The sequence below is a fragment of the Primulina eburnea genome, chromosome 12, assembly GCF_022965805.1.
Source record: "Primulina eburnea isolate SZY01 chromosome 12, ASM2296580v1, whole genome shotgun sequence".
In the NCBI taxonomy this organism is placed as follows: Eukaryota; Viridiplantae; Streptophyta; class Magnoliopsida; order Lamiales; family Gesneriaceae; genus Primulina; species Primulina eburnea.
In genome coordinates, this window is record NC_133112.1 from 32,263,399 (window position 1) to 32,334,724 (window position 71,326).

Consider the following 71,326-nt stretch of genomic DNA (forward strand, 5'->3'; position numbering starts at 1 on the left):
AGTTAGTTTTTAAAATTTTAATTATATCTTTTCTGGCTGTATAAACTTCAGAAATTAATAATATAAAACATGCAGTTTGGTTTTTAATTCCACCATATTTCATTTTTTATATACTATTAAAAAGTATGTTTCTTAATATAATATAATATGTATATATATCCTTAAAGAAAATTTAATGGCGACATCCCATTAATATTTATATATGTATTTTTATACAGCTCTATGTATCTATCTATGTATATATCTATCTATATATTTATTTATAATAATGGTCCTGTTAAAATAAATATGATTTATTTCGAACTGTCTTTTCATTAATAACATTTTATCACATAATTAATTTATCAGGCCGAGAAATTAAATATAATTTTTTCACATAATGATTGACAGTTTTAGAAATATTATGTAAATATACATGTATGATGTATTGCATTAAAAAAATTAGAGATTGTAACTTCAATTATATTAATAAATCGAACATGCAATGTGATTATCTTTATTCCTTTAAGTATGCACGAATGCAACTTGACATTTGCCGTTTAAATTTGAAAAGTTTTAATTTGCACGTAAACAAACCAAATTGAGCTAAATTTTAATGTCTTCATATGTAGGACCGAGTGCTTACCGCTTTATTAATAGTTATAACTAGTGGTAATGGTGCAACTCAAATCTTTTAAACTGCACAACAACTCAAGCACCACGGTTCGATCGCTCTACCAAGCAGGGACAATTATTGCACCCAACAATCTCCCTCCCAATAATTGCACTCCTTGCAATCAATGGGAATCGAACCCATGACCTTGGCTCTGATACCAATTTTAGGACCGAGTGCTTACCGCTTTACCAATAGCTAATAACTAGTGGTAATGGTGCAACTCAAATCTTTTAAACTGCACAACAACTCAAGCACCACGGTTCGATCGTTCTACCAAATATGAACAATTATTGCACCCAACATCATATATACCATTTTATCACTAGTTGGATGGATACATGCATGCTCAAGGAAAACCTCGTACTGTTCTTAACACATGCAAATATCCAAGTTGATTATTTAAGTTTGTTTATTTTCGGAACGTCTTTTTTTAAATAATCAAAGTTTGGTCTCGATACAATAACTTTCTTTTCTATTTTATTTTTTTTTTGTATTTTAATCTATACGATCGCGGCGCTGACATGTCTGATCACATGTCGATCAGGAATTAAAAATTATTCAATGTCATTTTCATTTTATTATGTTTTTTTTTAAAAAAAAATTACATACTTCGTATTACTATTTTGACAAAATATGCATGTGCTGAGATGATCAATACATTTTTATTCTTAACACTTGGCTCCCAAGATTACGATTACTCTTGGCACGAATCACTAATTTGAAGTTGAGTTGGGTCCAATTTATCACAAAAAGTTCTAGTAAAACTTTATTTTTCAGTTCACGAACTTCTCAAAATGGCTCATCGGTTGATCCCATGGATATTATATTACACTAATGAACCTTGGGACTAAAGTACCCCAGTTGCATTACCCATTTTAAGCAGCTTGTCACATGGCATGTCTTTTTAGTCCTAAAATTTTGTGTAGAGGTTACTAAGCACAATTTACACGTTATAATATCGAAATACTAAAATATCGAAATAATATATGTAAATGAAAAAATATATAATATTTTTAAATAATAGAGTTAATTTTTTAAAAAATATAAGATATTTTTTCGATATAAAAAGATACATACTGATATCGTACTGAGATATCTCTATACCACAATATGTCAATATAATCTGTATGCTAACTATATATACCAAAAATTTTGGTATACATGCTCTCAGTATACCAGAATTTTTGATACGGTATCACTATAAATATTTTTAATGTCGTAATTTTCGATACATACACATTTTTTACGTTATAATGTATCCTCCTTAATTAGCTTTATTAATGTGATACTATTTTCGAATTAACATAAGATTATAATGAACATGGTCATGTTCCGACATTTTGAGATACATGATCATGATAGACCACTATATATATTATTTCAAAATAGAAATTACAAACCCCTTCGTCCCACGGCTCTTTAATTAAATTGTTTAATTTTGACCAAATATATAAAATAATGAATATATCTCTTGTGAGACGGTCTCACGAATCTTTATCTGTGAGACGTATCAACCATACCGATATTCACAATAAAAAATAATACTTTTAGGATAAAAAGTAATATTTTTTCATGGATGACCCAAATAAGATACTTGTCTGATACCCTAGGGATGAGCCCACTACCCCTGGCCCATCCCGAGTCCCAAAGGAAAGACAAGCCCACCAAGGGCCCTAGCCCAAATGGAAGACAGGCCCACTAAGGGCCCAGATATTCTCCTATAAATACCAGGTTTGGGTGTTCAGTTTATTCATTCACTATATTGTTTTCAGCAGCACCCTTAGCTGCTCCCCCCATATATCCTCAGTCACTGACTTGAGCGTCGGAGGGGCTACGCCAGGACACCCTCCTGGCCCCCTCTTAACGATCTTCTTTGTTATTTCAGGCTCAGGGTAATTTCAAAACCCGCGTCTGGATTAGTGACACTTGCTGGGAGCGGACCCTAAATTTCCCGTGAGTATCACTTGGCGCCGTCTGTGGGAACAATCTGAGTTAAGACGTAGAGATGGTAGGCAAGAGAGGAAGCAGAAGAGTTAACTCAGCGTCATCGCGTCCTCAGAGGGGACCCGAACCGTCTCATGTTGAGGCGAGGCAGGAACAACCTCGTCAAGAGACAAGAACTGAGCAGCCCCGTCACGAGACGAGGGTTGAGCAAACCCGTCCTAATGAGAACGTGGGAAACTTGACCTTGGAACAGTTGGGCCAATTCATCGCCCGTACAGTAGATGAGGTCATGAGGAGGAACCAAGAGTCTATGAGTGCTGGGGAACGGGCCCATCGTCAGGAGCGTCAGGAAAATGTTGAAGTCCACCAGAGCAGGGTTGAAGAGACGCAACCACCTCAGAGGGGAGAAATTAGTGAGATGGGGGAGATGTGGAAGGAGATACAGAGATTGAGGGAGCAGGTGGGAAGCAGGGCGCCGGTACCCAAGAGAGGAAGCCCTTTTTCACTAGCCATCTTGGAGGAAGGGCTCCCTCCGAATTTCCGACAATCAAACGTTGGAGAGTATGACGGACATACAGACCCTGAGGAACACTTGGGGAGATTTGAGAATGCAGCTCTGTTGCACCAATATTCAGACGGAGTCAGGTGCAGGGTGTTTCTGGGCACGTTGGTGAGGTCAGCCCAGCAATGGTTTAATACCCTGCAGCCCAACTCCATACGATCGTTCGAGGATTTCTCTGCAGCCTTCTTGCACCGATTTGCCAGCAGCAAGAGGCATCAAAAGAACTATTTGAGTCTATTTGTGATGAAACAACAAGAGGCTGAAACATTGCGGGACTTTGTCCAGCGCTTCAACACTGCATCACTAGAAATACCAGCGGCTACCCCGGACATCATGATAAGCGCCTTTACCCAAGGGCTGAGGGGGGGAGAATTCTTCAAATCGCTGGTCAAGAAGCCTCCGTCGAGCTATGATGACTTGTTAGCTCGGGCGGAGAAATATGTAAACTTGGAGGATGCTCAACGATACAGGAGGATGGAAAACCGGCCCGGAGGAAGTAGGGTGGAGGGAGCCGAGAGAGGCGGAAAGAAGAGGGGTGCAGGGGAAAGAGATGAGGACAGAACCAAAGGTAGAGGACAATTCTCATCATATGTTCCTCTGAATAGGAGTCGGGATAAGGTGATGGAGGTGAGGGAGTCGGGGGAGAGAGAGGAGAAGTCGCAGAGGGTTGAGAGCAATGCTCGACCTCCGCCGCAGGGTAGACAAGAAGGATCCTCGTCCAGGAGTGAACTGAGATCTCGCCCATCTTCTAGGCGGGGTCGAGGCCCTCCATGGATACATCAGAGGATCGAAGAGCCGAGAAGAGAAGGGCGGGGTCAGGATGCTCCTCGGGAACCTATCGAACCGAAGAGGAGAGCAGATGGAGATAACCACCCCACAAGAGGAATGATTCATATGATCTCGGGGGGTGCTACTGATGGGGATTCCGGGCGAGCGCGGAAGGCGCATGGGAGGAGGTTGGAGAATTTTGAAATATCGAGGAGTGCAAACTTACCCCAGGATCCTGTCATCAGTTTTGGACCGGATGACCTCCGAGGCGTTGTGGCTCCTCATAATGATGCCTTGGTGGTGACAGCCACCGTTGCCAATTACGATGTGGCACGAATTTTTATTGATAATGGAAGCTCTGTTAATATCCTGTTCAAGAGCACCCTGGATCAGATGAAGGTGGATGGATTTGAGTTCGAGCCGATCTCCACTCCTCTATATGGATTTGCAGGACATGCCATCCCGCCGCTCGGTCAAATTGTCCTTCCTCTATCTTTGGGACATGAGCCTCGGCGGGTAACGAAGATGACAACCTTTACTGTGGTGGACACCCCATCCGCTTACAATGGAATTCTGGGGCGACCAGCCCTCAAGGATTTCAGAGCTGTAGCGTCCACCTATCATCAGAAGTTGAAGTTTCCTGTGGGGAGGGAGGTTGGAGTCTTATGTGGGGACCAGAAAGTCGCTCGTCGATGTTATGAGGGGATAGTGAAAGAAGAGGGGAAGAGGGCACGTGTGGAGGTCAATATGATTAGAAGGGGGCGAAGTGGGTTGCCCGTGGTAAGGAGGGAGGTTCATGAGGTGATGGATGAGAAGCCGGAGATCGTGACATTGGGGCCTGACAAGAAAACTCTAAGAATAGCCCCTGACCTTGACCCAGAGGTAAGGGAAAAACTTATTACTTGTTTACAAGCTAATCTCAACAGGTTCGCTTGGTCTGCCCAAGAGCTCACAGGGACGAGTCCAGAGGTAGCAGAACATCGGTTAAACACCGAATTCTCGTCCCGTGAAACAGAAGAAAAGACACTTCGGGCCCGAGAAAGATATAGTTATAAAAAAGGAGGTGGGAGAGTTGCTCAGTGCCGGGCACATTCGAGAGGTACAATTTCCTACTTGGCTCTCGAATGTCGTTCTTGTTCCGAAAAGTTCAGGAAAATGGAGGATGTGTGTGGACTTCAGAGATCTCAACAAGGCATGTCCTAAAGATTGTTATCCCTTGCCGCAGATAGATCAGTTGGTGGACTCCACAGCCGGACATCAGTATTTGTGCATGCTGGACGCTTATCAGGGGTACCATCAAATCCCCTTGGCCGTGGAGGATCAAGATAAAGTAAGTTTCATCACCTCTGAAGGAACTTTCTGTTACGTGGTCATGCCCTTCGGACTCAAAAATGCCGGAGCCACGTATCAGCGGTTGATGGATAAAGTCTTTTCTAAGCAGGTGGGGAGGAATGTGGAAGTGTATGTGGATGACATCATGGTAAAGTCTAAGGATTCGACCCTGCTCATACCTGACTTAGTGGAGACATTTTCCACCCTCAGGTCCTATGGGCTGAAGCTGAACCCTCAAAAGTGTATATTTGGGGTGAAGAGTGGGAAGTTTCTGGGCTATATGGTGACAGAGAGGGGGATTGAGGCTAACCCCGAGAAAGTTCAAGCCATCCAGAGTATGGTCTCCCCTCGGGGGCCCAAAGATGTTCAGCAGTTGACAGGGAGGATTGCTGCGCTGGCACGTTTTATCTCGAGGTCCGCCCACAGGAGCTTACCTTTCTTCCGGACCTTGCGAAAAGCAAAAAAATTTGAATGGGGGCCGGATTGTGAGAAGGCTTTCACAGAATTGAAGGAGTACCTGGCCGAGCTTCCCGTCCTGGCCAAACCGGCAACGGGTGAGCCTTTATGGGTATATTTATCTGCCACTGAAGGGGCTGTGAGTTCAGTCCTTGTTAAGCTGGATGGATCGGTTCAACAGCCGGTGTATTATGTTTCGCATGCTCTCAAAGGAGCAGAGATCCGATACTCCGGGTTGGAAAAATTGGCTTTGGCTTTGGTAATGACAGCCAGACGCTTGAGGCCTTACTTCTTATCTCATCCGATTGTGGTGCTCACGAACAGCCCATTGGGCAGAATTCTAACTCATTCGGATATGTCTGGCCGCTTGATCAAGTGGACCACTGAGCTAGGGGAGTATGACATCCAGTATGAGCCAAGAACATCTATCAAAGCACAAGCCTTAGCTGATTTTCTAGCTGAGACTGTGCATCTTGAAAATGAGGACCCTTGGAAAGTATATGTTGATGGTTCATCTTCTAAAGAGGGGAGCGGGGTAGGAGTGGTACTGATTTCACCAGCTGGGGAGGAAGTGAAGTTGGCAGTTAGATTGGACTTTCGAGCATCCAACAATGAGGCAGAATATGAGGCTGTGTTGGCGGGACTGCGAGCAGCCAAAAATGTAGGAGCTACCCGGGTACTTATTTTTTCTGAGTCACAGTTGGTAGCGCAACAGATGAAGGGAATGTATGATGTGAAAGATGAGAAACTTATTGAGTATGCTCAAGAAGTGGACAGAGTCAGAGAGAAATTCACGGAGATTACATTTGAACAGATTCCCAGGAAAGAAAATGAGAAGGCAGACACTCTAGCCAAAATGGCTGGGACAATGGGGAGTTGGAAGACTAGAGATGTGGTATTTCAAATTGAACTCACACCTCAAACGAGTTCACCCGTAGTTGAATAGGAGGAGGAGGATTGGAGAACCGCAATAACTGATTATTTGAAAGAGGGAAAGCTTCCCGATGACCCTCGCGAAGCTCGTAAGTTGAAGATGAAATGTTCACGTTATGTGATGGTCGGAGATGTGTTGTTTAGAACATCTTTTGCAGGACCGCTTCTTCGATGTTTGAGTTATACCGAGGCTGATTATGTGCTCCGAGAGGTTCACGAGGGATGTTGTGGAAATCATCTAGGGGCTTATGCATTGGCGAGGAAAGTGATGCTCGCCGGTTATTCTTGGCCCTCGATACTGTATGATGCTCAAGAGTTAGTGATGTCTTGTGATAGTTGTCAACGTCATGCCTGATTGCATCACCGGCCAGCGGCCATGATGAAGACTGTCACGGCCGCCTGTCCTTTTGACCAGTGGGGAATGGATATTGTGGGACCTTTTCCTACAGCTCCTGCTCAGAAGAAATTCCTTTTGGTAGCGGTTGACTATTTCTCCAAATGGGTGGAGGCAGAACCGTTGGCCAGAATCACTGAGAATGACGTCATGAAGTTCTTGTGGAAGAATATAGTATGCAGATACGGGGTACCCAGGAGACTGATATCCGATAATGGGAGACAGTTCCAAGGGGCCAAGATCCAAGCTTGGTGTAAGGAGATGAAGATCCAACAGGTCTTTACCTCCGTAGCTTACCCGCAGAGTAATGGCCAGGTAGAGGTGACTAATCGGACGCTGGTGCAGGGTCTGAAAGTTCGACTGGGCAAAGCTAAAGGCAATTGGGTGGATGAGCTATCAAGTGTCTTATGGGCATACCGAACCACTCCGAGAGAAGGAACCAAAGAAACTCCTTTCGGTTTGGTTTATGGTACTGAAGCAGTGCTCCCGGCTGAGATCGGGTTGGAATCGGCAAGGATGATGCTTTATAACGAGGATAATGGTGCGAGACGTGCTACTGACCTTGATCTGTTGGAGGGAAAGAGAGAGTCTGCCAGCATTCAACTGGAAGCTTATAAGAACCGCATTGCACAGTCATATAATCGAAGAGTCATCCAAAGAAACTTCCAAGTGGGTGACTTGGTCTTGAGGAAGGTGCAAAAAGAGCAGAGAGGAAAGTTGGACCCAAAGTGGGAAGGCCCCTTCAAAGTTATCGAGAAGCTGAGTTCTGGAGCCTATTACTTGGAGAATACGCAAGGCAAAGCTTTGAAGAGGCCTTGGAATGCTTATCACCTCAGAAAATATTATTCTTGATTCTGTCATTGATGTATTTTATTTCCTGAATTTTCCTATGTAATCCATTGGAATTCAATAAAATCAAGTTCTTCCCTTTAGTTCATGAATGTTGTTATATTGTGAGAGTGATAAAATAATTCTATTTTCCTACTAAGGCATCGCCTAGTAGAGGAGTTAGAGGGTGAGGGTGTTGATTTTTATTTTCCTGCTTAGGTGTCACCTAGCAGAGGAGTTAGAGGGTTGGGGCGTTGAATTTTTATTTTCCTACTAAGGCATCGCCTAGTAGAGGAGTTAGAGGGTGGAGGTGGTGCATTTCTATTTTTCCTGCTAAGGTGTCACCTAGCAGAGGAGTTAGAGGGTGTGGGTGCTAATCTTTATTTTCCTACTAAGGCATCGCCTAGTAGAGGAGTTAGAGGGTGGAGGTGGTGCATTTCTATTTTTCCTGCTAAGGCATCGCCTAGTAGAGGAGTTAGAGGGTGAGGGTGTTGATTTTTATTTTCCTGCTTAGGTGTCACCTAGCAGAGGAGTTAGAGGGTTGGGGCGTTGAATTTTTAGTAGAGGAGTTAGAGGGTGAGGGTGTTGATTTTTATTTTCCTGCTTAGGTGTCACCTAGCAGAGGAGTTAGAGGGTTGGGGCGTTGAATTTTTATTTTCCTACTAAGGCATCGCCTGGTAGAGGAGTTAGAGGGTGGGGATGTTAAATTTTATTTTCCTGCTAAGGCATCGCCTAGTAGAGGAGTTAGAGGATGAGGGTGTTGATTTTTATTTTCCTGCTTAGGTGTCACCTAGCAGAGGAGTTAGAGGGTTGGGGCGTTGAATTTTTATTTTCCTACTAAGGCATCGCCTGGTAGAGGAGTTAGAGGGTGGGGATGTTAAATTTTATTTTCCTGCTCAGGTGTCACCTAGCAGAGGAGTTAGAGGGTTGGGGCGTTGAATTTTTATTTTCCTGCTAAGGTGTCACTTAGCAGAGGAGTTAGAGGGTTGGGGCGTTGGATTTTTATTTTCCTACTAAGGCGGGTTGGGGCGTTGGATTTTTATTTTCCTACTAAGGCATCGCCTGGTAGAGGAGTTAGAGGGTGAAGGTGTTGGTTTTTATTTTCCTACTAAGGCATCGCCTGGTAGAGGAGTTAGAGGGTGGGGATGTTAAATTTTATTTTCCTGCTTAGGTGTCACCTAGCAGAGGAGTTAGAGGGTGTGGATGTTGAATTTTATTTTTTCCTGCTTAGGTGTAACCTGGCAGAGGAGTTAGAGGCTGGGGATGTTAAAATTTATTTTTTCCTGCTTAGGTGTCACCTAGCAGAGGAGTTAGAGGGTGTGGATGTTGAATTTTATTTTTTCCAGCTTAGGTGTCACCTGGCAGAGGAGTTAGAGGCTGGGGATGTTAAATTTTATTTTTTCCTGCTTAGGTGTCACCTAGCAGAGGAGTCAGAGGGTGAGGATTCCATTGACCCTAGCAGGTTAATGATATCAAATACAAACTCGTGAGAAGCAGTAAATTCAAATGCAAAATACTCAAGGTTGCATAAATGAAACGAGTCTCATACATGCCGAAAGTGCGCAAAAGGGAATAATCAAATGTAAACATCGCCAAAGTCGCGTAATACTACGGAAAGTAAAGCAGTGCAGAAGATAACAAAATATGGCCCGAAGGCGTACAATGTCTACGTAAATGAAAAAATAACGTAAGTGAAGGAGTGCGGCCTAAGAATCGGGAGGGAGACTCGCTACGAAACTCTCAATGTCGATGAAGTCGGTAGGGGCGCCTGGCGGAGGATAGCCCTGAGCCTCGAAGAGACCGACTGCACCTTTGAAACCCACCTCCAGGAAATGATAAGCTTTAGGGGCGCATATATCATTGAACTCCTCAGACTTGAGGAATTCCTCCTTGAAGGAAGAGGCTTCTGTAGCATGTCGTGCTTTGGCATCTTTGAGCTCAGCCTGTGAAGTCTTTAAATCCTTTTTCAACTTCTGAATCTCTTTAGCTTGGTCCTCTGTCAGCCGCTGAGACTCCTGCTTCTGTTTCGAGAGCTCGCCGCATTGGATCTGGGACTTCGAGAGTTGAGCTTGAGACTCCGAAGTTGAGCTTGAGACTCCGAAAGTTGAGCTTGAGACTCCGAAAGCTCCTTAGCATGTGACACTTTCATCTCGTCAATAGTAGCCTGGAGCTGTTCGCGGAGAGCCTGACCCTCGCGTAATTCCCTGCAGGTGTCAGATCGAGCGGTGTGAGCGCGCTCAGCCAACTCCCCGACGTACATCATGCCCTGCGTAAGTAGACAAAGGTGAGAGGAAGACAAGGAATCGAATGTATGTAGGACATCAATTTAATTATTTAAAGGTTAAAAGAAGAAGTATACCTCAGTGACACTGCTGCATGTCCGGCGAAGGAGGTCTGACCACCCCAGTGAAATCATGAACGCTGCATCCGCCTCGGAAGGAAGCTGATACATTATCTTCTGAGCCAGATGAGTAGGACCCCTCCCCACGATGGCCGAATCCGAGGTATATAGAGGGGGTACCGCCGATTCAAAGAGAGGTCCCTCATCGGGCTCGGACCCTTCCGGGGAAGAGACCGACACGACAGAAATCTCAGAAATCTTGCGCTTACCATGCTGTGGGACCGACGGGCTGGGATCAGCGGACACCGTTTGCTTACCAGACGGAGGAAGGGACTCGACGCGAGTAGGTGGGGAGGAGGCTCGCTTTGGGGCAGAGGAGGAGGAGCCTGTCTTCTTTTTCTTCGCAGCAGTAGGGGAGCTAGCAGGTTTCTTCGAAGTAGTAGAGCAGGAACCTGTTTTCTTCTTCTCAACGGCAGAGCAGTCTGCTTTTGCGCCCGTGGTGACTGCTGGAACGACTGACTTCTGAGGAGCGGTGGATGAACTCCCGGCCTTCTTTTTCGCAATCTCACGGAGCAGTGCAGCATTCATGACTCTAACACCTGCAAGCACAAACAGTGAACCGAATGAGAGTGTTATCAAGCAACATAACAAGCAATAGAAAAACAAGAAGTATGAAAAGAGGCAAGAATATCTACCGGCGTTCTCCTCCAGCTCAATATTCGCGGGACTTAACCCGACATGGCACAGGAGATCTTCAGATAGAAGTTGGGGAATGCTAAAGCATCGATCTCCTAGTACACTCATTATGTGTAGATAATCCTTATCTTTCTTATAATCCTTAGGAAGCTCAGGCTTGGCGAAAGTAGGGCACCAATCAGTGGAACAAGTCAATTCTTCCGGTGGTTGGATAAAGAAAAAGTATTTTTTCCAATCCTTCACATGACTAGGAGCCCCATCAAAAAGCTTATGGTTAGACCGGGAAATCACATAGAAGGGTCCTTCTTTTGACTTGGCTAAGACCAGGAAGTAGGAGAAGGTAGTGCAACTTAAAGGAAGATCTAAAGCCCGGAATAACACGATGAGGCAGCATATTGAGCGGAGAGCATTAGGAGTGAGCAAACCTAGATGCATTTGATAATAACTGCTCAGCTCCTGAAGAAAGTCATCTAGTGGAAAGCGCAGACCTGCGTCGAAATGGTGCTGGAAGAAAGTGTAACAACCCTTGGGAGCTAGATAAGGACGGTCATCGGGGGTAGGAATTATGATCTGGTGAGAGGAGGGAATATGCCACAAAGTCCTAAGTTTGGACTCGCTAGTTGGGGGAATGTGGGACGTTAAGTGGCCATACCAGAGGTCATCAGCATTAGAGATATTCATTTGTTGAGTTACGTGACGAATCTCCTTACCAGGGCGGCTATGAGGGACGACTTCTACCTCAGGGATAAATTCAGGATCTTCTAAGGAATTCCTAGACCCGCTAGACCTTTCGGGACCACTCGCAGAGGTAGACCCAGAATCACTCGCGGAATTAGACTCAGAATCACTCGCGGAATTAGACTCGGAGTCGCTCGAAGAACTAAACTCGACATCATAGGAAGACATTTTTTAACGACAACTGAGCAAATAGAAAAGGAGACTAACCCCGATGCAGCATGGAAAAATACGCAAGGGATAAGACCGAGAGCACTTGGGCGAAGGCTGGCGAGAGCACTCGAGCACGGCAAGGGTGGCAGGCGCTCTGGGCGAGAACGCTCAGACGGTATGGGCGGGAGCACTCGGGCGGATGGGGCGAGACTGGCGAGGGCTGGACGAAGGTGTGCGTGTGGTGGTGGGCGAGAGCACTTGGGCGGATGGGGCGAGACTGGCGAGGGCTGGACGAAGGTGTGCGTGCGGTGGTGGGCGAGACTGGAGAAGGCTGGGCGAGAGCGTGACAGGGCGAGAGCACCCAGGCGCTGGCAGGCGCTGTGGGCGAGAACGCTCGGACGGTATGGGCGAGAGCACTCGGGCGGATGGGGCGAGACTGGCGAGGGCTGGATAGGGGTAGGCGAGGGTGTGCGTGCGGTGGTGGGCGAGACTGGCGATGGCTGGGCGAGAGCGTGACAGGGCGAGAGCACCCGGACGCTGGCAGGCGCTGTGGGCGAGAACGCTCGGACGGTAGGGGCGAGAGCACGGCGAGAGTGGCTCGGGCAGATGGGGCGAGACTGGCGAGGGCTGGACAAAGGTGTGCGTTCGGTGGTGGGCGAGGGCTGGGCGAGGGTGTACAGGGGGGGCGTGTAATTGCTATGCGAGGGGCAGTTGATGAGTGGAATGTAGAGAAAATATTATGTAGGAGAGAAGTGAAGTTGAAAAAGGAGGGTGATCTCTATTTATAGGGGGAGCCCAAATCTTTATTTTCAAGGCAGGATTCTGATTTGATTTCCTCCCTTCCAGGAGAAGATTACGATTCGATTTGTGTGATTTCCCTTGCGAGTGGTTGTGTGATTTCTGAAAAAATTTTATGGGGGCGTTGCCCCCACACCCCCACGACCTGACCGGGCAGGTCGATCCCCGTAATAGCGGTGAACATCGTTCGTTAACGACAAACAAAATTACTTTTTCTGGCACGGTTCGTCCTCATCGCCGATAAACCAAGGACAACACAATTAATCGAACTTTGAACTTACGATTCAGTTCGACTCGGGAGGGGGAGACTGGTGATACCCTAGGGATGAGCCCACTACCCCTGGCCCATCCCGAGTCCCAAAGGAAAGACAAGCCCACCAAGGGCCCTAGCCCAAATGGAAGACAGGCCCACTAAGGGCCCAGATATTCTCCTATAAATACCAGGTTTGGGTGTTCAGTTTATTCATTCACTATATTGTTTTCAGCAGCACCCTTAGCTGCTCCCCCCATATATCCTCAGTCACTGACTTGAGCGTCGGAGGGGCTACGCCAGGACACCCTCCTGGCCCCCTCTTAACGATCTTCTTTGTTATTTCAGGCTCAGGGTAATTTCAAAACCCGCGTCTGGATTAGTGACACTTGCTGGGAGCGGACCCTAAATTTCCCGTGAGTATCATTGTCTAATAAAATATGATCCGTGAGACCATCTCGTATAAGTTTTTGCCTAAAATAATATGCATATTAAAATGTAGAATTAAATTTAAAATAAATAAAAGTAAGTAGGCATTTATCTTTATATGGATGATGGGTGTCCAACTATATTTGGTAAGATATAGTGAAAGTTGGGCATGGTGACAGCCTTGAGAATCTGTTAACCTCATCATTGCTTCATCACTTTGGAAAAGGTGTAATGGTAATCGGGTAGAATATAATATTTTTTAATAATATTTTTCAAAATATTTAGTCTATTATTTGACACTTATATTAGGCGGATGAACAAAAATGTTATAAATTGATATATTTTGAATTTTAATCGATTAAATTTGATTTTAATGTAATTTATTAGGTTTTTTTTTACATACTACGTTGGCGTGACGTGACGTGCAAACAGATTTAAAGTAAAAAACTAACTTACTATACACTTGAATTTCGTTGGGACAAGTATTTTATAAAAGTTTTTTTGTGATTTATAAGAGGAAAAAACTTAAATATGTGTTTGGATGAGATTTTTATAAAACATTTTTGAAAAATATTTTTAAAAAATGTTCTTCAAGTATAGCTTTTAAATAATGATTGAGGGATGTTTTTGAATTTTTTAAAATCAAAACATATTGTTTTTTAATTGATGAACTATTTTATATAATAGTCGTCCAAAAAAATATTTGTTCGTGGAACAACTTTTAAAATATTTTATAATTTTTTGTAAAATGATTTTTATAAAAACTTTTTATATGTTCTTATCCAGAGCATAAGATATCAACTTATAGAGATTTTGGTAATTTTATTAAGAGTATGTCTTTGAAATGTGAAACGGGTCAATCTTACTGATATTCACAATAAAAAATAATACTCTTAGCATAAAAAATAACAATTTTTCGTGGATGACTTAAATAAGAGATATGTCTTACAAAATACGACCAGTAAGACTGTCTCACATAAGTTTTTGTCTTTTATTAATAGATCGATTGACGGTTTTACGTTACAGCTTGCAGTTGATCAAGTAAATTTTGGAAGGGAGTTGGATTTAACATGAATTAATCCTCCAATATTTTCGGTATTTCAAGTCATGAGAGAGAGTTAGTCTCATGTGAGACCGTCTCACGGATCTTAATCTGTGAGACGGGTCAACCCTACCCATATTCACAATAAAAAGTAATAATATTAGCATAAAAAGTAGTATTTTTTCATGGATGACCCAAATAAGATATCCGTCTCACAAATATGACTCGTGAGACCGTCTCACCCAAGTTTTTGCCCATGAGAGAACTACTTTCTTTTATCAATATTATATATAAAAAAAATTTAAAACTATTTATAAGTAAGACTGTCGAAGACCTTTTAAATTATTGGGCTCATCATGAAAGTCCGTACAAAGTTTTAATTTATTTAACACAAATTTTTATGATAAAGCGAAATTGAGAATGTGAACTGTGAAGAAGTTGGTTGGTAATTTTATATCATATATATTTATGTCATTGTTTAATTATAATTTTATTGTATATTTTTATAACCGTGAGATGATAGTGAAAAAAGATGATGACGAAATATTAATTTTTTTTATTTTATTTAATAATCTTGAATTTAAAAATATATAATAAAATTGTGCATAATTTAAAAAATTACAGTTACACATAATGAAATTTAAAACTTACACTTACTTTTTTAAAAAATAACATGATTAAATTTAGGAACACGCATAATTAAAAAGAGATTTATTTATAGACAAAAATGCTTGATTTTAAAAATATGTTTGCTGGTAATTTTTATATTTTTATTCAATTTTTTTTGATTTTTTTAAAAATTTTAACTTAGTTTTTAAAAATATTTAAAATGGTCATAATAATATAGCTGTTAATTTTCAATGTCCAAATCAATAGGTAATTCACAATTTAAAAAAAAAATTTAAAAATAAAATGAGAGTTGGTGTCAAGGTGACACTCTACCGCTGAGTTATATCCTTCCCTGCCTCAATCGAGAAATATAACTGACTAATATTGTAATGCCCCAGATTCGACGATTGTCCTCACTATACCAAGACAAGTCTTTTCAACGTGCTTATGTCCTCACTCACACGCACCCTAGGAAACTTCCCAGGAGGTCACTCATCCCAAAATTGTCCCAAGTCCAGCACGCTTAATTTTGGAGTTCTTATGTGATGAACTACCGAAAAGAAGATGCACCTTCGTGATATGAGTAGTACCAATCAAATCTTTTAAACTCTCTTCAACTGTACAGTCCATTACATTGAACAGTCTCGGAATCCCTCTCATTCCCGTGTGGGTCGGTTCATTCATGTTCCCTCCACCTAGAAGCCTGTCAAGAGCCGCTCATTGTCCGTGCAACTGATGGCACCGACGATCACCCCCGCCCTCTTCGGCCCCGGGCCTCACAAATATTAAGCCAAAGAGTCGAGAAACTCAACAACAATATTCTTGAACAACTTAGAGCCGAGTGGTGTCATGTAGTAGCAAACAGGAGGCAACATCTTCTTTGATTCGAGAGTTGGAAATATTCTTACTAAGACATGACGGTTTTGGCTAATACCTACTTTGAGAAAGATTAGGCTTGTCCTTACATCAAATTGTAATATATATTTTTACAATAATAATGAAAAATAAAATAAAAAACATAAAAACAGGTACGAGACAAGTATTGGAACTTACAATTATCATCGCGTTTTTCAGAATAATAAAATTGTGTTGGAAAAATGGATACTGAGGCCCTTTAATATTTGAAAATTAATTTAGTTTCCAGTAGATAATTTTGGAATATTAATTTGATAAGAAATTAATTATTTAAAGATAGTAGTTAAAGCTCATTAACGTTGTATAAGAAAATGATGAGAACTAATTATCTCACATTGCAAAAACTATCAAATGCAATTTCCCTTATTCATCATTTTGTATATATGGTACTTACTAATCTAACATATATTATCTCAGGGATGTCTTAAGTGGTTGCGATCATCTAGTAGGGGTGCAATTCGGATCATTGATCTGATATTGAGGCACCCGATTCGATAGTGTGAAAGGAAGTACGTATCTTGTGAGACGGTCTCACGAATCTTTATCTGTGAGATGGATCAACCCTACAGATATTCACAATAAAAAGTAATACTCTTTTCATAGATGAACCAAATAAGATATCCGTCTCACAAAATACGACACGCGAGATCTTCTTACATAAGTTTTTGTCTCTGAAAAGATGTGATCTAATGGCTGTAACCCATCATATGAGATGTGGTCTGTCCATTACGTTCAAGATCTAACGGATCAAATCGAATCTAAGTCTAAAGACAAAACTAATCGTGAAAAGACCACTACAACCCTGAGAAAGTATAAATAAACCCTATATTTACAATCTAGGGACACGGATGATCCTCAAATATGTAATTAGCATCGTTTGTAGGGTAAATCTGTCTTAAAGAAATAAAGTTCAACTTTTTTCCGTGTTCTCGTTTCAACATTTTTTTTACAACATATCATGCAACAACTTACCAACAGTTTCATATTTGCATATCATACAAACTCAATATATACGTAGCTCAAAATGCTCAATATTGCATCAATTTTGATTGAGTTTTCATTCGGGTTTGTAAGCAACTCTTTATCCGATGCAGAATCCGAGCCTTGATGCTAACTATTATCGTTACCAATACTGTAGTATATTGATATTCTAATAGTTTATTTCATCTTACTCATGTGGGCATTGCCCTTATGATAGGATTGATGGCCAAGATTTACCCATGCATATATATGGCTCACTTTTTTTTTTTGAAATTGTATGTGTGGCAAGATCTTACCCGTTGAAATGAAGTGAGAGTAGTGCCCACATAGATAGGATATCATTAAACTATTCCAATAATCATTTTTCAGTGAGGTAAACTCGGATTCTTACGAATCCAATGGTTAATTGAAAAACAAATTTTTAAATGAGTAGGTCTCTTGTGAGACGGTCTCACGAATCTTTATCTGCGAGATGAGTCAACCCTTCCGATATTCATAATAAAAGGTAATATTTTTTCATGGATGACCCAAATAAGAGATCCATGAGATAAAATATGATCCGTGAGACTATCTAACACAAATTTTTGTTTTTTTTTTAAAATTAGGAGATGGGGCGAATGATGTTTTATTAGGTATGATAGCTATTAAATGGTATTTCATCTACAACGTGGGGCCAATAAATGATGGTGCATTCATTATTCACCAATATTACATAATTATGACAAGATTATACTAAAAAGAGCTAATCTCGATTCTCAATATATCATTTGGAATGATAATAAGAATCTTTCCATTCATCATTTCTTTTAAAGAATGTTTTTTTATTAATAATAAGATTAATAAAAACAATTATCATATTTGGAATGAATAACGAGAATAATTATCATATTTATAATTAATGATGAAACTGTAATCAAATTATTAATTAAAATAATGTATCATTAATTATAACGAGAATAATTATTGTATAAAAAATAATTTTAGAAAATAAAGAAAATGAATTTTTATTATTAATATCAGGATTTTTATAATAAAAAAATTTATTACTAAATAATAAGAAATAATTTTTTGATAAATAATAACACTTACGAGTCGGAAGAAGAATAAATTGTAAAATAAAAATAAATTAGTAACAAAATAATAAGAAATAATCAACTAAAACCAACAAAATCATTATAAGTAATAAGAAATAATTATATAATAAATATTAACAAGAAAAAATGATAATAATGAATGATATTTAATGAATAGGTAATAAAATAATATTAAAAATAATAAGAATTAATCAAATATTTTTTAAAATTATTTATTATTATTATTATTATTATTATTATTATTTTATTTTCTATTATTTATTTATTTTTTGTTTATGTTTATTATATTTAGGTAAGGTGATTATATACATGATATAATGAGGATATTTTGGTCATTTCAAGATAATACATTAAATTAATCCATAATTTTAAAATCATACAAAACACGATATATTTTATCTCACTATATTATTTATCATCATCTCTCATTTTTTAATCACTCTAATTACTAATCCTTTAGTAATCATATCCTACACACCAAACATAGTCTAATAATATAAAACCTTCCTAAAATTTTGAACCTTATCACATGTCATTAATGGACGTAATGTAATTTGCTTTCTTTAATATTATTGTGGTTAACATGATTCGATGACTCTAGATGGATCCGATCAACGGTGGACATAAAAGAGGAGCTGGTCCATGTAGGTCAAGTTTGGCAGAATTCAATTTCTAATAGTCCTTTATATTATTATATTTAGCAAAAACTTGTGTGAGTCGATCTCACGGGTCGTATTTTGTGAGACAGATCTCTTATTTGGGTCATACATGAAAAAATATTACTTTTTATGCTAAGAATATTACATTTTATTGTGAATATCGAAAGGGTTGACCCGTCTCTCAGGTAAAGATTCGTGAGACCGTCTCACAAGAGACACAAGAGACCTACTCATTATATTTTAATTTTACGATAAAAATGTATTTTTAAATTTATAAATAAGTTTTTCGTACGTTATATTAAATTCACTTTCTACCATATTAAACAATTTCAATAGTATTTGTGATGTTTTCAAACAACACACATATCATATATATTTAAAATTCATTTTCCAAATCAGTCCCCAAATAAAATCTATTTATCTAAATCAAGACATTCCATTTAAATGAAACATGATGTTGCAATTGAATTGATGAATTTGATTTAGAGTAAGTGATTTGATTTGGACAAAGATTTAAGGTTGCACTTGGATTCATGAGTTTGATTTAAAGTAAGTGTTTTGATTTATGAAATTCTTTCAATGGTGTATTTCAAATGACATTCTATTATTATTAGATCGTGTGTATCTCTTGTATATCAACGAAAGTTAATATCTTGTATTGAAATTCAATGGCTAAAATATCATCACATCATAGGGAGAAACGTTCGAGATGTTCAATAGAATCTTTATTTGTGAGACGGGTTAATCATACCGATATTAACAATAAAAAGTAATATTTTTTTCATGGATGACCCAAATAAGATATCCGTCTCATAAAATACGACTCGTGAGACCGTCTCACACAAATTTTTACTAAAATATATCATGTTAAGTGCATTTAAAATCTGCCACAATTATTATTGAAATTGGTGTATTTGATATAAAGTGGCTTCAAAATTCATTTCAATTTGCAATTTAACAATATCTTGCGCTTGAATTAATGGATTTCAAATTGGTTAATTTCAGATTTCTTTGACTTGTTTGGACATTCAAAATTTAGGTGAAATATTTTTCAAAAGAAAATTTATGAGAATTTAAATCAAATTTACATAAAATTAAAATAATTTCGAAAATAATTACGATGAATTTCATCTAAATTGATCGTCAAATCAATAAATCAATTTTAAAAAAAATCAGTGGTGTAGATGAGCCAGTTTTAGAATAGCAGAACTCGGAAGCTTTAAGACACTGGACACTCCGAGAAAAGTTGCACTCAAAAGTCACTTCTTTTCTGCTCCCAAGATCTCTCTTCCTCGTTCTGCTTCTCAGAAACACTGCTCCAATCATCTATTGTACGCCAGTGGGTACACTACGCACCTCCTCTCTCCACTGAAAGAAAGACCCACCCTCCTGTCCCCTACCTACATCCGACTATACATACGTACACATTGTATATCTATCTACACTAACACGAGCATCCCATTGCCGGGTCGGGTCTGGGGATGGATCCGCAAGGTGCAATGATGAATGACGGGGCTGGAGTTGCTTTCAATTTCGCGGAGATCTGGCCGGGTTTTCACGCCAATGCGACGTCGTATGCTCTGGCCATGGATCCCACGGAGATGGACCAGAGATCGAGTCGTGGTCCAGGCCCAGTCACTCATATCAATTCAAAGAAACGCCGAGACAAAGATGAATGTGCTAAAGGAGGAGCTTCCACCAGTAACAGCCATGGAGACAATTTGGTACAATTTCATCTAAAAACTTCATTTTTAATTGATGCTGTATTATATCTGGTTTAGCTTGTTTAAGCTTATTTTATCCCTTCAAGAGTTCCAAGTTATCATTACGAGAGCAATTCATTCACTTAGCAGTTATATTATTAACAGTTGTTTAATATCTTTAATTATGCATATGAGAGCATGGAATAACATAAAGATATTGCTAAAATAGTCTTGAATTGAGTGTTTGAAATAAACTTGGAGCTTCTCCATTTAGAAACTTTTAGTTTGGAAAATTTGCTTGAATCGAAAATTCTGTTCAAATAATTTTTATAGATGATTTTGTCAATATATAATTTATATTTTCACAAATTAAAATTTTAATTTTTTTTAATGCAGTTATAATTGTGATGTACTGTAAAAAAAAAAAAACTTTTTAAGTATGTATGTAGTTGCAACTTGCAAAGTATGTAATATGCTTACTCCAATTTGAAATGAAATTAGCCAGTTTGTTGCGTGATTGTGCAGAATGAAGGAGATGGTAAGAGGTTGAAGGCAGAGGGGATTTCAAATGGGAATGGTGAAAATAAAGCTGAAAGGGAAGTCATCAGGAATTCAGGCAAGGTAACGGATAAAAGTGCAGTAAAAGCAGCAGAACCACCGAAGCAAGATTATATTCATGTGCGAGCAAGAAGAGGTCAAGCCACTGATAGTCACAGTTTAGCTGAAAGGGTAATGGATGTATCACATTTCTATTTGAGTAGTAAGATATAAAAGATTTAACACCGTTTATTGTTCTATGCTATTGATTATTAACTGATAGTCAAGTTGGAGTGGATAAGAAGCTAGATGTCTATTGTGGCGTACTTTAGGTAGCTTCACTCATCCTTGAGTAATCTGCACATGTACTTTTTGCTACCTATGACATCTTGATAAATAATCGATGAAATACGATTATAACTCTTTGTCAAGTCGTCTACTATTCTGCATGGATTGTTGAAACCTAACAAGAACCTAAAAGTTGTCTATTATGTTAGGAGCGCCTCATACTTGTGTTCTGCTCCACCATTTTTGGTGGAATTAATTCATGGTGAATGTACATTTTATGAGTGGTTGTAACATATTGGTTCCTCTTGGTACAGGCTAGAAGGGAAAAAATAAGTGAGAGAATGAAACTTCTTCAAGATTTAGTGCCTGGTTGTAATAAAGTGAGTTCCAACATCTTGGACTTATTTTCTCCATATGATTGAATGGGTGCATCATTTGATTTAAATATCTTTTTTTTTACTTTTTTACTTGTTCATTAGTTTTCGAAATTTATATAGCACATGGACATATTAATCTGCTTTTCTTATGCATGAGACCATGCATCTATTTTTCCATCCATATTTCCTCTCCATGCTCATTTATAGTGATGGATATATCTACCGTGGATATCTGGCCATAAGATGCCAATAGTTGTCTTTTCACGGGTTCAAGTTTGATGGTTGGGTCTCAGTCATTTGCATGCCCATATAAGAGTGATGACAAACTTTCTAAAGTTGCGGTATAGTTCTAGAGACCTTGAAAATGCTCTGATTAAATTAGGTAGATGTATGAAAGTTGGCACTGTCTTCAGATTATCTGATTATTTCCATCTTATGTTGGCGTTTCATGGATATTGTTGAAAAAATTGTAGTTTTGCATTTTCAAAAGTAAGTATTATCCATCTTTCACTTTGTGGGTTGATACTTGGGATACTAAATTCATATTTTCTCAATGACAAAATTGTAAGAAGATTCATTTGGTTCAGGTAATTGGCAAAGCACTGGTGCTCGATGAGATAATTAATTATATCCAATCCTTACAACGTCAGGTTGAGGTAAATCAGTATTTTCCCTTTGTTCCTTGTATGTATGGCGTGTGTGCTTTTATTTTTACTAGTATTTAACCCGTGCGATGCACGGTATGCTATTATTAAAAATTAGTAAAAAATGAATAAATATTTAAATTGAAAAAATAATATAATTTAAAAAATTAAAAATAAAAACTATTTTTCGCTAATTTAAAAAAACTTTCTTAAATATAACGCATGTCGATTAATTTTTTTGACTAATGATCACTATCATATATCAAAATTTTAGATTATGTTAGTTTAAGGCAATGACACGATTCTTATCGTGTTTAGTGTATTGATGTCGAACATCAACCTTAATACATATTTAATTCTTTAATTTTCGAGAAGCTATATGATTTTTTTTAATATGTGATAAAATAAATATTTTTAAATCACATTCAATAAAATTAATGAGAACTTTTTTAAAAATTCAATAATTTCGTCTAAATCCACATTCACAAACAATTTTGTGACATGACACGTGTTTGACACATTTGAATGATAACAATAATTGTTTCATCAATATCTTTATCCAAATGGGTTGTGATTTTATCTACAAAATATCTTCATAATATACACAACAGCCTATTATTTTGAAAGAAAAATGAAACATGTGATCATAAGTAAATTATGTATAAATCAGAAAAGTTATTTTATTAACATTTACTATGTGTTTTCCAAAACAATGTCAATAAATTTTATAAGATGTCTTCTAATAAGATGCGTACTTTCTTTGGAATTCGTTTAATCATTTCAATTACGGAGCATTTTATACTATCATGTATCCGTGACTTTGTAGCATAGAAGAAAATTATCACATTAGTAATACGTAATAATTAAAATTTTGTACAAATAGAAAAATATATTTTTTACTCCTCGATCATGAAAGACATATTTCAAATTTAATGTCTCGTTGTTCTCGCTGTTTTCATATGTAAGTAGTTCATAACAACGAACAAATCTAAATTTAAACGAACATTACATCTTGGAAGGATTCAACTCATATATGGTGTTGAAAAAAGGAGTCATTTCAGAATTCAATTTTGGAGTAGATAAATTTAGTAAGATAAATAGAACAAAATTGGTTTTTAATATAATATGCAATATTATATTACTTATAGTTTAAAATTCAAATAAGACATCCCAAGGGACAAAAATTATACATTGGATGTTTTTGACAGAATTATACCATACATTAACTCTATCAAATTATGAAAATCTCAAATTGCATGCACTGTGTGTCAAACATTTCTGATTATTGAGGGTGATATACATGTTTATCGAGAGTAATTTAATGTCCATTTGAAACTCTTTTGAATCTATCTATTTTAATTCTCTTGTGCTATTTTATTTGAATTTTTAAAAAGACAATTCAAAATATATAATATACTTATGGTAAAAAGACAATTCAAAATATACAATATACATATGGTTTTGGAAGAAAATTACAATGCATTAATTCTTTCAAATTAAGGTAATTTCGAAATAATATGCATTTGAGATCAAAAAATTATGATTATTAAATGATAATTTTATGTCCATTGAAAAACCTTGTTGTAGTGATAACTTTTAACAATCGACCAATTTTATTTTTAGAAAAAATTTAATATTATATTTCTTTTTTAGTAAGTAATTTGGACAGAAAATTACTTAAAATAGCAAAATGTATTTTTGAATGATTTACATAATGAGTGATACTGAACATTGCAATCATTTGTATTTTAAATTTATTTATATATTTTTTAATTAAATTGATTGATATAATCAATGCAAAAATTTAATGTATTTTATGTTTTCAATAGAGTTTAGTTTCAATTTGAATAAAAAACATATAATACATAAATTATATTTGAATTAATATAAAAATGAATTAAATTCAAATTTGAATTAAATGAATTGATATAATCAATGCAAACAATAATTGAAGTGATCATTTATTGCAGTATATATATATATATATATATATATATATATATATATATATATATATATATATATATATATATGACATTTTGACGGAAAATTATTATTTTTTGCAAAAACTCTGCTTATATATAGATTTAAATAAAAAAACATATAATTTATAAATTACATTCAAATTGATATAAAAATAATAAAATTCAAATTTGAATTAATAAAAGAATTGATGTAATCAATGCAAACAATAATTAAAATTATCATTTATTACAGTACACCTATTTCGAGATTCATTGTATTTATATCTTTCCTTTTTAGAAATGACATTTTGGCGGGAAACTACTATTTTTGGCAAAAACTCTGTTTTTATATATATATAGATTTCTTTTGCTTGAAAAAACGAACTCATAGTTAACTTGTCTCACAGTTTCTGTCCATGAAGCTTGAAGCAGTTAATTCGAGAGTGGGCATCGATGGATCTTATCCATCAAAAGATGTAAGTTTTTGAAAAATGGCTATCTACTGCCTGAATTTGCTCCAACTATAGGCTATTTCAAACTTCCCATCTACCATTCAGCTTCATCTATCTTTTCTTTGGAAATTGTCTCTGTTCTTTACCGTGACTGTTGCGGCAGAGCTATGTTCGTCAAAATCATGGTTCATTTTCAAAAAAATACTTTCATTTTCAAATTTGCGCAGTTCTCTCAGCAAACTTTTGAAACGCCGGGCATGGCATTCGGGTCTCAAGGTACAGGGGAATACGGGAGGGATTCATCACCAGAATGGCTACACATGCAGATTGGCGGTGGCTTCGAACGACCATCATGATCAACACAAAAAATAAAATAAAAGATGGAAAGCCACCAAGAATGCAGCGAACAGCATGCCATGTTTCTTGAAGCTGAATATGTTTCCACATCCATCTATCTTGTAAGTGAAATGGCTACGTGTTAAAGCAGATTTCTTGAGTCTCCCGATACCTAAGATTATTCGATTCTGAGAGTTGCGAAAGGCTTGTTTTGTTACAAACTTTTACTTGTTGTATTATGTTTGCAATTTGGTGTAGTGAGAAACTTGGAAGTTCATTGAAAAGCAATAATTCAAGATTTCTTCTTGCACGTTTAAGCCATCCAGAGATCAGATAGAATTGATATACTCTTGTTGGATCATCCATCATAAACGGTAAACGTTATCATAATTTCTTTAGTAGCATTACTAATAAAGAAATTAAATTCTTCACATAAATATGAATGTGTGTATGACTTGAATACAATACACTGATGTATATGGAAAAAATTGGAGCACAAATATTAAACTTCTTAACTAACAAGTGTTATGTATAACAATCATATATTTTTTGTCAAACAAAGACAGTGGTGTATAAATATGATCCCAACTTCTTACAAATTTATATTTTCAATAATGACAAATATAGTTTTAATTATATGATATTTACTTCTCCGTTAACTTTCTATCTGATCTTTTTATGTTATATTATTTTCATATTTCGATCATTTCAATTCTCTTGAGTTTAAGTTTTTTAATGACGTAGAAAATCACAACATTTATCTTTCGGATTGCATTGTGTAAACAATCGGACTAACGTTATAGATTGAAAACCACGTTAGTCAGTGTGTCAAGCTCGTCCAAGAAGATGTTGATAGATAAAATCGAACTTCTATCTAACCTTGGCTAAAAGTTCATTTACTTTCCGAGTTCAAACACGAAGTATAAGCTTATTTGAAATCAGGATTTTACATGTTTTGGCATCTACAAAAAGTTCAAAAGCTTGGCCACCAACAAAAATAGTTATAACTACCATTTGTCTCTATTATATATTCTGGGATATAGGGTGAGTTATTCCTCAACTGCCAAAGTGCCAAGTCAAACATCAACAGCCTGAATATTTCAAATTTCTAATGAACAACCACAATTTATTAATTACGACGTCGTTTCATCCCCGAGATCCATCACCGACAACTCACTAACCCACCCTCATTTCTCCGACGTTCGGACCACGCGGTCAAAAACAATTTCATCTCATACGACTGTTTACAACACGCGCCAAACCAGGTGTGTTTGCATCTCCATTTTTTATTACGCGGATTGAATTTTCTCGTAAAATCAAACCCCCTTCCCTCTCCTCATTGCATCGCACAATTCAACCATTGACAACTGCTACCATTTTCCTTTTTCTTCAAGAGATTTCTGTTCATTTAAATCCCTCTCCTATCTTTGCAAGTATTTAGGGGTTTATGCACCTGAGTCCGGTTCGATCGGACCAACTGTAAGGAGAAAATGGCTGGATGGAGGGGATCCAGATTGGGCGGCGCGGATGGCTCTCCGACGGGGAACAGTGTCTCGTCGTCCCGCACGGTTCGACTTGGAAAGGTCCAGCCGCAGGCGCCAGGTCATAGAATGGTTTTTTGCAACGATCGTGATGCAAACATCCTCGCTCGATTCAAGGTCATAGTTGCAGGATCGCTAACTTGTTTTTATTTCATCACGTGTTATTGATTTGTTTAAATATGTGAACTTTCTGGAGTCAACAATGCACATGTGAGTTCATTTTATGGGTGCCAACCGCATCACATACACTCAGAACTTGAATAATGTGCTATTATTTTGAGCTTAAGCTGGAGTTTGATTCATTCTATTCAAATATGCACACACACACACACACGCTAATAAACATATCACATTCGAGAGGGACAGATGAGCTATGCGTCAGAGTTTTAGGCACACGTTCGGAGTGTATAAGTTGTGATTCTTATCATGCAGGTGAATCCAATGAGAAATGCAATCTAATAATATTCATATTTTCTTATACATTAGCAAATATATATTTCTTAGATTAATTTTTGATAGTTAGTCTGTAAATCTATGTGATATAACTGTCTTCACCCTATTAGATTTTGAAATTTCATGTTTTAGCACATGTTACTTTGATGAGGAGCAGATCTTGCCTTGCACCTTGAGGCTCTAGGGAACCTGTTCGCTTTGTTAGTCCTGATATTGTTTTCCAATCTGGGGTGAATAATTTCTCTACTTAGATCTGATTGGTTCCATAATTGATTTCAGGGAAATTCTGTCTCAACTACAAAGTATGACGTCTTTACATTTTTACCAAAGGGACTTTTTGAGCAGGTAATATAATATTACACTATTTTTCAAAAGAGTAATTTGCTATTGAACTTAGAATTTGTCATGAATACCAAGTTAGCATTTATCTGCTTTACAATGACTTTTTTCTCAAGACTTAATTTATCTGTTTACCTGCATATTTGTTTCGTAAGGATTTAAAATCGTTCTACAAACTTGGCATTGGGAGTCAATTAACGGCTGCTGGACTCAAATTTTTAATGATGAAGAACAATTATATATATTTCATTTCTGGCTGACTTATTAGTTAATTGGATTTGTTGTAGAGAAGAGCGCATACAGAACTTTTTGAAGCCTTCTATTTTCTACTTATAGATTACAACGTAACATCGATGAATAGATAAATTTTTACCATTCCATGTAATGAAATAGAATTCTTAACTCGGCCTCTGCTATAAGAATTTATGTTGACAGAGTTGTCTGCTGTTTAGGATTCAGCTTCTTTTTTTTCATCCTCAAGCTAGTGAACTGCTGTAGCAAAAAAGAAATACATTTTCCTGGTGATTTAGTTTGTAATACCTGTTTCCTCTTGTTTAATTTATGCTGACAGTTCAGACGGGTGGCTAATCTCTACTTTCTCATGATTTCAATATTGTCATGCACTCCAATCAGGTATGTTGCTATAATATAGTCGAGATCACCAAGGGTTTTATAAAAGATGATATACAACAATCTGTGTATTTTTGGCATCAAAGTAGCAGAATGCTTAGATTTGATATATATTAATTTGTGCTGTATAGAATGCAACAATTGGTGGAGAGAATGGTGAGACAAATCTGCACTTTTTGGAATTTGTGTAGAAATAACTGGTTAATATGAGATGTGATATAGCTAAAAAATGTGTATTCTCTTCAAGTTTGTTGGATATTCTGTTGCATGTTTGTGGATTTTGATTGCTAATATAATGACTTTGTAAGATGTGTCAATGTAGCATTTTGCCTTATGTATCTGAAAAGATTCTATTTATTTGTTGTTTCAGCTGAAGAGGAGAGAGCTTGTCTATGCACATGTTAAGTTTAAAAAACTGTGCATTCTGATTATTGTCTAAAATACAATTACTTGTATTGACTTATTTGAGCAGTTCTAGGTTCTCAGTTGTTTTCCTAGCTATGTGCATTAGTTTTCTTGTTGATTGACCTGTTTGAAAAGTTGCTGCATAAGATCATTTGAAGTCAGAAGTCTGTCTTAACAATGACATCCATGGTTGCTAAATGCAATGAAGTTTTAATGAACCTTTGTTTTCATGCAGTCCTGTGAGTCCTATAACAAATGTGCTTCCACTCACCCTGGTGCTTCTTGTATCTCTCGTTAAAGAAGCGTGGGAGGACTGGGTGAGAATTTTATAATTTTATCTCTTAGTTTTTTTTATAATCTATACATCTTTTTCTTAATGTTCTCCATGTCTTTTCCCTCTTCTATTTTTTTCCTTTATGCTTCGCAGAAACGTTTCCAAAATGATATGGCCATCAATAATTCCAGCATAGAAGTGTTGCAAGATCGGAAATGGGTATCCATCCCTTGGAAGAAGCTGCAGGTTGGAGATATAGTCAAGGTGATGTTTGGTTATTGACCTCCTTCCATATTCCCTATGTTTAACTCTTTATGCTAAACCATAAGGTTCTGATCTTGTAAGTAGCTTCATATGTTCATTACTCTTTTCTTGGTAGTAAGTTGGTTAGCTACTCATGTTTTATTGTAGAACTACAGAAGTTATTGTGCCAGGTCTCTGCAGGTAACGAGGAGATTATGATACACTGTGGGGCCTTTAGTTAGCAACAATATTTAGAGAAATGTAAGGGGGTTTCTGGTGTGGAACTGTTAGTGCATTTGACTACATACCAGGTCAAATATTGGTTAATCACTACGGTTTCAACATTATAGCCCTAAAGACTTTTAGAGATCTTGAAAACTAATCAACACAATGTTTGTGTGTACGAGTCTGCTCAACTTTTAAAGAGTTTAGATCATGAGAGCTCTACTCATAGGTATGGGAAAACAAGTACATGTACTTGGGCTTTCATTTTTGGCTTTTTGGAAGACGGTTTCTGGAAATGTGATTTTGGAAATTATATTGTTGAATTTGATATTGCATTTGAAATATATTTTTAATGTGGATGTTATGTCAAAAAATGAGCTGGGTTATGGCTATGTTATATATGTTTACAGTTTACATTAATATTTTATTGATGTATCGAGCTTCAAAACTAGGAATGATATAATATAATACTTATGAATTTTTAATGAGTGATAAAAGGGTTGAATTAAAAATAATGACCATGTTGGTAGTTGTGAAAAAGGGGTGAAGTTACAATTTCGGAATGCAAGATGAAGAACAATTATATTTATTTCATTTTCTTTTTTTTTGATACGAAACATCAATTTATTCAATTGTAATTATAAAGGTCCATTACAAAGGACGCGGAAGAGTTTTCCGCTAATTAAAAGCGAGAAGAACAAAAAAATTAAAGCGTTACAAAACTCCAATCCCTAACCACATCCGAAATAGCTAGATGTCCTAGTTCTTTGATATTCCTTGTTGACCGTGCGACCCTTAATTTCAGCATTTCCCAAACTTTGTCCTCCGAGGTAGACGAATCATTGAAAATTCTGTTGTTTCTCTCTAGCCATATTGTCCAGAACGTGTAATGAACAACCGTATACCAGAAAGTATTCACGATAGCCCCCTTTCGAAATCCCGGATCTATGATAAACATATCTTTGGCCCTCCTCGGAAAAATACAAAGAAATTTCAACTCTTGCATCACCTTAATCCAAATGTTTCTTGAGAAAGAACAATGCACCAATAAATGATCCTGATCCTCTTCGTTGTTTTGACATAAGCAACACCACTGTGGCCGTAAAGCACATGATGGACATCTTCTTTGCACTGAATCAGAGGTCTGTAACTTGCCCAAAGCGACAGTCCACGAGAAAATTAATTCATTTGTTTTTTAACCCGTGGTGAATAGATTACATACCTCAACCTTGATTGAAGATGAATGGCTGCCAATCACAATTGTGTCTCTTGCAGTTGCTTCTTATTCTGAATAGTTTGGTTGGATTATATATGTTCATGACCCATAAAAAATTTATGGAATGAAATCGAACCTAGTGATAAAAGTAATCTATTCTGAATTGGTTATCAAATCCACACAGATTGAGTAATTTTCTTTGAATTTTGCCTGAAAGTTAAGATTGTTTTTCTGGTTGAAGGTGAAACAAGATGGCTTTTTCCCAGCTGATCTATTGTTCCTTGCTAGCACAAACCCTGATGGTGTCTGCTACATTGAGGTTTGCTTTCTTTGTGTTTGTGGTGATTTACTGTTTCTTCTCTGTTGAGAATATAACAAAAATATGCATCAATTGTCTTTCCACGTCAATTATCAGCTATCTTCGTGGTTCTGCAGACTGCAAATCTTGATGGGGAAACTAACTTGAAGATAAGGAAAGCATCAGAAAAAACTTGGGACTATGTGACACCAGAGAAAGTGGCTGAATTTAAGGGTATTTTACTTTAGCATAAGTATATATTTTAATAAGGGCATGACACATGATAACATGCATAAATGTCATGTCATCTGCCATATTGTCGACCGAAAAATTTCAGAATGGCTATTTTTTGTGTTCAACTTCAATACTGGGATTGATGTGCATCATGATGTTTGTAACCCACTGGCTGAAAATCTTGTTGCATGTTTGTATTTTGATGAAATCTGCCGCAGGTGAGATACAATGTGAGCAACCAAACAATTCGCTGTACACCTTTACTGGCAACTTGATCCTTGATAAACAAACCTTGCCGCTCAGTCCAAATCAACTTCTGTTACGGGTATGGCATTACCATCTTTGGCATCATCTGTTTTCTGATCAAGTTTCAGTAGGTTGTGAGTTAACTTGGACGCTAGCTTTACTTTCTCGTGTTTCTTCAAATCTGATAAAGTTGCTATCTGCATTCTCTTATTGACTATTGTATAAATTTTGTATGAGAGTCCAACGATTGATAACATATGATTTGTCTTAATACAGATTGAAGTTGGCAACAATTCCTTGAAAATACCAATTTTAATTTTCATTTCTACGCGGTTTATTGCTGGCTACTTTTGCAGTTGCATTATATTTTAATTTAATATAATTTTGCATATTTCAGGGCTGTAACTTGAGGAACACTGAGTACATTGTTGGTACAGTAATTTTTACAGGTCATGAGACAAAGGTACATTTCCTACTTTATTTAAATTTTGTCACTTATTTGGTTTTTATTTTTCTATTTGAGTTGTCGGACTGTTTCCTGGTGAAGCATGTATATATTAGTCATTTGTTACTCTCATCATTAAAGAGTTTCGTATAGTTGCTGATACTTGATAATTTTTCATTCCAAATGATGAAATAATCAGGTGTCATATGTCATGTCTCAATATTTATGTATTTCTTCATTTCTGTATCTAATTATCATCTTTGAGTCTCATTTTCCTATTCTACTAGTTGCTTGTTTCTGTATTTCAGTGGTGTCTGTGGTGAAAATGCAGGTTATGATGAACTCTATGAAAATTCCTTCCAAAAGAAGCACTCTAGAGAAGAAACTTGACAAACTTATACTTGTTCTGTTTAGTGTTCTCTTCTGCATGTGTCTTTTGGGTGCTATAGGCAGGTTTGACCTGTTATCTATCATGTTTCACTCTTATAATTTCTGCGCTGCAGTCTCTATTAATTTCTGTGAAGTTCAATGTTATACTTAACTATTTCTATAATTTGTGCAGTGGTGTGTTCATAAATCGGAAGTACTACTATTTGCGGTTTGACAGCTCACAGAGACAGTTTGATCCTAGCAATAAATTTGTGGTAAAGAGTGGGATTACCTTTCTTTCACGGCCGTGTTTGTGGTATTAGTTAATACTTTCAGTTTCAACTTTCTCTAACTTAAATGTGTTTTTTAACTTTCTATAGGTTGCTGTCTTGACATTTTTTACCCTCATAACTCTCTATTCGCCAATCATTCCAATCTCTCTATATGTTTCTGTTGAGGTAGATTTGACGGCTATCCGTTCTCTTCTGTTTTCAATGAGTTTATGTTGTCATAATTCACCGACAAGCTTTTGTTTATTTCAGATGATTAAATTTATTCAGTCCACTCAATTTATTAACAATGATTTACACATGTACCACGCTGAGAGCAATACCCCTGCTTCGGCACGGACATCCAATTTGAATGAAGAACTTGGGCAGGTAGAGTTTTGTATTGTTTACCTTTATTTTTAAGATTCTGGTTGGTGGCATAATAATTTTCAGTTTGTCTGCATGCAGTAGTTTTTAAATATGTCATTTAGTTCATGGATGTATGTTCTATTGAATATTTGATCACTTGGATTTTGTTGCTTGTTGATGTCTTATTTGTGACGCGGATTTCTCAAGCTTGCAAATTTTTGTGACAGGTGGAGTATATATTCTCTGACAAAACCGGAACCCTGACAAGAAACTTGATGGAGTTTTTTAAATGTTCAATTGCTGGAGATGTTTATGGTTCTGGTGTCAGCGAAATCGAGTTGGGAACAGCTCAGAGGACTGGAGTAAAAGTTGAGGTAAATATTTCTGCCATAAAATAAAAAAAATTACTTTAACTCTTAACAATTGTTCTACTGAGGCCTTTGATTTCCAGGATCAGAGGCCTTCAAATTCAGCACGTGAAAAGGGATTCAACTTTGATGATGCCCGACTTATGCGTGGTGCTTGGAAGAATGAACCTAATCCAGAGTCTTGCAAAGTAGGTTATTTACATGATACAATTTTACAGAACTGTACCAAATGTATACCACTATTATATTCTCTTTCTTATGTGCTATATGTCCATGATGCTGCTTGACTCTCTGTCTAACCCTGTCTAGCGACCAAGACTGATATACTCCAATTCTATCAGATGTTTTAATTTCCTGTGGTCACTTGATCTTGTTTTCGAGCTTTGAAAATTTCTTTGTACTCATAGGTTCTGTCATTGACTTCGTTGGTCGATTTAGTCAAGCAGCCATGCCAATGGAAATTTTTCAATGTTGTTTTTGTTTAAACAGCATAAGATGGAAGTGTTGAGCATTTTGTTTTTGTTATCGTATATCTACCTTTGTTTAGTTTTACATTTAACATGGATTTACCATCGAGACAACATTATAGGATTGAAAAATTGCACCCTCTATTTCCTTGGTGCTGCGTGCCTAACCTTCTTTCATGGTATGAAAAACAGTTTATTCGTCAATTTCTTCTCTCACTTCTGTTTTTTGGTTGTGCCTTTTGTTTGAGACCCCTAGGATAGCTACATCCATAGAACCAATCACTAATTTCTCATGCTTCTTGTCTTGGTTGATGAGAATTTCATTTTTGAGAAAATGTATTCCTCTTGTCTAGGAATTTTTCAGGTGCCTTGCAATATGTCATACTGTGCTTCCTGAAGGTGATGAATCTCCTGAAAAGATTCGATATCAAGCTGCATCTCCTGATGAGGCTGCTTTGGTTACAGCAGCGAAGAACTTTGGCTTCTTTTTCTTCAAGTATGTGGTTTTAAAATTTTTATAGTGGTTTGCAGAGATTATTGCTTGTTGTGAAACATATTAATGTCTTAATTTCAGGCGTTCACCAACAACAATTTATGTTCGTGAGTCACATGTTGATAAGATGGGAAAGGTTCAGGATGTTCCATACGAAATTTTGAATGTCCTCGAGTTCAATAGGTAACACATTCTTATCTGCATGCTTATTTTGGACCTGATCAATTAAACCTCTGAGTTAAGACTTAGTCATCTTTTTTATGTTTTAGTACAAGGAAGCGCCAGTCTGTCATATGCCGCTATTCAGATGGTAGACTTGTACTCTATTGCAAGGTACATGTGGACAGATTATATCAACAAAATATGTACACAAAAAGATTGTATTAGCTGTGTAAGCATTAATACTTTTCTTTTATCAACTATGTTACGGGGTACCTTATTATATACAAGACTAACGGGACCAACTTTAGTGACTGAATATTAGCTATCCTAAGATAACTCAACACATAAGGTGTATGATATTTCCTAATAATTTTGTACAAATAATTGATTTTATTTCCATTTCTCTACGCTACCCCTCAAGTTGGTGCAAAGATATTCAGCATGTCCAACTTGTTTGTGAAATCTTCAAAATTAGGTCGAAAGTGACCTTTAGTTAAGCCATCTGCAATCTACTGATCAGTAGGAACAAAAGGCATACAATTACCCCACTTTCCGACTTTTCCTTGATGAAATAGCCTGTGAATTTCAATATTTTTAGTTCTATCGTGCTGGATTGGATTGTTTGCAAGAACTCTCTTAAACCACAACAGATTCATTGGAGCTTGTACTTCTAACTTCAGCTCTTCAAGAACTCTCTTAAGCCACAATAATTTACATAGTCCATTTGCCATAGCTCTCAGTTTTGCTTCAGCAATGCTTCTTGCTACAACATTTTGTTTTTTGTTTCTACAAGAGACCAGATTTCCCCAAAAGAAAGTACATTATCTAGAAGTTGACCTTCTATCCATAGTTGATCCAGCCCAATTAGCACCTGTAAAACACTCTATGCTCTTTTGACTACTCTTTTTGAACAATAATATTTTTCAAAGAGTATTATACAAGTATCTCAAGATTTTGTAGACTGCCTCCAAGTGCTCCTCATAAGGTGAGCACATGAATTGACTCACAATGTTCACAGCAAATGCAATATCGGGTTGTGTGAGAAATATTAATTTTCCAATAAGTTGTTGATATCTCACTAACTCCACTGGAGTTCCTTCAGTCACATTTCCCAATTTCAAGTTCGGGTCTATAGGAGTATCACTTGGTCTGCAGTTGGTCATCCCAGTTTCCTCAAGTAAGTCTAGGATATACTTCTTCTGTGAAACATAAATTCATTTTCTTGATCTGGCATCTTCCATTCCCAGGAAATTACGCAAGGGACCCAATTCCTTGACCACAAATTCTGATGCAAGGCATTTCTTTAGTCTGGTTATTGCAATGTCATCACTTCCTGTTAAGAATATGTCATCTATGTACACGATCAGAATTGCCAACTTTCAGCCACTAGTATGCTGCACAAACATTGTGTGATCTGATTGTCCTTGGGTGTAGCCATGTTTCTCGACTGATCTGGAGAATTTTTCAAACCATGCTCGTGGCGACTGTTTTAATCCATAGAGAGACTTTTTTAACTTGCATATCTTCCTCCAGATTTATCTTCAAAGCCAGGTGGAGCATCCATATACACTTCCTCTTCCAATTATTCATTGAGAAAACCATAACATCCAACTGGTGCAGTGGCTAATCTAGATTCTAAGCTGCAAAGTAAAGGTATGATTTTAAAAAAATGCTACCGGAGAAAAAGTCTCTTGATAATCAATTCCATATGTTTGAGAAATCATTTGGCAACAAGTCTGGTTTTATACCGCTCCAATAACCCATCAGAATTAAGTTTCACATTGAACACATATTTACAACCCACTATTTGTGTTCTTTTCGGTAAATGCATTAGCTCCCAGGTTTCATTCTTTTTAAACACTTTCATATTCTCAAGCACAACCTCCTTCCAATGTGAAACAGATAAAGCCTCCTCTTGTACAGACTTAGGAACCTCTACACAATGCAACTGAGAGATAAAGCTGGAATAGGATATAGAGATATTCTGGTAGGACATATGGTTAGACAAAAGATGCTGGGTACATGATCTAGTGCCTTTCATAAGTGCAATGGGAATATCTAGGGGCACAGGGGACTTAATGCTATGTGATACATCAGAGTTCTTACCTGGATTAAGATAGACTGAGGTGTCAGATTCTTTTCTCGGTTCAGACTCGTAGTTGTGTGGAATCATGGGGCCTTCCTTCTTCCTTTGAGGTTGTCTTCTCGCATAGACATAGTCAAACATTTTCCAGTTTCATTTTCTTTGAGTGGACCCTAACTCTGGTATTGGTGGGTCTAAACTCATGTGCATATTAATAATGCTAGGAAACAGATCTTCAAGTATACTCTCCCCCTGAAAAGGAGTAAAATAGGCTTGTGACTCAAAGAATGTGACATCCATTGTCACAAAGAACCTTTTTGTTCGAGGATCAAAACATTTATGTCCTCTGCATGTAGGGGAATACCCTACAAAAACACATTTTAGTGCCCGGGGATCCAATTTATCTCGATCATGCAGATGAATTAAGACTATACATCCAAACACCCGAAGCTGGAAATCAGAAGCTAAGTGTGACATGGGAAAGCAATCTTTAAACATTGATAAAGGTGATTTAAAATTTAAGATTCTAGATGGCATTCGATTAATTAGATAGGTAGCAGTAAGAATAACATCTCCCAATAAGTACTTGGGTACTCCAGCAGTGAACTGAAGACACCTAGCGACTTCTAGGAGATGTTTATTTTTCTTTCAGCTATACCATTTTGTTGGGGAGTACGGACACATGAACTTTGATGAATTATCCCATTTTCATGAAAATATGCCCCTAGAATTTGATTAAAGTACTCTTTTCCATTATCGCTTCAAAATACTTTGATATTTTTCTGAAATTGTGTCTGAAGTATAATATAAAAAATTTTAAGAACTTGTTCAGCTTCTGCTTTTTCAGAAAGTAACTAAAACCATGTCATTTATGTATGACCGTCAATAAATGTGATAAACTACATTTTCCAGAAACTGTAGGAGTTTATCGGTCCCCAAACATCACCATGAACAAGGGAAAATGGTGTAGATGCTTGATATGATCGTGCTGGGAAGGTGGTACGATGATTTGGCATATTGACACACTTCACATTGAAATTCAGAAAAACTCGTTTCAAATATGGAAAGTTTGGATGTCCTAGTCTACGATGCAATAACATTATATCATCAGTACTTGAGCTTGGTTCCATGCTAGATTGTGGTGCTTGTCCATGCGAGTAAGACTTCTCAAAGTAGTAAAGTCCCCCATTCTTTTGAGAAATTTAGTACAACAATTAAGTTCTCAAGTTAACTGTCTAATTGACAATTAATTACAAGACAGACTGGGAACATGGAGAACATTGTGAAGATTCAAGGTCTTAGAAATAGTGATTGACCATTTCCAGCTATTGGGGATAAAGAGCCATCGGCTATTCGTATTTTCTTGTTTCCTGCACATGGGGTGTAAGAGAAAAACAGCCTAGATGAACCTGTCATGTGATCAGACACCTCAGAATCTATAATCCATGGATACTCAGATCAAGTGGATGTACAAAAGGCTATATACTGAAACATATTACCTTGTTGAGCTAGGGAGTTAGAGGATGGTGCTGAGGTGGATTTAGAAAACTGTGTAGATTGGAAAAGTTTATGCAATTGGTCTTGTTGTTCCTTACTAAAAAAAGTGTTCTGCGATGGCAACAACTACATCCTTGGTTCCAGATTGATTGGCTGCTGACTCACGACCCTTTGGCTTGGGAAATTTTGGCTTCCAGTTTGATGGTTTACCATGCAAATCCCAACAAGTTTCCTTTGTATGGTTTGGTTTGGCACAACATTCGCACCTGATTCCCTCTCCTTTGTGGCCTTGTCGAAGCTGCTGGTTGCTAGGGAACCGCTAGTACTTTTGGACACCAAGGCCGACACTTCAGTTGCAGACAACGACTTGTCGTCTAACATTACCCTGCGTCTCCCCTCTTCTTTCCTTACTTCTGCAAAGACTTCACTAAGCGATGGCAGATGTGTCCTTTCCAGAATTCTGCCACGAACATCATCTAGTTCTCGATTTAGTCTAGCAAGAAAAACATATATTCGATCATTCTCTATGTGCTTCTGGCATTTTACGCTGTCATTCTTGCATTCCCAAGTATCTTCATAACACAAATCTAACTCTTGCCATAGCGTTCGCATCTCGTTGTAGTAATCAATCACGTTTCTCTACCCTTGTTTTGAATTCCACAGCCTGGTTTTAATCTAAATCAGGTACGTCTCCTTCACAGCTTCCTAGATGTCCTTTGCAGTGGGCAGAAATAGGTAGGTTTTCCCAATCGGCGGTTCCATGGAGTTTATTAACCACGCAATCACCATGGAATTCTCGGATTTCCATGAATTCCACTTTGGATCTGTTTTCTGTTGTTCTTTGTCTCTCCCGCCAAATAACACAGCCCACCTTTCCATCAATAACTAATTTAATGGAATGGGCCCATTCTAGAAAATTTTTATCATTCAAAAAGGAATGGTAAGATGGACTGATGAGTTTTCAGCATACGTCCCTTGTATTTTTAGGCCCATAACCTGTCTGGTGTCATCCGAGCCCTTCTCTTCCTTTGAACCAGACATTTTTGCGTCTTCTCAGGCCTGCGGGTGCTTCGGATTCATGCCCAGGTGTGATTGCCTTTTGACAAGGTACACACACCATTGGTTTTGACCCCGATAAGGGGTTGTTTGTTCACCAGGTCCTTAATGGCGTTATCAAAGCCTTACAGCTCTGATACCATGTGGATTGCTTATGTCAAAGAAATATGAACACAAAAACATTGTATTAGCTGTGTAAACAAATCTTATGAATTATGTTATAAGGCGCCTCATTATATAAATGATTAATGGGACTAACTTTAGTGACAGAATATTAGCTATCCTAAAAGAACTCAACACAAGGTATAAAATATTTTCTAATAATTCAATTGATTTTATTTCCATTTCTCCACAGTACGAATTAAAGCAGCATATGTCATTAGTTAAAATTTACTGCTAGACTTAAAATTTGAGCTTTTTTATGTTTACCACAGGGTGCGGATACCGTAATATATGAAAGATTGGCCATTGGAGACCAGGATTTGAAGAGAACAACCAGGGAGCACTTGGAGCAATTCGGAGCTGCTGGATTGCGTACACTTTGCCTGGCTTATAGAGATTTGAATTCTGACGTGTATGAGAGTTGGAATGAGAAATACATTCAGGCAAAATCAGCTCTCCGAGATAGGGAGAAGAAATTGGATGAGGTGTGCATCTGATATGCTATTTTTTATGTAATACTTTCATGCATATTTTTATTAAGTGTGCTCATATAATCTTCTTTACGCAAACTGTTTATAGGGCAACCCTCCAGGCATGGCATCTGAACTGATTTAAACAACATGAAATGTAGACACTCAAAGTTTATTTGGAATTTTGACAGCTTTTGTTCCGCTTTATCTTCTGTTATACGGTCTGTGTTGAGCATACGCTACTCTGATTTTAATCTCTTTGTATAGAATTCTAATTGGTTTCTAGGTTGCAGAAAGCCTAGTTTTGTTCTTTTATCCTTGTCATAACTCTTGTTGATGTGCTTTGCCAATGATAATTACAAAATCTTAAGACTTCTGCTATAGTGAATGTGTAAACTGTTTCAGGTTGCTGAACTAATTGAGAAGGAGCTTGTTTTGATTGGATGTACGGCAATCGAAGACAAGCTTCAAGAGGGAGTGCCAGCTTGCATAGAGACCCTCTCGCGAGCTGGAATTAAAATATGGGTGCTAACCGGAGACAAGTTGGAGACAGCAATAAATATTGCTTACGGTAAGAAAGTTGTGATTTCATTTTGTTTTACACTTGATAACAGCAGCTGTAATTTCTTTTATTTCGCTTCATTTATCGCAGCATGCAAGTTAATGAATAATAGCATGAAGCAATTTATAATCAGTTCAGAAACTGATGCTATCAGAGAAATTGAGGACATGGTAAGTAACACATTGGCATTGCTTTCCCATGCAAAAAACAGAATATATTTTACCTTCCAGTTCCTGAATCTTTAATCAGGGTGATCAAGTTGAACTTGCTCGTGTTATGAAAGATACGGTGAAAAATGACCTAAGAAGATATCATGAAGAAGCTCAACAGCACCTTCATTCTGCACCTGGATCAAAGTTGGCACTTGTGATTGATGGAAAGTGTTTGATGTATGCATTGGACCCCAGTTTACGAGGAATGCTCCTTAATCTGAGCTTAAATTGCAATGCTGTAGTTTGCTGCCGAGTTTCTCCACTTCAGAAGGCACAGGTAAAGTTTCTAAATATCATTATGATCTTCTACTTTTATTTCTACTGTGATAAAGTTAAATTAAATGATAGTTTTACACACACACACACACACACACACACACACACACACACATATATATATATATATATATATATATATATATATATATATATATATATATATATATCTGCTGACTTAGATATGCTATCTCTGCAATCCTTTGATAAGAAAATCTCTGATAGTAGTTCTGAAATTTATTTGCTATCATCTGCAGTCGTCATGACAGCGCCTAATAGATTATGTTTACTGATCCGAATAGGTGTCAGACTGTCATGACAGTAAATAATCTCATTATTCCCAACTTCCCGTCACTTGAGTGCCCAGATATTGTCTCAATATTTTAGACTAGTTGCTCATTCCTTATATCTGAAATAGAAACGATTCTGGTCAAGTGCATTTTGCAGTTGCTTTAAGCATCTACCATCCTGTATCATCCTTTATGAATTAGTGTCATCCTCAGCTAAGCTGGTTGCTTTACATTTCGGTGTTTGGCTTCTCTCGCGAAATAACTTTCCTGGAAGTTACTCGCGAACTGGGAGCATAGCAACGTGATTTCTTTTTCATTATCTTTTTTGTATGATTGAGCATCTTTACAGCAGAACATGAAAGTTCAATCCTGCATGGTCCGTCAAAGTTTGATGTTATCTGGAATGGGTTAAAAATATACTTAAACTCGTGTAATTTGTTTGCTCATTGAGCTGTTGAAAGAGGTGTATAATGTGCCTTGATATCAGCTGTGCTTGGGTTTTGAAATGTGTGGTCTATCTAGGGGGAAAAGTTATTCTTGCCACCTCTTACCAAAATCTTCATGACATGAAAGCTTGTCTCCATAGTCATATTGGGAGCCTCTTGTCCTAATGGCCATAGCATCATAGCTCTTTTCCGTGATGCTTGTGACAAAAATGTCTAATATTCTTTTTATTCTTGGAATAACACCTGGTATTCATATATTTATGTTGGATTCTTCAATTAGTGTTATAATCACAATTAACTATTCCCAAATTTCCTTGTGAATAAATGCTGTAATGTATGTGATGAGATTGAGGTATATGTTATTTTCTGATTGAATTACTTGTTCTGTTATATCTTAAGGCGGCTAGATAGTTTATAATGAAAATGGGCAGACCAAGATAAAATTTTCTTTTTATAAATGCATATGCAGTTGCATATGGAAAACAGCAATCAAGTGAAGCCATAAACCCGTAGAGGAATTGATGAACTGTTGATTCGTAGCATTTCTGAACTAACAAATGAATGCTATTGCAAATCATCTTTAGGTCGTCGTCACCATCAAAACATCATCACTGCATTGCTATCATAGAAGCTGCTCGATAGTGTGAAGTGCTTCAATTTGAAGGGCTGACTTATCAACTTTTTCTGCTTTTAGGTGACAAGCTTAGTTAAGAAAGGTGCAAAGAAGATTACCCTTAGTATTGGTGATGGTGCTAATGATGTTAGCATGATTCAAGCAGCTCATGTTGGTGTTGGAATAAGTGGACAGGAGGGGATGCAAGCAGTGATGGCAAGTGATTTTTCCATTGCGCAGTTTCGCTTCCTCACAGAATTACTCCTTGTGCATGGGCGGTGGTCATATCTCAGAATATGCAAGGTTCGACACTCCACAGTTTTAGGCCAGTTGCATTGTTCTAAGTTGTAATGCTGACAGCTTCTAAAAAATTCACAGGTTGTGACATACTTCTTCTACAAGAACCTGATGTTTACTTTCACTCAATTTTGGTTCACTTTCCGGACTGGATTTTCTGGCCAGAGGTTTTATGATGATTGGTTTCAATCTCTGTACAATGTGATATTCACTGCCCTACCTGTGATAATTCTTGGACTTTTCGATAAGGTACTGAAATGCACAGATTTATCACTGTGTGCCTGTTTGATTATCACACAAGCTTTACCCCTGTTTGATTATCACATAAGCTTATATTTTTGTATTGAGAACAGGCTGAGCTTCTGTTGCATATTATGTTTTGCTAGTTCATAATTTTTGTCAGTCATTTCTTTTAGGATGTTAATTTTTCTCTATCCAAGAAATATCCCGAGTTATACAAGGAAGGAATAAGGAATACTTTCTTCAAATGGAGGGTTGTGGCATCATGGGCCTTTTTTGCAATCTATCAATCACTAGTTTTCTATTACTTCGTCGTTGCTTCAAGTGATCGTGCTATGAATTCAGCTGGCAAGATGTTTGGCTTGTGGGATGTCAGCACAATGGCATTTACTTGTGTTGTCGTGACTGTCAACTTGCGCCTCCTCATGATGTGTAACACAATTACTAGATGGCACCACATCAGTGTTGGAGGAAGCATATTAGCTTGGTTCATTTTTGTCTTCATTTACTCGGGTGTTGTCTTGCCTAAAGCACAAGTAAGATCTCTCGCTATTATTTCAGCAACTTGTTACGTACTTGGCACCAACTCCTTTTCAAATTTTGTTATTTACTGCAGGAGAATATCTATTTTGTGATTTATGTCCTAATGAGTACCATTTATTTCTACCTTACTCTGATTCTCGTCCCCATCGCCGCACTGTTTTGCGACTTCGTATACATGGGGTAAGTTTTACAAGTAACTTGCATATTTGGAGCATTATCTGTTTTCATGCATTATTTACTCCGAGTCTTCTGTAATTAAACTTGCTTCAGGGCTCAAAGATGGTTCTTTCCCTACGATTATCAAATCGTCCAAGAAATTCACAGGAATGAGTCTGATGGTAGTAGGATAGGATTACTCGAAATAGGAAACGACAATCTTACTCAAGATGAGGCACGTAGCTATGCTCTGATGCAACTCCCGGGTCAGAAGTCAAAGCACACAGGCTTTGCTTTTGATTCACCAGGTTATGAGTCCTTTTTCGCATCACAGGCTGGAGTTTTTGTGCCTCAGAAGGCATGGGATGTGGCTCGGCGAGCGAGCATGAAGTCACGGCCTAAGGCAGCACGAAACAATTGAAAGTATACATGCTTGTACAAAGTTTAGTGTGTTTTTGTATCCCTGTATTGATAATATAGCATCGGCAGAATCAACTGTGATTATATATCATAATGCAGCAATGATTCATTTTGTAGAAAAAAAGTTTCAATTTCATGTAGACTATAGATACAATATTGATTAGTTTTAGGATGTACGAATTGGAATATCTTTTGTTTGTTTAATTAGATGGGGGTGTATTAAGCATCACTTGAGTGACATTGTTCATTCTTTTATTTGTGATGATTGGAGCCTTGTTGGCTATACACTGTAGCATGCATCAATGTAACGCAAACTGCATACACCTGTGTAACCTTGTTAGTGTACTTGATAATGCTAATATCTTATGTAAATTGTACTTTAAGGTATAGTTTGGTACATGATAAAGAGAGATTGATAAATAATCTTCTTTATCACATGTTTGGTATTTTTTTATAAAGCTCATGATAATATCACGAGTTCATGATAAATAATTTTATATAGAGATAAAATCCCTTTTATGAGATGTTATAATTTTAATCTAATGATAAAAACACCACAAATGATTTAATTGCTCTCAATATATAACAATCTTAAACCTCATTATTATCTCATTTCACTTGTAGGTAGAAATTAAAATCAAATAAATATTTTTATTTATTTTTATATATTATATAATATGATAATTATATAAATGAACTCGAGATAATTATGTAAATGATTTGTATAAATCTCAATAAAATTATTAGTATCACTCCATTAACCTTAAAAATTTATATTTGACTTCACTCACAAAATTAAGGGCTCAATTTTCATATTATATAATATATAAAATTAGGTAAAAAAAAATAAATAAATCATGAACATATAAGAAATATGAACTCCAACAACAACTTTGAAATTATAAAATTTATTATGATAAGGTTAATTTTGTCATTACAATCTAATATATAAATTTAATCACTCTTATTAAAATCATACCAAACATTAAATATAATATCATATATCTTATTTATCATCAACTTATCTTTATATTATATATCACATGTTTATCCTATCACGTTCACCAAATTATGCCCAAAAGTATTATCACAGCTATGGATTTTATGAAGAGTGCTTGTGAGGTTCAAGTATGGCATGTTTATTTATGTAGTTGTAGGTAGACATATCCCTTTGTTTCAATGATACCAACTTCATTAATTTGCCTGGTGCTTTGTATTGTCTGATACCATCTACTTGTACCTCAGATATTATTCCCTGTAGAGGTATGAAATTTTTTAATTTGCTTGCGAAGCGAACAACAATATTCTTCAAGATTTCACCTTTACCTTGCATTCTATTATTTCTATCCTCTTTTCTTGCATTTTCATGGATTGGTAGGTTCCTTATGAAGGACAAATATGCAATCTTTTGTGGGCTGATCCAGATCAGTTGGGGCATATCCCACGTGGTGCCGGCTACACCTTTGGACAGGATATAGCTTCTAAGTTCAACCTTACCGACGGCCTAACGCCGATTTCAAGAGCACGCCGGCTTGTTGTGGAGGGTTTAATTGGTGTCGAGCATGTATGTCATTTCTGTTGATTGATCGGAACACTTTCACCGATCGATACAGATCACTAGTTCAGCCGGAGGCGAGCAAACAATTGCTACAGATAAATTTCGAAAATCATAATGTGTTACACATACACAGCACATGTTATGCTAATAACAAATTATTCTCCATTAATATTCTCGCAATGAACACTAAATAAAAGATAAAACACTTTATTACTACGAAACTTAAAAGTAGATAAGTAAAATTCTTTATTCAGTAATTTATGTATAAAATAACTCTTTCATTTAGTATGAAAGTCCCTCTACACGTAATGAACGTGCATCGACAGTGAGTTCAGAGTTACAATTGTTACGTGAGATCATGAAGTCACTGCCCCTATTTTAACAGCATAAAAGTGTACAAATCCAAAATTTTCAAAATACAAAATGGCAACAGAGCTACATTATAATATTTAACAATAGTGTGTATCTCATAATGGTTTAGTTATCAAAACCTAGAATTAGTTGGAAGCCTGACTAGCTCAACTGCGGCGGCGGTTGCCGCAGCACTTCTCTTCCGTCTGAAGTATATGAAAGAGCCACTGCTTAGCAATAAAGCCATCATGAGCGCCTACACACAGTATAATTTCGAAATCCAAGTCAAATACATTGCATAAGTTTATTGATACAATGAAAACTTCTGTGTAGCATCAAGCTTGATCTATAAATTTCAGGCGTCGATAAATATTACTTGGTCTAGCATTGAGTAAACTGGACACACTTGTGAATAGCACTTAAAACATATCCCAGCTACATATTTTTCCTTGAGAAGAAATTTTTGTCCCCTCAACATACACAGCGTCTCTCTCCTCAAAATTTCAAGCTTTACCCCTGGACCCTGGTGATTGGTGATGCGCCTGCCATACACAAAACTACATGCTCCAGAAAAAACTGCTAGACTTGGGTAGCTGTATTTCTGTTGTTGTTAAATTTAAACTCTGTAGGTCCAACAACACGGAAAGGAGTTTTTCTAAAGTCTTGCAAAGGACAGCAACTACTCTAAACTTCATACCTACAGGCATGTATCTTTGCAATCGATTCATTCTTTAGGGCAGTATTACACTGGTCTCTTAAAAATAATTCCCATGGTTAACCTCTTCTACACATCCCATGCATAAATATTCATTATTTGGTCAAATTTTTAAAGCTTCATCATGTAACTTCATCAATGATTGCCAAAATAACTAGGGATAAAAGGGATCATTTTAAATATTGTAACCTTGACAAATATCAAGTATATACATAAAAGTTTTCATTTTTACAGGCAAAAAACGATGTTCACAGATGTAAAGCAGTGTAAATTTACCTGAAAGCCAAGAACAGATAATTTTTCTTCAGTTACTGCAGGTATGCAGCTTCTATAGGTGACATAGGCACCTGATACACTTTCTGATTTTGTTGTGTCACTTAGCAATCTTCTTCTTTGTCCATCATTTACAAGCAAATCTGTACTCTCAAGAGCAGATCGAGTCCTTTTTTCTTTGAGGCCTTTTACTTCTTCTGAACCAGATCCAACTGAATCACATTTCAAACGAATACGATAACCAGTTTCACCGCAATGAAAACTTTGATCCCTCTACAGAAAAAGCAGCATAGGTTCCATGAGTTCTTGAATATTTTAGATACAAGCATATGAATCAATATGAATATACTGAAATAGGTAAAATTAAAAGCAAGTTTTGTCTAATATTTTTTTTAATGAATTACACAATCATTATCAGACTCCAACTTTAAGCAATATTTAGTCCACTAGACTGACTTCTGCTAAATACCATGTAAATATAGCTCAGCAGCCAAAACTACTTTCCTTCAAAAGTATTTCTGTATTAAACCATGGATGCGCTAAATTAAGTAAATGTGAAAATCCTTGGCCTTTGTTCATTGAGTTCGAAAAGGATTGCAACGAGTAAAGAAAGTACTGGTGAAACAGAGCACCAAATTACCGAAGCCAGTAGAGTTCACAAGTCGCAACCACTCAATACACCAAAAACAAAAGATTATTTGGACAAAAAAGCAATTTTGTACACATGACAAGTTCTCTCCGCCAAAGGATCAGACAAGCTAAAAACATCTTTTGCTAGTTTCCAGGAACTAGCATCCAAATTTCAAAACTGAAATACCCAGTGAAGAAGCCCTATGTCGAGTCAAAATAGTAATGATTTCTATGTTCTAATCACTTATTAAGGCTACTTCACTCCCTAAACTAATATACCAGAACTTCAGTATAACAATTTAGGAAATTATGCTATAGTAATTCTCTACCCAACAAGCTCTTTAAAGATCTATCATAATATTCCTTGCTTAAAGATAGACTTCACTGCTTAATAAATCTAGTTTTTTATATCGATTTAAACTCTAGATTTACAAATAAAAGGTTAGTAAACTCGACAAAAGACGGCCATCATGTACATAGAAGACCATATAGTTTTTCATTTTCAAGAATGACTTCGTCTAATCATTATTTGGGATTTTAGCAGTGCCCAATAATCAGCGTCAACCAAACAGTTTTTGCTATCGAATACCCAGAAACTAAAATAAACCAGGAACTGAAACCTTTTCGGAGCGAGAGCAGGGAATGCAAGGACCAGAAGGAGAGCAATCAAACGTGAAATTTCCTCCAGCTGGTGTCTCTTTAATACCCATTAGAGTCCTCCTCTTAAGAACCCTTCTTTCACTGTAAATATGCAAATAATTCACTCCAATAACAAAGAAAAAACAGACAAATTTAGAACTATAGACGACATACAGATTCAAATTGCAAAGCTTCGAGCAAAGGAAATTGAATAAACTTACAAATTGTGAGCTAGAGAATGATGAGTTAAAGAACATATAAACATGAAGAAGAATAGGAAAATCAAAATTGCTGGCGATTGATTTGAACGAAGCATTTTCGCCTGTGACAGAAATCGCGGATCTCTGTTCTTTCTCGAATAGATTTTATCGAAGGGAGTCCCACATGGTTTTCGCCCCAATATTGTTTCTTGTTTGCGCCATTATTTTCTAATTTTTTATATGCACAAAAGTATATTTTAATTTTTTTTTTAAATTGATTACAACACACCGGTAGAGATGAGCAAGATATCGGTTAAACCGAATTAATCGATCGAACCGAGTCAATTCGAAAATTCGGTTCGGTTATTTCGAAAATTCGGTTTCTAAATTAAAAAAATTCGGTTATATCGGTTAATTCGGTTCGGTTACGGTTTTCAAAATTTTGAAATCGGTTAACCGAATTAACCGATATAATAAATATTATTATTTAACAAATTTTTATTATTCATCAATTTTTATATATATTTTAATTTTTAATTTTAAAATCGATATAATATGTATTAATTGTGTTCAAACAAAACTTATATATTTGTGATGTGTGTGATTTTATGTTTTTATGTATTTGTATATACGGTAGTGTTTTAAAAAATTATATATACAATTAAAGTTAAATCACAATTTTTTTAAAACTAATCGGTTAATTCATCGACCGAATTAACCGATTTTAATTCGGTTCGATTTTCATCGGTTATGAAAATTAATTCGGTCGGTTCGGTTATGGATAAATATTTCGGTTCGATTCGGTTGTGACTAATTCGATTCGGTCGGTAACCGAACCGACCGAATGCTCACCCCTACACACGGGGAGGAGATCGAACCCGAGTAACCAGCTAATCCGACAGGAGACGAGACCATTGGACTACAAGCATGATATCTATTTTAATTTTTTTAATATAGGTAAGATGTTTTATGTACTCTTTTAACAACGATATAAAGATTTTTAGAATCACTGCCTAAATAAATATACACAATTTTATATATAGTCCACCAACTTACTCATCTCCATATTTACCATTGAGACGACGCACATTTAGTGGATTTACAATTTCAATATATTAATCACATCCAATAGATGAGTGTCACTTCAACGATGGACACATAAGTGTACACAATTGGTGAGTAACATATCAAAATTATACATCTAATAAATAAGTGTCAACTCAACGGTGGACACAGAGATGGACACGGATCGTAAACATAACATTACAATTGTGTGTGTATATACTAGAAAAATGCACGTGCGTTGCACGTGAGTAACTAAACAGCTGAAAATATATGTATGAAAATTTGATAATATTTAAATTAATTAAAATATGGCTAGTAACTAGAGACGGATGTATTCTAGGGTTGTACTGGGTTGTAGCCCAGCCCACTTTTTTTTATTTTTTAATAATTTAGCGACGGTTTTTCAACAACCGTCGCTAATATTGGCGACGGTTGATGTAGATCGGCGACGATTTTAATTACACTGTCGCTTTCAAACAGTCGCTAATAACAGTCACTATTAGTACAGCTAATAACAGTCGCTATCATTATCACTTTGATGTTTTTAATGCAGCAATAGATTTCATTTTGATGGAGTTAAATACTCGGTTCAATGAGTCATCGGTGGAACTTCTTTATCTTAGTACAACTTTAGATCCTAAAAATTCATTTGACTCATTTAACAATGATTATATTTGCAAGCTTGCGAAGAAGTTTTATCCTGGAGATTTCACAGATCAAGAAATTGTTGCTTTGGAGTATGAATTGATACATTATAAACTTGATGTGATGCAGAATTTAAAGGTTTCTACACTTGTTGAGTTGTGTCAGCAATTGACCGAGAGTAGACGGTCAATTGTTTATGTTATGTTGACTAGATTGATTCATCTTGTTTTCGTTGTTTGGGGTATTCAAAAATGAGAGGGAAAGCAAGAAGAAATCAAAGGAATGACTTTGTAGAGGCAAGTGTTGAACACTTTCTCCTTAAGAAGAATTTGCCCTCACAATGTGCTAGAGTTTGTGGCAATCTTCTCCCAAGATACAACTACAACACTTGAATAATGAGCACTCAAATATTCAAGTTCTATCACAAGGAAATGAAGAAACTCTCTCTTGTAGAAGAAGGAAGAAGAAGATGATCAATATGCATATGATGTTGTGTATGTTATGTTTGATTTTCAAAATATCAAGCATTTTATATTTTTCATGCAAAAGACATGATCTTTCATTCATAGGGAGTGTCCCTTGGCCATTGTAACTGATCACAATCATCAAACAATGCCAAGGAAATGAAAAAACATCAGAAAAAGTCGAAGGGACACGAAAACCGCGAAGGGGCGCGTCCAGGCGCCCGCGCCAGCACGCTGCCGAGCCCTCTCGGCAGGAGCGCGCGCGCTGCCGAGCGCGCTCGGCAGCACTCGGCAGGCGCGCGCGCCTGGGCGCAGAAACGCGCGCGGCCGCGCGCCTGCTACTGGCAATCACGCGCGGCTGCGCGCAGATCCGTGCGCAGCCGCGCGCCAGGCACTGTTCACCGAACCTTTTTCTTCCTTTTTCTTCCTTTTTTTTTTCCGTTTCCGTCCCTTTCACGTTCCGACTACTCGTTTAAGTTCTTTCAACATATGAAGAACTTTTTTCGAGTTTAATTCAGAACCACCGAACTTAATATTCGTTCATTAAGTTTCGTTATTCGTTTCGAATTTTTCCAAATCAAACACATTGATTTATTTGCTTAATTTTCATTCATTAAGCATCAAAATTCCAACAGTTTTGACATTACATGTGTCTACTGCCACTACTGAGTGGGCTTTTTCAGCAATGAAGCATGTGAAGACGGCACTTCGCAATAAAATGGAGGATGACTTTCTTGCCGATTGTTTGACACTCTATATTGAACGAGATTTAGCTAAACATATTGATGTAAATTCTATTATTGATGAATTTTATGTTTTAAAATCTCGTAGGGCACAATTTCGTTGAACGATATAATATAAATTTTTTTTAATAATATATAACTTATCATATTGAGTTCAAGCCCCCCCCCCCCCCCCCAACTTTTATTTCTGGATTCGTCCCTGCTAGTAACATCTATCAATTGAAACAAACCAAACCACAAAAAATAAAAATCATTACCATAGATAGTATATGAATAGGAAAAGTTATCTTATCCACATGACACATTTTTCAATATGCTTTTTGGTTGATTTTGACAACTCAACAACTCTTTGTCTTATTTTTTATAATATGTGTATAATTATTTTGGTATACTCAACAAGTATATGATCATCTTTAACATTTATTATGTTATTTAGAACTTATTATGTTATTTAGAATTCTCATCTGAGATCTGACATGCTTGTAGTTTGCTTTCCTATCACGACATTTTTCGGTTTTCTACATTGTTTTTATTCGGTAATCTTATATTTCCGATTATTAGTATTTTTAATGATTTTTCAGTTTATGACAATCATCAACTGTAACTCCTAAGAAAAATTCTTTTAATTGTGATAGGTTTTCACTTGTTAAAAGTATGTATAACATATATATCTTTTAACAACATAACTAATGAATGATGTTGTAATTTCTTCAAATCTCGTGATATTTGTATATCATTTTTATATATTTAATATCAATATTATTAACATATAGCTATAATGTTAATAAATTTTTATCAATTATTTCTCAATCACTTTGAGAAATAATACTTGAAAATATATTCAAAAATTACTATATATTAGAACTGTAACCTCGTTTAATTTGACGTAATTCAAGAAAGTCATCTCGTTAATCATTTTTTAGAAGCTTTGAAACAATGATTGCGTTCATCATATCATGGATAGTTTCGATCTCATTTGTTGTGCCTAGAACATAATATTATATTATTCATTGAAACAGAACAAATTTTCTTCTATCGAGTTTACATTTTGCTTATAATATTTTAAATCTTGTGGAACGATATACAAAATTAATTATTGTATTTAAAAATTTTGAGAAGAGACACGAATAACGTAATTAAGATATGTATATGAGATATCATATGCATTCAAAAATATATAAAAGTATTTGTTTATTCAATATCTCATCTAATAATACGACTGTTAGATTTCATGAGCTTTTTATGATAGTCAAAATTAATTTGATGAAATATTGTAGAATTAAATTTGTATTTTACTATTTGGCTAAGTGAATTTATTAGGCGATGAGTTTTCAATGCTACCATCTTATATCTAATAAATTACCTGATTAGCCACTTTGACTAAAAAAGACAAAAACAACCTCTTAGTCACCTCGGAATATATCGAGATTAAATTGGAGGAAATAAAGTGCAACTGACTTAATGTCTCAATTTACTACAAATTCACAAAGTTGATCTATTGTGTCCACAAAGCTTTATAATTGTTCTCATACCATTATAAATAGAATGAGAATTGTGTAGACTTTGTTTTTGCATGTATTTCTTTTCTGGATGAATGTTTTTTTTTCTTTTTGAAAAACGCTTTTATTTTTTGAGAAATATTGACATTTTATATAACATACATACAACATAATCAACACAAATGATAAAAAGTGACTTAAAGAACCTCATGAACACAACAAATTGTAAAATAAATTAAAAGATAAAATAGTAAGTTCACAATTCAAACTCATATATTTATTAGAGTATTAGATTAGATTATATAATAGTATTAGATTAGATAGATTAGATTAATGTCAATTACTACAAATTCACAAAATTAATCTATTGTGTCCACAAAATTTTAGAATTGTTCTTATACCATTATAAATAGAATGAGAATTGTGTAGACTTTGTTTTTGCATGTATTTCTTTTCTGGATGAATTTTTTTTTCTTTTTGAAAAACGCTTTTATTTTTTGAGAAATATTGACATTTTATATAACATACATACAACATAATCAACACAAATGATAGAAAATGATTTAAAGAACCTCATGAACACAACAAATTGTAAAATAAATTAAAGGGTAAAATAATAAGCTCATAATTCAAAATCATATATATCGGTCGAATTTATTCACACTCCTATAACATCTTATATAATTGTAACTATGTTGCCCGTGTATAGACAAAACAAGACAAGACAAGATACGACCATTTTGAAAAACTAGAATAGGACGAGTATACTTCTGATTTTATGTGTATATATACTCAATACTAATACATTTCGGTTGTAGTGATGGCTTAGTCTATCACTAAATTCTATTTGCGAGAGATTTTTTTCCATCTCGATGCCTTTGATTGCAGTCTGTCGTTAATATTTAAATTACCTTGTAAATAAAATTAACCACGAATAGATCTTAGCATCAATGAAGATTTTAAGACTTTGTAATCATGTTGATGCCCCAAGAAATATCCCGTATTACCCCGGGTCATCGCCAGTTTAGAATACGGGCAGTCAGGAGATCAGAGCAGCCTTGCTCCGTGTCCAGCGTGGGCCGAGTTCATCTGTGATCCCGAGAGATTAGAGCTCGGGCAACCAGGAGAAAGAAGCAGCAAGGGTGGAGTTCATCAATGAGCCTGGGAGGATAGAGCCCGGGCGTTCTGATACAGGTGTCGTGTTTTAGATTATAGGTACGTGCACCATGACTTGATCATCATTACAAGACTTTTCAAATCACGCAAGAGTGATGTGACTCGATCAGACTAGGCATGAATTGTCAGATTCAACAGTGCCAGTAAGCAAGATATAGACAATTATCCATCATAAGTAGCAGCTGAGCACTGAAATTCAAGTGTTAAAACATTTCATGTTCGCAATCTTGCTTGATTTTGATTTTCAACCAAACTTGTTATTTTGTTACTAATGAACTTACCTAAGTGTGCAGTTAGCTGAACGTAACTGAATCTATCGAAGAATGCAAACTGAAAGTACCAACTGATTAATCGAACTGAACCAGTCCAACTGATGAATCGTAAATCAGTTCAACCGATTGTCCAGCTGTTAGGTGGTTCAGCAGAAGACCTTCAGAAGACTGGCCAGCTGATGAAGAGTTCAACTGATGAAGAGCTCAGCTGACCAGTTCAACTGAATCAATGAAATCAGTTCAGCTGACAATTCAACTGGTTTCACCTCATCAGAACAAGACCAATTCAGAACATCAGTTAGGAATCAATCAGTTTGCAGAACACGACAAGTTTATTCAATATAATCCAGTTGTGCGCACTGAGGAAAAACTTTTGTCTAGTGAAAGGACAATAATAGACGTTGCAATAGTGCTAAAGCCAAAACGTTCCAGAATGGTTTTCGGAAAGTACAAGACAAATATTGAGGAACATATTCAAAATGCAACATATATAATAATTGAGTCTCACTGTACGATCAATCTTCGCGTCTATAAATAGAAGATGTAGATTAGTGAAGAACAATGAAGAACAATAAGAGTGTGTGAAGAAGAAGAGCACGTTTGAAGTCTTATTAGCTCACAAGAAGCAATCGGCCCAGTTGTGAGGGAACACTTCAACGTGTTATTAGCTTAGTATAGAAACCGTTTTCCCTCATTGTGTGAGAACACCTTCTCGGTGTATTCATTGTTCAGTTCTCACACACTCACACACTATCACTCACGTATATCAGATAGTAGAGCTGAAAAGATTAGTTGAGTGAGTCTTGCATAAAGACGTAAAACTTGTGTACGTAATCTTTGACACAAAGACGTTAAACAAGTATTGGCTGGAAGATGGTGCCTTCAGTCTAGGCTAGGAGTTCAGTCAGGCAGTAGGGTAAGTCCTAAGCTGAGTGAGTTTATACAAGGTACTGTATAAGTCTTCTAGTGGAACCTACCCGAGGTGGTAGAAAGGGTGACGTAGGAGCAGTTGAAGTCTCCGAACATCCATAAACATATCTTGTGTTATTTCTGTTTAACTGCTTGTTTTTATTCTTAACTGATTTGATCAGTTCAGTTCTCTCCATAACTGAATTGATATAAGCCAGAACTGATCTCATGTAATTTTCAGTTATTCAGTTGCACAAGATATAAAACCCATTAGTTTTCTTAACGAATGATTATTTCGAGTATTTTACGCTTGGTTTTAAACCAAATTCGATCTAATTCATCGGTGTTTACATTCTTAGAATACGAGCTATTGCAGCTCATTGAGAATATTGTGTTTGAAGCACTTTCAAAGGTGCCCGAACCGATCCATCACCAAGTCCTCCCTGATTGCCTCTTATAAATACCAGGTTTATCCGATTTTCATGCATTCATATATATTCTCTTGCAAAATGAAGTATTCACTCTCTTCATAAAATATTGACTTGAGCGTCGGAGTGGCTACACTAAAAAATCATCAAGCGTCCCACTAACGATCTCTGTTGTCTTAAGTGTGCAGATATTTTCAGAGCTAGGGACAAATTCTTCCTGAAAGAATATAGCCTGATCCGATGAAATTTCCCACCTATCTCGCACCCAATTCACCCGGTCTCATCACATGCAATGATGGAAGTTACCAATTCTGCGGTTAATTTTATGATATGGTTGCACTTGACTGAATGAATTAAATTAAGATGAAGAGATTTGATATGACAAATTATCTGAATAATGTATTCAATTAGATATGACAAATTATTTGAATAATGTATTTCAAATTACTGGTAACATGTTTGGTGTAATAATTTTTCATGCTTGGTAGAGCGATCGAATCGTGGTGCTTGAGTTTCTGTGTGGTTTAAAAGATTTGAGTTGCACCATCTACTAGCTATAGCTTTTGGTAAAGCGGCAAGCGCTCGGTCCTACAATTGGTATCAGAGCCAAGGTCACGGGTTCGATTCCCATTGATTGCAATGAGTGCAATTATTGGGAGGGAGCTTGTTGGGTGTAATAATTGTCCCTGCTTGGTAGAGCTATCGAATCGTGGTGTTGGAGCTGCTGTGCAGTTAAAAGATTTGAGTTGCACCATTACTACTATCTATAGCTTTTGGTAAAGCGACAAGCGCTCGGTCCTACATAATATTTAAGATTTACTACAATTATTATTGAAAATATTTAACTGAAATGTTGAAATTATCTTGAATTTTTATCCGTATAAATCGAACAACTCTATCAATCGAAGTACAACATTAACCGGTTTAATATAAAGAGTTTTCAATTTACCTTTAATTTTATATGAAGCTTTTCTAAAATATAGAGTGGAACTAAAATATAATTCTATGGTGACTCTCGACAATGAAAATGGTTTAGTCTCCCCATTATTCTCAAACCATTGGTGATGGGGTGGGATCTATATGAGAGGATTAAAGAAAACAATGTCAAAATAATATAAAATACATTAGAATTGCTGCTTTATATTTGTTCAATGGTGTTGAACCAATATGCTTATAAATCTAGGGGCGTTTCGTTCATGGGATTAGGTGGATTTATGATTGTTAAACCCACTTAGTCAAGCGTTTGGTACGATTTTTATTTAACCAACTCAATCCCTCCTATAAATGATTAGGTTGTATAAGGTGTGATAAAATAATCACTCCTTACCCCTAGAATTATTTATCCAACTCATAATCCATCATATTTTTTCCAATTTTACCCTTCTCTTATATCCAAACTCACCGCCACGACCGACCACCGACGCCGACCACCGACCGACCGTCGTCAGACGCCTACTGCCGACCGACCACCGCCGCCTCCGCCGACCACCACACTGATGCCGCCGCCGGAGTAAATAAGGGGAAAAAAAAGACAATTTTGTCATTTAATCAAAAAATTCAAAATTATCCTACACTTAAAAATCATACCAAACATAATACAATTTTACATTATATATTACATTTATATCACAATCATTTCTTTTATCATTTACATACTAATCATTAGTTTATTTTATCCTCCATACCAAACGTAGCCTTAGAGTTATTTGAAATCTATTGATTTCGATTATAACTTTATCAAAAATAATGAAACAATATATCAAATTTTAAATTCATATCTTACTTCAGTTACTTGTATATTCGTTAGTTACACAAAATAGAATATATTTCAGGTGATATCATTATTATGTGAATTTCAATTTGGAATACATAAAATTAACTAAACAATATATAAACACGTAAAAATGGATTTGAAGTTCATGATCATGCTTCTCTAAAATAACAAAAATATATATAAAATCTATGAATTTATAATTAAATGGATGAATCATAAGACCATAAATTACACGATGTTTTACTTTCTCCGCCAAATTACGACTCTCTAACAGGTACATTTATACAAGACCCTTTGACTAACAAATGTGATGAAAATTTTTAAAAAAAATCAATGAATAATTTCAGTATGATTTTCTCTCCTTTACAAATCTTTTAAGACTCCAAAACCTTCAGCCAGACCAAGCATAACGTGACTCCCATGGCAGCAAACCGGTCGACAGATCAGCCAAATTCGACAAAACAAAATCTCGTAGCCCGGTGTCCCAAACTTCGCAAAACTTCTGAGGCCAGTCGGGTGGCTCGATCGCCTCGGTTCCTAAACCAGGAGCTCTATCTCTTGAACCTTCTTTCTGACTTTCTTGCCAGTCGGCGACGTAAGTAGCAACTCTTCTATAAAACTTTGCTCTAAAAACCTCCCACACTTGGTATTTGTAGTGGTTTACTATGACTGTACTCAAAGGTAAATTCAGGTATCTAAATCCCTTCTTTAAACGAAAATGGTGCACCACATTAAGTAACGTTGCGTCTAGCGCATCTGGTCTGATGATGGATTTATGCCTCTCCGGACTTTGAAGGCGGCAAGTGTAACCTACGGTGACGCCTTGTGATGGTGCTGTACTCAACCCAGAAGGTCCGAAACTATGGCAAGATGTCCTGATCTCTGCAATTGTAGGTGATGTAGATGACACGTTTGCCACCAACATGCGAAGAGAATGCTGACCAGCATACCCTAAATTTTCTAATCTATGGCGCTTGGGCGTCGAGTATGGGAAGTAGAAGTATTCATCTACGTCCATGAAAGAAACCCAATCACATTCATCTTTTGCTCGCAAAGCACACATTGAGAATCCAGCTTCTTGAGTCTTGATCCATGGCCATACATGCCTGGTTACATTGTAATTGTCACGATCGAGTTCTTGAATAACTTCATCGATACCATCATCACTATTGTTATCATATATGAACCATCTTTCCACTCCAAGCCAAGAATGATACATAATCCATTCACGTATGGATGAAGCTTGGTTCCACACCATTGTACACGCACAGAGCTTGTATTTTCCCTCCTTTCTCTTCTTACCCTCGGATCCGAAGTCTGTAATCTTGGCAATAGATGGGACAATTAAACGCTTGTAAGCTCGACCGCGGATACGGGGTGTCACTCCAATGGTGACTCGAATACCGTTAGCCTTAATAGGATTGTTTCCAAGACTACGTGGCAACGGACATCTCACCACTTCTTGAGCAGCGCTCAAAGCCTTCGTCGTGAGGGTAAACGTCTCATTCCTTTCCCATTTCCCTAACCCAAAATGACAACTAAATAGGCTTGGATCAGAGTCCTTATTTCCCCTTAAATTCAACCCTTTCACAAACAAAACAACTGTATCCCCATCCAAAGTAGCTGAATACGCCAATTTTTCCCAAGAATTCAGAGTCTGATTATTAACCAAAAGCCCATTATTTTCTTCTTTCAAGATTCCATTTTTACCGCTTACCCTCAAAGTTACCAAAGCTGAATAATTCTTAGATGGAAGAGGGCACCTCACAATTGACCGAAGTTCATCAAATTCATCCACAGAAATCACCCTTTTCACCACAAAATCGCTTCCAATTTCACGATAAACACACTCCAATCCCTCAACATCAATCTTTTTCATCAACCCACCTTCCTTTCCACCACTCACAAACAATAAAACATGATCAGGGAACAACACCCTGTCCTCTATTTTCCAAGGAAATAAGAAACTATCAAAATCTTGAACTGACTTAACAGTTCTTGAACTACTAGAAGACAATAAAGATAAGCTCGAAACCACTAAAACAGGGCGAAAAGCTGAAGAATTGAAGGGAACAATACTGATTAAAATATAAAGAAAGGTAAGGAAACCGAGGCACACCGCGAGAAATCTTACAGACAACATGTACGAAGGACAATAGAAGGGTGGATAAGGTTGTCTGAGAACTCTCTTTCTCTTCCTGCGTTGATCTGATGAATCCATTTCTCCCTGGCAATATATGGAAATTCTCAATATAAACCAGATATAAGAATATAACGGGAACTCTTTCTACAAATCTCTGTTTCTTCCCAACTATATCTCGCGTTGTGTATTTTCAACTTTGCAAACTGTTCGTTTCTGGCAATTGGGTGTGTGTCGGGATCGAGAAGAAAAAAAAAATTGGAATTTTCCGAATCTTGAGGTCGTGGCACGCGTCTGTCGAATTGCTTGGAATTGAGAGATGCCTTTTTCTTTTCTTTTCTCTTCTGTTCTTTTTTTCATTCTCGAGAATTTTATAGTTATATTTGTATTTAGGAGCAGAAGGTGGTGAAGTCGTGCGTGATTCCAAATTGCAATACATGGGAGGAAGAAATAATGTGAAACCATATTAAAATTGACAAAAACTTCTGTGAGATAGTCTCACGGATCGTATTTTGTGAGACGAATATCTGATTTAGGTTATCTATGAAAAAATATTGCTTTTTATGCTAAGAATATTACTTTTTATTGTGAATATCGGTAGTGTTGATCCGTCTCATAGATAAACATTCGTGAGAATGTTTCACAAGGGACCTACTTATTAAAATTTTACTTTTGTGATTTTATAAAGAAGCTTGAGTTTTTAAACAAAAATATACGCTCGAATTTAAATCATATATTATGTTAATGAAAATTTTGAGTTGTTCGCAAAAATTAGTAAGAAATGGATTCCAACCGACACGGTTAATTGAGAATTTTATCCTCACTATATATAATGATAAACAAAAAACTGAGTAAATTTTTTGTGAGACGATCTTATTTATTTAAATTTTTTAAATAAATTGAACTGATCTATATTTAAAATAAAAATAATACTTTTGCGATTAATTGGTCAAGTGTGGGGGGAAGGGGGGCATGGAAGTCAGAATTAAAAGATATAATAAGCCAAGATAAAGTTATGGACGTTGTATGATTAATATTATTTATGATATTGAATTTTTTACATACACATTCATTAAAAAAGAGTGCTACACAAATTCTTTTTTTATTTATTTTATTCAAAGATGGTGAATATGCCAAGTAGTATTTTTATTTTATTTTTAAATCAAATATGCCAACTAATTTTAAATATTACATACATGAACAACTATCCATCATAGAAGTCAATAAATCATAAATAATGTTTAATTTATTTAAAATAATTTAGAATTAATGAGACTTTTACAAATTATATAATTATTTTTTAAACCTGTCATTCCACTTGGTATTATATTATATTATATTATATTAATTCGACCTGCAGTCTACTTATTTAAAATATTATATATATATATACATATATATATATATATATATATTATAAGCCTGCATTAAATATAATAGTGATCGATGATCCACTAGTAATTGTCTGTTTATTAACTAATAAATAGTAATTATTGAGAATCTAATTTATCTACTTAGCGTGAACAAGACCAAGAGAACAAATAAAGGCAATTCACAGCCTGTTCGGAATTATTTGGGTTCGTTTTTTTATATTTTATTTAAAAGGCAAAAACTTGTGTGAGACGGTCTCACGGGTTTAATTTGTGAGACGGATCTCTTATTTGGGTAATCCATGAAAAAGTATAATTTTTTTTGCTTAGAGTATTACTTTTTATTGTGAATGTGGGTGGGATTGACCCGTCTCACAAATTAGTATCCGTGAGACGGTCTCACATGAGACTCACTCTATTTAAAATTATTTGTGGTGGGTACGATTCATTAAATCTTTACGATCATTTTGGTGCCATCTGTCAAATACTTTACATCATTCTTTCCCACTTTTACACGTCGGTGTAACCCTAAACAATGAATGAGAATTTTTTTTTTTGGCCATTTATAATTAATTTTTCTGTATATCATTGGAATGCAAAGAATTTATGATTTTTACTTCTTTTTTTTGGAAATGTTAAATAGAATGGTTGAAGATTTATTTTTAGATATTTGATACGCAAAATAGAGATATGTTTAATTTCTTTATTGTTATATAGAAAACTTTGTGTAGATATATTGAATATTTGGAAAAACTTTTGCATTGATATAATGAAGAGTGGGTATCATGTGAGACCGTATCACGGATCTTAATATATGAGATCGTCTCAACCCTACTCATACTCACAATAAAAAGTAATACTCTTAGCATAAAAGGTAATACTTTTTCATGGATGACCCAAATAAGAGATCCGTCTTATAAATACGACCCATGAAACCGTCTCATACAAGTTTTTACTTATAATGAAATGGTAATAAATAACATTTTTTTATAATACTAGAAATATTGTATCCGATTTTTGGAAACTTTTACTGATCGGGATAACTTTGAATTAATTTAAACGCACCACAAACATTGTCAGCTTTGTTATATAATTTAATAGTAGAAGGAAAAAAATAAGAAAAATTGAGTGATTTATTATTTCAAATAAACATCTTTATTTATAGGATGACAAAAGCTTGTGTGAGACAGATCTCTTATTTGGGTCATCCATGAAAATGTATTACTTTTTATGCTAAGAGTATTACTTTTTATTGTGGATATGGGTAGGATTGACCCGTATCACAGTTTATGATCCGTGAGACGGTCTCACATGAGACCCACTCTTATAGGATAGAGGGTTGGTATATAAAAAAATTTATAATGATTTATCAATCAAATCAGTAGTCTGCATATCATCTATATATAACACTCTCATTAGATTATTGATACAAAATTTAGTATTATCTGGTTGAAAACCTTGTCAGTAAAATTTATTGAGAAAAACCTGAACAAAGGAAGAAAAAAACAGCAGTAAATACTCCTCCTGACTTTAATCACCTGAGATGTTTTAATTGATGAATCTTTATCTTATGCACCAATTTCTTGAATGTCGACATTGACAATGCTTTTGTGAATAAATTAGCTACATTGACGCTAGACTGAGTTTGTTGGACATCAATATCACATTTATCTTAGTAATCACGTGTGTAAAAAAATTTTGGTGAAATATTTTTTGTATCTTCTTTAATATATCATCTTTTAAGATGGGCAATACAAACGGCATTATTTTCGAATATAGTCATCGGGTTATCTTTAGTTGTTGGTAGTCCACATGTTTCTCGAATATGTTGCGTCATGGATATCAACCATATACATTCTTGACTTGCTGTGCATTGCTATAATTTTAGAATGATTTGATGTCATTGTTAGAGTATGTTTCGTCGATTTCCATGATATAGCACTGTCTTCTGGTGTTAATACATAACATGTTAGAGATCTCGTTTTGGTGTTAATACATAACATGTTAGAGATCTCGTTTTATGTGGATCTGAAATATAATCTGCATCTACAAATCTATTAAAGATGAATTTTATTTTGACAAATAAAACAATCTCATTTTTGTTTTACAAAAAACATAACTAAAAAATTTTATTTTACATCATTCTAGTGTTTTCGGGCTGGAAAAAAAATTATATCTTGCTAGAAGGTTAACTGAAAATGATATATCTGGTCGAGTGAAATTTGTAAGATATAATAATGAATCAATTGTACTAAGATATGGTACCTCATGACCAATTATCTTTTTTCCATCTTCAAGTGGACGAAAATGATATTTCTTAATGTCAAGGGATCAAACAACCATTGGTTATATCAACGGGTGTTCTTTGTTCATGTAAAAGTGTTTCAATATCTTTTCAATATATGAGGATTGATGAACAAATACTCTTTCAGGTAAAAAGTTCAATTTTCAATCTAAGACAAAATTTTGTGTTTCCCCATGTCCTTCATCTATAATTCAACTTTTAAATAATTAGCAATTTTGGTAATCTCACGTGGAGTCCCTATAAGATTTAGATCTTCAACATATACTATCACAATTGGAAAACCATCGTATGTACTTTTTTGTTAAAACACATTGACAAATAGCATCATTTGTTTAAATTTTTTGTAGTACAATTCAATAAGACGATTATACAACATGTGCCTGGATTGTAAACCACATCCATAAGTAGCATGTCCAGTTATTCTGATACATATAAAATAATCAAGAATCAGAAAGTAGTGACATCAATCACATGTGAATACGTCTCTTCGTAGTCGATTACAGGTCTCTGAGAAAAATCTTGGGCTATGAGTTTGACTTTGCATCTTAAAATTTTGCATCTTCATTTTGTTATCGTACAAAGACCCATTTTTATCATACAGGGATAACATGTTTAGCTGAATGAACTATGGGTTCCAATACTTTAAGTTTCTCTAGAGAATCTAACTCGGTCTGTATAGGCATCTTCCATTTTGGTCAGTCGTGTCTTTGATGACAATCTCCAATAGATTTTGGTTTAAAATCTTCCTTACCTTGCATTATATCAAAGGTCACATTAAGGGCGAAAACATTGTCAATTATTATATTACTTTGATCCCATATTTTAAGAGATATCGAATAATTTGTTGAAATCTCTATATTTTTATGTGATTGTGATGCTTCCAAAATCACATTATCAACATCTGATTCATTTATTTCTTTTATTGTATCATGTAAAATTGCTTCTTCTGAAGCTTCAAATTCTTTTTCTTTTGTACTTTTATCTTTCGACGTACGATATCTTTCTAACCAATTGGTCAACCATACTTTTGGTGTATTTTAGATTCGTTTGCAGGTAGAGTAATATGCAGTCCTACAAGGACATCAATTTTTAATGGAGTATTCTATATTTGTATGTGTAATTTTGTCACATTTTTTGTATTAACAAAAGCATCGGACAATTGATTTGCAGTTTTTTGCAAGTAGACGATTCTTTCAAATTTTTGTTCACATTGATTGTTTCGAAGATTATAAAGAGATGATGTTTTATCATTCCAATAATTTTTTTTGTCTTTCTTCAGGATATGACTTTGCTTCACCCAGTCCTGGGAAATCTGTTTCATCAAAGTGGCAATCTACAAATCTTGCAATAAACAAGTCGCCCATAAGGCTCCAAATATCTAATAATGGATGATGAATTATATCGCACGTAAATTTCAAGTCTACATGGTGGACCCATTTTTGTTTGTTGTATAGGTTGGATGGGTACTTGTACTACACAACCAAATACTAGAAGGTGATAAATTCATATTCTAGGCCATATACAAGTTGCAAAAGTGAGTATTGATGATAATTAATTAGTCTTACACGAATAAATGATGCAACGTGTATTATGACACCCTCTCCAAGTCTAAACTGACAAGCAATAGTCATCAAATGCTTGTTATTTGAATTCAACAACATTATCAAGACTAATTGTCTTGATTGATTAATCAAGAAATTGAGCTCATAATTTAATACTTTTTCCAAGTAGTCTAGCAAAATCTGTATTTCGAGATGAAAGAAAACTAACATGTCACACTTAGTTGATGTATCAATCAATACTATGAAGTATCAAAATGATCTGTTGGAACATTTCATGTTCGCAATCTTGATTTTGATGTTAACAAAACTTGTTATTGTGTTTCTAACATATTTACTCAAGTGTGAAGTTGCAAACACAAGAAGCAAGTTGAAACTGATTTCTGCACAAACTGAATTTCTGGCAAGTTTCGGTGTTTTGATGATATCTCTTAACTGGATGATGCAAATGACATTCCGTCAATTGGAATGATCAGAAAACTCAATTTGGAACAAGTCGTATTTCACGTCCGTTGGGCAAAATCGGATGTTATCATGGTCTAACTGATCGCTCAATTACCGAACTGATCACACGAAAACAGCAATCAGTTGTGTTTGAGCAGCTGTCGTATTTTGGTCATATCTCTCAGCTCGGTTATCGAAACGAAGCGATTCAGTATGCGTTGGAAAGATAAGACAAAGATCTACAAATCATTCTCATAAGTCAAAGTCTGAATCGAAGCTTACGATGCTGATAAATGACGATGAAGTTACTGGTTCTGCACAAACTGAAATCAGCCAGGCTGATTTCAGCACACCAGCTGAAACTGAACCAGCTGAAGACCAGTTGAACCAGTCCAACTGAACCAGACCAACTGAACCAGTCCGACTGAATGACCAGTTGAGTTGACCAGTTGACCAGAGTTGACCAGTCGGAAAAATGCCCAGCAATCTGAATTTGACCGTTGCAATCTCGGAAACAGTACAGAAACTTTTCAAACGGTCATATTCTTCTGTCTAACGTATATATCAGTGTTGGATCCTATAAATACAACATTTTGAAGATCAAACAAGAGCTTTTGAAGTGGATTCAAAGCATGGGCAGTTAGCAAGAAAAAATCAGCTAGTTGAGAGCACAAGCCCTTGTGTGAGGATACATTTGAGATGTACACTGTAACTGATAAATTCCTCACACACAATCACTCACATATATATAAGAGAGTTGAAGTTCAAAGATTAGTTGAGTGAGTCTTGCACAAAGGCAATAAACTTGTGTATGTAGTCTTTGCATATGAGAAATTAACAATATGCTGATTGTGAGGTGCTGCCTACAATCTTGAGTGCTAGGAGTTCTAGTTGGATGCTGCCCTTCCGGAATGGGTTTGTACAAGTAGTTGTATAAATCAAAGTCTTTTAGTGAATCCTTCCCAAGAGGAAGAAGGGGTGACGTAGGAGTGTTGAAATCTCCGAACATCCATAAACAAATTCGTGTCTATTTGTTTATTGCATTTACTTATCATTTCCATAGTTTTAAAGAAGGATTGTTGAAGCATTTTATGTGTTCTTCAAATACCAAAATATTGTATACCAAGTGTTTGATAAAATGCTTCAACTGAAATATTTTTTTATTTATTCCACTTGCATATATTTTAAATGGTTTACAAAATATTTAATCGGTTTCTACGAAGAATTATTTCGAGTATTTTTCGCTTGGTTTGAACACCAAACTCGATTTAATTCATCGGTGTTCAATATTTCAAGAACCGAGCTATTGTAGCTCAACGATGATCCCCCTAACCGATCCCAACATGATCCACGTGGTGGATGTATAAACCCACGATTATCGCCATGAATTCTCTCCAAGACATTTGAAATTTCAATATCAACTTTAGTAGGTGGAAGTCTTATGATTAGTTTGCCTTGTGAACAAACCACATGGACAATCATCATGTAAAAGAATATTCTATTAATTTAAGGGTAAATTTTTGAAAATTCTCTCTAACAATGTTTGAATTAAGATTCAGTATCAAGCCATAATTTTTTAAGAATCAGTACCTGACAATGTTATAATTTTAGTTTTAATCCCCTACATACCCAAATTTACATTTTTGCATTTTTATTATTTAAATAAATATATTATTTTATCCACAAAAATTACTCGTGTCTTCTTCATCTAAAATATAATTTTAAAAAAATATTGCTTCTCAATTATCATGGAATAAGAGTAAATATTTATTTTGACATACAAAATACCTATTATAGGGTTTTAGATACTTGATTTATATATATTTTCGAGTAATCACTACAAATTCAATCATTGTTGGTATTTTCATGAAAAATACATTAGGATGACTTATTCATGTCATTTTATTTTTTTCAAAAAAAAAACATACTTCATCACTCATCATGAAAAAAGATTAAGTATTTATTTTGAAATACAAAGTACTTATTTTGGAGTTTCAGATGGTTGATTTGGCTATTTGAATATTCCAAATTTGTAATAAAATATTAGGTCCTCGAGCGATCACCATAAATTCAGTAATTGTTGGTATTTCTATTGAAAATGCATTAAGATCATGTCATCTAATTTTTGAAAAAACACAGTTTCTTACTCATCATTGAATTAACAAATACTTATTTTGATCGATATAGTACCTATTTTGGGGTTCCAAATCTTTGATTTTGCTATTTGAATACTTCAAATGTGCAAGAAAATACTCGAGTTTCAAGTAATATTAAGTGACTTTTGATGGTGTCATTTGGGAAGTTAAAATATAATACCTAAATTGGTACACAAAGTATCTAATTAGAATCTACAAATACATGATTTTAGTCCCTCAACACTTATATCCAATTATTTGGGGATGCCAAAATATAGCTTGAAGTTAATATTAAGTGACAGTGATTATGACATTCGTGAAGTAAAAATGTGATACCTGGATTAATACAAATAAGACATAATTCGAGTCTACAAATACTTGATTTTACTCTTTAAATACTTAAATTTGATTATTTGAGGATGTAACAATATATAATTTGAAGTTAACATTAAGTGGCCTTAAAAAATTTTGGCTAGGTACTGAATCTTAATTTAAACATTGATAGAGGGATTTTTCACAAATTTACCCTTAATTTAAATGATGTCCACATGAATTAGTTATCATTTTTCGCATCATTGATGCCTAAAGATGACCAATTCGGTCATGCCATTTTATGAGGAAAAAAATTCAACAAAATTCTGATTTGTGCCTGTGTTTGCCTCAACTGATTTTTTTATTATTGTGCGATATATCCTAGAAAGAAGTGCACATAATTATTCTTTTATATATAATAGATGTAATGCAAAGTTTTTAACATTGTTTTTATTCAATGTTTCAATAAGATATCCATTTCGGCGAATATCTTTAATGCTAAACAAATTTCTACTAGATTTGCTAGCATGTAGTGCATATTCAATATATAGACTTGTATCATTTGACAATTATTTTTGTTCTTCCATGACCGTCAATAATTTTTTTATGCACTTGATATTGTTATTACATTTGATATGAATCCTCGAACGAAAGAAAGACAAACATGATTAATTGGAATCGCTCCCTCAATTCAATAACGTTTAAGGATCCGTGTTCATGTGTCCCGCTCTTTTGATTCAAGCATCGCATGATTTTCACCCCTAAACTACGTGATTTAATAATAAAGAATCACAAGGAAAACAATCGAAACTAGACGAACCTTCAAAGAACAAGCCTATGACAATCCGTGTAAGAAACGATCGACAAACTCCATTAAAATTTTCAACTTTGATAAGTTTGATTATTTTTTTTTTTATATACAAAGCAAGAAGCTTTTTTTTTTGAGAGAAAACTCCAGAACAATCAAATTCTATTCAATCAATAATCTGAAAAGTGTTTAAAATTCGTCCAAATATTGATTACAAATTCAAAAGATAAGTTCCCAAAGTATCTAGTGCTAAAAACAAGGTAAAAAAATATTTTTCCGCGTTCCAAGCGTCGAGCGCTAATCCAATAGCACCTAGGCGCTGAACTCTCAGATGGGTCAGTGTCTAGGCGCCTCTCTAGCGCTACAGTTTCGAAAATGTAGTGCCTAGGCGTTACATCCTAGCCTAGCCTGCTTCGGCGAGCGCTGCGGCGCTTGCCCCTGGGCGCTGTGGCGCTGGTCCATCCGTATTGTTTCACACTTAATAACATCCAATTGGCCTTCAAGCTCATTCCGATGCATCACGACTCCTTCGAGGCTTGTAACATTGCTTGCAAACTCCTTTCGAATGCTTATGAATCCATGCAATGCTTCCGTGAATCTATTCATCCGCACCCTCATGATTGGTCCCTCCGGCAACTCTAAAGGATCTCATGCTTCCTTGGAGCTCGGCCTATGTGTGGTGTATCACTATCAGCTAAACATTTATCTTCATATCTCATAATTAATCTAAAAAAATAGATACATAATTGAATAAATCATAATTCCAAGATGGTTAAACCCAAGGTTGGTAAATAAAACACTATATTAAATAAAGATCGAAAGTCGTAACTTCAACTAGTATTCAATATTTTCTTGAAACATCAATAACAACTTAAATTAAAACTGAACTTCGAAAGAAAGAAAAAAACAAGAATCAACAATGAATTATTCCATTTTTCATTTCACTCTGTCATCAATCAAGTGATCAATATTCTCATCCGGTTACAAAGAAACAGAAACCTTCAGGTGAATTATATCAATCAAACCATCATTATCAGCAAAATTTGTCTTTATTTTCCTTTTATTTTGATCGAATTTTGTTGGAGATCCACAAGATGCTTTGTCGTACTACTGTATATGAATTTAAAAGCAAATGTATTTCAAATTTGCATTTAGATTTTAGATCTTAGAATAATATTATTGACTCACCATTTGTATGGGTGAATGGTGAATTTTTATCGTGGTTGGTCAAGTTTGTAATGGATGATTTTATTCAATAAAGTTACGAGTTTTACCTTAAAAAAAAAAATTATTGACAAATCTTTAAATAAGAAAAAATCTCAAAAGATCAATATTGTTCGGTAATATTGACTAACTTTTGATTTTGGTTTAATTAATCTTCAAAAATAATGATAAATCTTAACATTTATATTTATATTGACACATAAAATCATTTGGTGTTATTTCATATACACCAATATGAAATAAAAGTTGTCTTTCTTCGTGGGCATCAATATTAAGCTAAAATTTGTGCTAGTTCGATATTAAATTTAAATATTGTGCTACTTCAGGGGTATTAAATATAATGTCTAGAAATATTAACATAAATTTAAACTTGTGCTACTTGGAGAACATCAATATTAAATCTAAATATAGTGCTACTTTAGGAGCATTGATATAAAACTACATAAAATTAAAATTTGTGTTATATCGGTAACATCGATATGAAATAATATAAATATTGTGCTTCTTCGAAAGCATCCATACAAAAATTAAAATGAAATTATTTGTGAATTTTACCTTAGAAAACATTAATGCTGATAATTTTTTATAATATAACAGTAGAAGAAAATGTGTATTAGAGTTTCCAATAGTCCTTTTATTTTAAATCCAATTTTTTGGAAATATAAATTGATTTTATTGAATTGTAAATCAAAAACCGTGTGTTGGTTGAAATTTTATACCAATATCTACGGTGGATAGGGAAATTTCAAACAGGTGACCAAATCCTCATAAATAAAAAATGTCATTCTAATATACAAAGATTATGTATTTTGTGAGATAATCTACCACACTATTATCATGAAATGGTTGATCCAATCCATACTTATTATGAAAAATAATAATTTTGACACGACAAATAATATTTTTTTATGAGTTGGATCGAATCAAAGAATCGTTTCACACATGCGCTTTTATACTTTCAATTTTCACTCAAACATCATAAGTGTGAACTATTCATTTGACATCAAAGTCTCAAATTTGAGATAAATTATTTAATTTGAGATCCAATCGTCAGTCTCCCTCGACTTTTAAAAAAAATGGAGAGATACCGCGTAATTTTCTCAACATAAATACATAATATCCAATAATGTTACATCTTTTAATATCGAACGTTTCAAACTATTTTCAATATTGAACTCAAGTTTTATGAATTTATTTATTTTTGAGAAACTCTAATTTTATTTTAAATAACTTTGAAAAGTAAATTATTAGTATTGAATAAAAACTAATGGAGGAAAGTTGGATTTCTTTGAATTTGGGTCTCATGAGCCATTTCTTAATTTTTAAAAAACTGGATCCGATTTCAGTGAAGGCCCAACTTTAAATTTGCGACCACGTTATGGTGAAAATTGCTAATTGAAAAAAAAAAACTTGATTATGAGTATTTCACAAGTGAATAAAGCACACATTTTACGTATAACAAGAACAATTAAATCAAAAAGTTTTCAAAATATCATTTAAAAGTTTTATTCAGTTTTTTTCTAAGAATATTAGTACTTTTTTCCTCCAGAATTATTACTTTTCATGATAAATATAATTGAATCGACTCATCTCACAGTTATTATATCGTTAGCCCCGTATAAAAACATTCCTCCTAGATTATCTGTTAATATGATAACAGAAACTATGTTATAGTCATTTATGTATATTCAATGTACTCTAAAGATAGAAGAATACATAAAATTGAACATAATAAAATAACAAATTGAAAACTTTCGTTGAAATTGTGCGTTCAAAAATTTCCCGTAAAGCTGATCATAAGTTCTTCTCTCCAGCGAAACAATATGGCTGTTATGCTCATTACTAAAGTTGTTGAAGTGATGTAATTACCCAAGGTATATCTTTTTATCAGATTTCTTTTAATACTTTATGAAAATGTCTTATAAAACAGTTTTACCTTAATCAAAACAAATGAGTACGTCCCATTCATTTGATTTTTGAAATTATATGTTCCTCCAAGTTATTTTCTTTTTTCCTATCATATTTTTAATATAAAAAGAGTATCTTTGGAGTGAATCCAAGTCAAAAAATCATTCCCGTGGACTAAATTTGATTCATTCATTTATATACATAAATAGCCATCATCTATTTCTTATATTAAAATAAATTCTAAAATTTACGGAGATGATTGGATAAATTCATCCATTTATACCGTCATTTCGTGCAGCTAATCAAAATGACAAGAAACCTTTTAGTAAGAAAAAATAACTATACAATCATACTACAATTACTTCCAGCTGCTTGGAATGGCCAAATCTTGGGACATTTCATCCACCACTTTCTCCAGCCCCTCCACTCGTTTTTCCAGGGAATTCATCCCCTTTTGAGAGCTTCCTATAAATTTCTGAAAACATACCACAGCAAATATTACCAGATTAATTATTTTCGAATAGTTGAACGCATCC

General features: G+C 35.5%; 7 protein-coding genes across 12 annotated transcripts in view; 3 read left to right on the forward strand and 4 right to left on the reverse strand.

Annotated features, from left to right (window-relative positions):
* The first annotated feature begins 2,660 nt into the window (after positions 1 to 2,660).
* LOC140806812 (uncharacterized) lies at positions 2,661 to 7,005 on the forward strand. Its single transcript, XM_073163342.1, has 3 exons — positions 2,661 to 5,028; positions 5,081 to 6,612; positions 6,664 to 7,005. The coding sequence occupies exons 1-3, from the start codon at positions 2,661 to 2,663 to the stop codon at positions 7,003 to 7,005; spliced, it is 4,242 nt and encodes a 1,413-aa protein (XP_073019443.1).
* Positions 7,006 to 9,578: 2,573 nt separating this feature from the next.
* LOC140806813 (uncharacterized) lies at positions 9,579 to 11,889 on the reverse strand. The gene is made up of 4 exons (XM_073163343.1): positions 10,909 to 11,889; positions 10,232 to 10,812; positions 9,911 to 10,138; positions 9,579 to 9,815 (listed from the first exon to the last, which is right to left on the reverse strand). Exons 1-4 carry the CDS (start codon positions 11,813 to 11,815, stop codon positions 9,579 to 9,581), a joined length of 1,953 nt encoding a protein of 650 aa, XP_073019444.1. The 5' UTR covers positions 11,816 to 11,889.
* Positions 11,890 to 19,817: 7,928 nt separating this feature from the next.
* LOC140807399 (transcription factor BHLH089-like) lies at positions 19,818 to 25,272 on the forward strand. Of its 2 annotated transcripts, XR_012112681.1 has the most exons (7): positions 19,818 to 20,298; positions 20,803 to 21,006; positions 21,417 to 21,482; positions 22,067 to 22,135; positions 24,495 to 24,563; positions 24,767 to 24,997; positions 25,134 to 25,272. XR_012112681.1 is itself a non-coding variant. In XM_073164232.1 (6 exons), the coding sequence occupies exons 1-6, from the start codon at positions 20,056 to 20,058 to the stop codon at positions 24,893 to 24,895; spliced, it is 780 nt and encodes a 259-aa protein (XP_073020333.1). In that variant the 5' UTR covers positions 19,818 to 20,055; the 3' UTR covers positions 24,896 to 25,185. The 2 variants fall into 2 exon arrangements, 1 of the variants encoding a protein (XP_073020333.1); XM_073164232.1 differs by having other exon boundaries at positions 24,767 to 25,185.
* An 876-nt stretch (positions 25,273 to 26,148) lies between these two features.
* Positions 26,149 to 43,473, forward strand: LOC140807398 (phospholipid-transporting ATPase 3-like). Of its 2 annotated transcripts, none has more exons than XM_073164231.1 (27): positions 26,149 to 26,533; positions 27,149 to 27,214; positions 27,785 to 27,841; positions 28,479 to 28,560; positions 28,671 to 28,781; positions 30,443 to 30,520; positions 30,637 to 30,733; positions 30,952 to 31,058; positions 31,377 to 31,442; positions 31,756 to 31,877; positions 31,987 to 32,068; positions 32,174 to 32,251; positions 32,336 to 32,452; positions 32,659 to 32,805; positions 32,883 to 32,987; positions 33,620 to 33,762; positions 33,841 to 33,942; positions 34,029 to 34,092; positions 38,992 to 39,204; positions 39,595 to 39,760; positions 39,842 to 39,921; positions 40,001 to 40,240; positions 41,670 to 41,891; positions 41,967 to 42,134; positions 42,302 to 42,661; positions 42,742 to 42,848; positions 42,939 to 43,473. In XM_073164231.1, exons 1-27 carry the CDS (start codon positions 26,403 to 26,405, stop codon positions 43,243 to 43,245), a joined length of 3,618 nt encoding a protein of 1,205 aa, XP_073020332.1. In that variant the 5' UTR covers positions 26,149 to 26,402; the 3' UTR covers positions 43,246 to 43,473. The 2 variants fall into 2 exon arrangements, with proteins under 2 accessions (XP_073020332.1, XP_073020331.1); XM_073164230.1 differs by having other exon boundaries at positions 26,150 to 26,533; positions 27,780 to 27,841.
* A 1,594-nt stretch (positions 43,474 to 45,067) lies between these two features.
* LOC140808155 (uncharacterized) lies at positions 45,068 to 47,842 on the reverse strand. 4 transcript variants are annotated; one of them, XM_073165196.1, is made up of 4 exons: positions 47,632 to 47,842; positions 47,392 to 47,512; positions 46,145 to 46,414; positions 45,068 to 45,409 (listed from the first exon to the last, which is right to left on the reverse strand). In XM_073165196.1, exons 1-4 carry the CDS (start codon positions 47,724 to 47,726, stop codon positions 45,287 to 45,289), a joined length of 609 nt encoding a protein of 202 aa, XP_073021297.1. In that variant the 5' UTR covers positions 47,727 to 47,842; the 3' UTR covers positions 45,068 to 45,286. The 4 variants fall into 4 exon arrangements, with proteins under 4 accessions (XP_073021297.1, XP_073021299.1, XP_073021298.1 ...); XM_073165198.1 differs by having other exon boundaries at positions 45,068 to 45,695; XM_073165197.1 differs by having other exon boundaries at positions 45,068 to 45,937.
* Positions 47,843 to 56,763: 8,921 nt separating this feature from the next.
* On the reverse strand, positions 56,764 to 59,077 carry LOC140807428 (glycosyltransferase family 92 protein RCOM_0530710-like). The gene has a single exon (XM_073164264.1). The coding sequence runs from the start codon at positions 58,804 to 58,806 to the stop codon at positions 56,977 to 56,979; it is 1,830 nt and encodes a 609-aa protein (XP_073020365.1). The 5' UTR covers positions 58,807 to 59,077; the 3' UTR covers positions 56,764 to 56,976.
* An 11,864-nt stretch (positions 59,078 to 70,941) lies between these two features.
* LOC140808051 (TORTIFOLIA1-like protein 4) overlaps positions 70,942 to 71,326 on the reverse strand; it is a 2,505-nt gene continuing 2,120 nt past the window's right edge. The window contains exon 4 of the mRNA XM_073165056.1: positions 70,942 to 71,265. Within this exon, the coding sequence (XP_073021157.1) occupies positions 71,149 to 71,265 (117 nt within the window). The 3' untranslated portion in view covers positions 70,942 to 71,148. The remainder of the gene's footprint in view (positions 71,266 to 71,326) is intronic.

Bases quoted from the DNA above. Each gene is read 5' to 3' on its own strand.
- LOC140807399 (XM_073164232.1), top strand. From the start codon at position 20,056: ATGGATCCGCAAGGTGCAATGATGAATGACGGGGCTGGAGTTGCTTTC. The intron at 21,007-21,416 runs GTAATGGATGTA...CTCTTGGTACAG, and splicing joins GTCACAGTTTAGCTGAAAGG to GCTAGAAGGGAAAAAATAAG. The intron at 24,564-24,766 runs GTAAGTTTTTGA...AAATTTGCGCAG, and splicing joins GATCTTATCCATCAAAAGAT to TTCTCTCAGCAAACTTTTGA.
- LOC140808155 (XM_073165196.1), bottom strand. From the start codon at position 47,726: ATGCTTCGTTCAAATCAATCGCCAGCAATTTTGATTTTCCTATTCTTC. The intron at 46,415-47,391 runs GTTTCAGTTCCT...CTTTTTCTGTAG, and splicing joins CCTGCTCTCGCTCCGAAAAG to AGGGATCAAAGTTTTCATTG. The intron at 45,410-46,144 runs GTAAATTTACAC...TACTGTGTGTAG, and splicing joins TATCTGTTCTTGGCTTTCAG to GCGCTCATGATGGCTTTATT.
- LOC140807398 (XM_073164230.1), top strand. From the start codon at position 26,366: ATGGCTGGATGGAGGGGATCCAGATTGGGCGGCGCGGATGGCTCTCCG. The intron at 27,842-28,478 runs GTATGTTGCTAT...GTTTTCATGCAG, and splicing joins TTGTCATGCACTCCAATCAG to TCCTGTGAGTCCTATAACAA. The intron at 32,988-33,619 runs GTAGGTTATTTA...CCTCTTGTCTAG, and splicing joins CTAATCCAGAGTCTTGCAAA to GAATTTTTCAGGTGCCTTGC.
- LOC140807428 (XM_073164264.1), bottom strand. From the start codon at position 58,806: ATGGATTCATCAGATCAACGCAGGAAGAGAAAGAGAGTTCTCAGACAA.
- LOC140806813 (XM_073163343.1), bottom strand. From the start codon at position 11,815: ATGTCTTCCTATGATGTCGAGTTTAGTTCTTCGAGCGACTCCGAGTCT. The intron at 10,813-10,908 runs GTAGATATTCTT...TTGTGCTTGCAG, and splicing joins TGAGCTGGAGGAGAACGCCG to GTGTTAGAGTCATGAATGCT. The intron at 10,139-10,231 runs GTATACTTCTTC...CTACTTACGCAG, and splicing joins CATGCAGCAGTGTCACTGAG to GGCATGATGTACGTCGGGGA.
- LOC140806812 (XM_073163342.1), top strand. From the start codon at position 2,661: ATGGTAGGCAAGAGAGGAAGCAGAAGAGTTAACTCAGCGTCATCGCGT. The intron at 5,029-5,080 runs GTACAATTTCCT...CGAAAAGTTCAG, and splicing joins GTGCCGGGCACATTCGAGAG to GAAAATGGAGGATGTGTGTG. The intron at 6,613-6,663 runs GTATTTCAAATT...GTAGTTGAATAG, and splicing joins GTTGGAAGACTAGAGATGTG to GAGGAGGAGGATTGGAGAAC.